Source organism: Neopelma chrysocephalum, unplaced genomic scaffold (assembly GCF_003984885.1).
Source record: "Neopelma chrysocephalum unplaced genomic scaffold, ASM398488v2 Primary Assembly neopelma1_69, whole genome shotgun sequence".
NCBI lineage: Eukaryota > Metazoa > Chordata > Aves > Passeriformes > Pipridae > Neopelma > Neopelma chrysocephalum.
Window position 1 is genome coordinate 11419224 of NW_020897729.1, and position 64494 is coordinate 11483717.

At 47.9% G+C, this 64494-nt stretch overlaps 3 protein-coding genes across 8 annotated transcripts in view; 2 read left to right on the forward strand and 1 right to left on the reverse strand.

The window, feature by feature from the left end:
- The window catches only part of PLCH1 (phospholipase C eta 1), a 63987-nt gene extending 61871 nt beyond the window's left edge, over positions 1-2116 (forward strand). For all 4 annotated transcript variants that reach the window (XM_027685827.1, XM_027685826.1, XM_027685829.1 and 1 more), the window contains one exon: positions 1-2116. This exon is cut by the window's left edge and continues 988 nt beyond it. In XM_027685827.1, the coding sequence (XP_027541628.1) occupies positions 1-1060 (1060 nt within the window). In that variant the 3' untranslated portion in view covers positions 1061-2116.
- Positions 2117-23555: 21439 nt separating this feature from the next.
- LOC113968896 (sarcoplasmic/endoplasmic reticulum calcium ATPase regulator DWORF) lies at positions 23556-27598 on the forward strand. Of its 2 annotated transcripts, XR_003534671.1 has the most exons (4): positions 23556-24536; positions 26240-26339; positions 26427-26499; positions 27385-27598. XR_003534671.1 is itself a non-coding variant. In XM_027685882.1 (3 exons), exons 1-2 carry the CDS (start codon positions 24524-24526, stop codon positions 26332-26334), a joined length of 108 nt encoding a protein of 35 aa, XP_027541683.1. In that variant the 5' UTR covers positions 23556-24523; the 3' UTR covers positions 26335-26339; positions 26427-26527. The 2 variants fall into 2 exon arrangements, 1 of the variants encoding a protein (XP_027541683.1); XM_027685882.1 differs by lacking the exon at positions 27385-27598 and having other exon boundaries at positions 26427-26527.
- Positions 27599-30516: 2918 nt separating this feature from the next.
- On the reverse strand, positions 30517-60100 carry MME (membrane metalloendopeptidase). Of its 2 annotated transcripts, none has more exons than XM_027685818.1 (23): positions 60025-60100; positions 57098-57265; positions 55986-56021; positions 52901-53062; positions 51907-51987; positions 51079-51174; positions 50851-50969; positions 50161-50226; positions 47560-47694; positions 46101-46202; positions 44274-44410; positions 44078-44171; positions 42963-43091; positions 42144-42242; positions 41593-41673; positions 41112-41215; positions 40879-40937; positions 38726-38845; positions 38356-38489; positions 37377-37442; positions 35194-35289; positions 34743-34819; positions 30517-31913 (listed from the first exon to the last, which is right to left on the reverse strand). In XM_027685818.1, the coding sequence occupies exons 2-23, from the start codon at positions 57255-57257 to the stop codon at positions 31814-31816; spliced, it is 2253 nt and encodes a 750-aa protein (XP_027541619.1). In that variant the 5' UTR covers positions 57258-57265; positions 60025-60100; the 3' UTR covers positions 30517-31813. The 2 variants fall into 2 exon arrangements, with proteins under 2 accessions (XP_027541619.1, XP_027541618.1); XM_027685817.1 differs by lacking the exon at positions 60025-60100 and adding an exon at positions 57465-57623.
- Positions 60101-64494: the final 4394 nt, after the last annotated feature.

Below are 64494 nucleotides of genomic sequence, written 5' to 3' on the forward strand. Positions count from 1 at the left end.
CAGTTCTTTTGCTTCCAATAACCTCATCTTCGAGGAGACACTGTTTGACCCTGTCCCTGGTGAGAACTCGAACAGCAGCAGCCTCGTGGAAGTTGATGGGGACTCCCAGGATCTCCTGGTAACTGCCTGCGAGTACAAAAGGGAGGACATGAGCCAGCTGGCTTCTCCTTTGAGACTGAGGCAGAAGCAGGACACCGGGCACGGTGGTGAGAGGACCTCTGGGACCAGCAGGACTGTTGGGCTCTGTGCTGCTGCCCACGCCTGCTCGGACACCTCCAGGACTGCGGGGAGCCAGCTCCCTTTTCCCACGTGTACAAATGCTGGGGGTTTGTGTGCCCATCACTCCCACGAGCAGCCCAATGTAACGTGTGCCCCCGAGGGGTCCCAGCTCAGGGCAGCCCCCGCGCTGCTCCCCAGCGCTCTGCCTTTCCCCCCTCACCCGGCCATCCAGCAGAGCAGCCCCTGCAAGTCCAAGAGTCTGGGAGACCTGACGTCGGAGGACATCTCCTGCAACTTCGAGAGCAAGTACCAGTACATCAGCCGGAGCTTCATCTCCTCGGGCATGCGGGACAAGAAGCTGGCTGCCATGCGGAGCCTGCGCCCGCGCTCGGCCGACGCCCTGACGGAGCAGCTGCGCAAGCTGCTGTGCCCCGAGCAGGAGGAGCCCCGGCACTGCCCCGGGCAGCAGGACCACGACTGCCCCCGGGCCCTGGTCAGGAAACTGTCCTCGCGCAGCCAGAGCCGCGTGCGGAACATCGCCAGCCGTGCCCGGGAGAGGCAGGAGGCCGGCAGGCACAAACCCCCCGTGGCCGGGGTGGTGCTGAGGAACAGGCCCTCGGCGTCCCCACACGCGGCCAACAGGCACTCCACGGGCTCCTACATCGCCAGGTACCTCGGCAGCTTCCCCGGGGAGCCCGTGGAGGGCCGGGGCGTCCCCGAGGGCTCGTGCTCGGCCCTGCACCTCGGCTGCACAGACCGGTTCTACCAGCACGACTCCGTCCTGCAGCTGGAGCCCAGCCCCGAGGACCAGCCCGAGATCTACTTCCTGCTCAGGCTGTAGGTTGGATCTGTGTACATCCCCAGAGTTTACAAACTGCTTCACTGAAATGAAGGATTTGTAGCGAGAAACGCTGTTTGGAGGGTTTAAATTATTTAGAAATGCAATTTCATGCTGGTGATTCGGCCACGGTTTAACGTGCCCGTTCCTGCCGGAGCTGATGTAAATAGAACCACGTTCCATCCTGAGGGATGCGCTGCTTTGATCCCTGAGCGATGAGGTCTGGGGGCTGTGCATGCAGGGAGTGTTTGTAGCATTCTGTGTCTGACATTGCAGCGAGTGCAATGGCCTTGTGTCCCTCCTGTCCTGTCCTCCTGGCTGGAAAACACTTTTGGTGATCCATTTTGGCCTTTTGTGCAGATCCTTTGGAGCACTGTGGTGTCAGGAACGGGGCATGACCTTGGGCTGGGTCCTGGGCTGGGGCTCGGCCCTTCATCAGCATCCCCCGTTCCTCCCTGCTGGTGTTGATTGTCCATGTTTTCATGTATGGACTGTGATTGCACAGCAAATGATTTGTACAACTAGGGTTAGTCCAAATCTGTGAGTCCTGTGGAGATTTGTCTTCTGCCTGCTCTGTGGAGTATGACAACAGTTGTCTTCCTCTTTGCTCACCGTGTTGAATGCTGGTTTTGGGACAGAGTGGAATGTGGGAGTAATTCTCCATTTATGAATGAAAACACTTAATTTCTGCCTATTTTATGTATTTTTGCTGTTGGGTGTGTGTGTAGCTTTGGTGCAGTAGCCGATCCATTTCCTGTATATTTGTAATTTTATTGCTGAATTGTCGATGGTCAGGGGGATGTTTAAAGCTGACGTGGGAGAGGGACTATTTCAACTGTTCACCTTTTCCTGTGAAGGCTGAAAATGAATTAGGTAAAGGAATCTCAGACACCTGAAGCTTCCCTGTAGGGAACAACATAGCTTTATTTTGGTTTTCAGATATTCTTTGCCTTTGCTGTAAGTTTTTCTGATATGTAAAAGATGTACCTTTTACCTCTTTCTTTTGTAATGCAGAGTATTATTATTCTTGAAAACGTCATTAAAATAGATTTTTAAGCACTTGTTTACATGTTTTCTGAAGCTGTAGCAAGGAGATTTATGCTTTAACTAGCAGTAGTTGGTGACTGCAGACATCTGTCTGGGCAGGAACTTGCAGTAGGATTTCAGAAAGGGAAGGATTCAGTTGTTTCACGTGATGGTTCTTAGCTGGAGATTGACAGCTGAGCTCTCACCTCCTTTCTGGATCAGAAGCCACATTTGAGCAGGTCTGACTGTTCCATTCAGGGTCCCACACAGGCTGTTTTATCACCTGGGAGAGAGCAGTGGATCTTCTTAAATAACAAGCATTTTTCCATGGAGGAACAGAACCAGATACTTGATGAAGCCCTTAAGCTTTGACCCTGCATTTCCCCCTCGGTACCTGTGGTGCAGTTTGGAAGGTGTGATTGAAGCCTCGGAGAAGTGCCTTGTAAATAAGCAAAGGATAAAGATTTCCATCAAAGGCGATGAAAAACCTTGAAGGTTGTCACTAGTTTTAATTGGAATTAATTTAGAAACGTTGTATGGTGCTTGCAGGAGGTCAGAATAGATTAGTGTGGTGGTGTTTTATCACTTAAATCCTTAATTCCAGAAGTTACTCCAGATGGGGACAGTTCTTGGTGTGACAGTGGAATCTGGCTGATGAAACAGTGAAGTCTCTTGGTGTAAACCCATTATTTTAAGTGAGATTTACTGCCTTCTTTACCAGGCTATATTCTCAATTCCAGTGGATTTAATTGCTATTAACACTTATATATATCAATAGATATCAATATATCATATTTCCTCAGTTTTTAGTTTAATGAACAAGCTTCATTTTCTTTCCTGGAATGGAAGGGATATAAACAAGTTTGCCTGCTGCCAATCCAGCTGCTCCAGTGGGGATGATCCTGCCATGAAGATGTCCTGAGATACCTGAAGCCCCTGCTGACCATCCTGTGCCCCAGGTGCTGTGCTGTTCTGGTGAGTACTGGTGCCCCCAGCCCAGAGCTGTGGGAGGGGGTTGTGCACTGGTGTGTCACTGCAGTCAGGGGGGTCTGTGTCCCCTGGGTTTGTGCTGCAGGGGTGAGTGTGGGCTCAGATCTCACCCGAGCTGAGATGCTCCATCAGCAGTGCTGGGCAGCAATAGGAATGGGAGAGTTTGGGAAAGCTGGGAATGCCCCCTTCCCCAGCCTGGATCATAACCTGGGGGGACACTGGAGTCAGGAATGAAGCACTTTCTGAACTCAGTCTTTAGCCCCTGTGAACATCTGGGCCACAGATCACCAGGAGCATTGCACAGAGCCAGGAGTTCCAGACATGGGGGTGGAACAGACCAGCACTCTGCACTTCAGACATTTATAGGGCCATTTGTTTCTTAGTCCTTTCCCCAGATTAATTAAATTGTGTATGAACAAGGCTGCAGCTTGTTGAAAATCCATCTAGGATGGGTTTTGGGCTGTTTTGGTGCAGAGTCTGCACCACAGCAGAACAAGCAGGTATTTCTGCCTAGTAAAGGCTGGTGGCTCACAGCCTGGGTTAACAGGTCTGGATTGCTTTGCTAATTTATCAGAGAAGGTATAGATTGAGCTGTTCAAGACTCTGCAGAGAAGAGGTAATAGCAGCAAAACTGAGATTGGAATATTATTTTAAAGAAATTACACATTTTTTAATTCAAGAGCTGTAAGAGTCTCTGATTACCTTTATATGATTGCTTACTGGAATACCTGCTGCCCCTGCTTTTAACAGATACCAACTACTCCTGTGTTGGGGATCCATTCCACATTCCTCACTCCTGGCAGAGGAGCCCAGGTTCTGGTGCTTTGCTCAGAGGGCTTCCTTCGTGAGCTTCCCAGTCTCATCCTAAATGAGATGAGGTTATAAAAGAAAAGAACATTTCATGAAAGAACAGCCCAGAGTTCCCCCCCCAGGCATGTTGGGTTGGTTTTGTTCTTGGACTGATACTCATTTGGACTTGTTTTGATAAGATTTTGATGCTGCTCCTGTTGACAACAGGGAAAACAATGTGCAGGACCCTCAGTCCCACACATGACACAGTGAGACAAAGTATGACACTGGTCACAGCTCTGCTTGGACGTGCAGGGGGGGAAACAGGTTGAATTTCTAGCAGAGATTATCTTTTAAAGTCCTGTGTTGATTGAGACAGAAAGAAATGAAAATGAGCAGAGCCTGGCTGGCCTGGCTGAGGTGGAATTTTGTGTGTGCAGAAAGCCAGGGCAGTGGAAATGTCGTCTTTAATGTGTGAATTTAGTCTCTGGAGGGCTTGCACCTGAGGAGCTCCACGAGCCTCTCTGCAGGTGAGTCCCACAGATCCCCTGCCTGCCCCTGTGCTTTGGTTCCATGTGTGTGTGCAGTGAAGACACAGGGGAAAGGAATGGTGAAAAGGGAGTTTGGAGACTCTGAATGGCCTGAATTTCCTCTGGCTGCATGGCTTAGCACTTGTAAATAAAGAGAAATCCCATTTTTCCTGGTGTGTGCATTTAAAAGCAATGTGAGCTTCCATTTCAGACTCTATGACAATAGTTCCTTCATGTTCAAACCAGGGAGGTCTTTTCCAAACTGAGGGGGATTCCATGATCTAATCCCAACATGCAGAGAACAAGCCATGTACAAAATTACACCACGGGTGGGAACTCTGGTGTCCAACAGCCCAAAACTTTGGGTCTGGCTTGGCACAGGGGTCTGGGGACACCCAGGGGAGAGGGGTGTGACATCCTGGAGGTTGTGCCACCAAGGGCACCTCGCTGGTCCCACTCACAAGGGAGCAGAAGGTGTCAGGAGAACCCCCCCCAAGTTGGATGAAACATTCCTGCAGCGGGGCTGGGATTTGTTGTTTCCCCGTCAGGACCAGTCCTGGTGATCAGAGCCCTGCATTAGATCCGCTCCACAGCCTTTGTGTGACAGAGATTCCCTGGAGCTCTGCTGTTCCCAGTCCATGTGATGTTCTGTAATGGCATTAGATGGGTGGTTAATTAAGGTACATCTGGATACAGACTTGAGTTTGTCAGTGGAGTCAGACAGTATTTGTGTGATCCCATTTTGAGGAGTTATAGTCTTAAGGAAGCACATTTGTAAGGGAGACAGATGTCTGGAAGCAGATGATTAATTCATGCTTAGTTTCCAAGCACTCATTTAACTTACAGGCTTTTTAAAGTGGATTCTTTAATTTAGTGCTTCACATAATAAACATTTATAGTCAAAATCTTATTTCAGTTAAAGATGTATTTGTCTAAAGTGATGCTTGTAAATTCAGTGAAGTTCTGCAAATGAGCACTGCTGAGAGAACAGACTCTAAGAGTTGCAGAGTGCTGCAAGTCATGTTAGTTTGACTTTCTTATTGCCAGCACTACTAGTATTTTTTCAGTAAAATGAAAATTTAGTTTCATCTGAGTGGATCCTCTTGCAGTGCAGAGTTCAGCAGAAGGAGGGAACACAACTGAGTGCCAAATTTGGGTTAAGTTCATGCAGTTTGGGGTGTAACTACTGAAGTCAATGGAGTTTCTTTAGATGTGTGCTGGGGTGGAGTCTGTTTCTTGTCTGCTTGCCCCGAGTTGGTCCATCTAAAGCTGTTCCAAAGGTACCAGAGATGATTTAAAACATGTTTCAGGTTTCATGTACTTTTCCATGTCTGATTTCCAAACAGAGGTGATGCCGAATAAGGAAGGTGGTCATTAATATCTTTGTGTTTATTTTGTCTTCGGAGTAAGATGTTAAATATTTAGAATATGCCTGGCTTTCTTAAGGTGAGGGTGCATGTGCTGCTTGAATTAATTTAAATAAATAGCAGTGGTATTTAACTGCACCCTCACTTTTCTCCTCTAGCCCCTCGTGCATATCGTTTGCATAAAATTAGGCTTTTACATTAATCAGCTGCAGGGCTGAAGCACTTCTGTGAGCAAAGGCTGGGAGAGCTGGGATTGTTCAGCCTGGAGAAGAGAAGTTTTGGGGTGATGGAATTGTGGCCTTGAAATGCCTGAAGGGGCTACAGGAAAGATGGAGTGACAGGACAAGGGGGAATGGCTTCAAACTGCCAGAGGACAGGGTTAGATGGGATATTGGGAAGGAATTCTTCTGTGTGGGAGTGGGGAGGGGCTGGGACAGAATTCCCAGAGAAGCTGTGGCTGCCCCATCCCTGGGAGTGTCCAAGGCCAGGCTGGATGGGGCTTGGAGCAACCTGGGCTGGTGGAAGGTGTCCCTGCCCATGGCAGGGGGTGGCACTGGATGGGCTTTAAGGTCCCTTCCAACCCAGACCATTCTGAGGTTCTGTGATGATTCTGATTCCTAATCCTGGAAGATCATCCTGAGGAGTTTCTGGGTTGGTCTGTGGGTGGGCAGAGGTTGAGCCCCCCTGGCTGTGTGTTGGCTCCTGGCTCTGGCTGCCTGCATGGGGTGTGGAAGGGGACTGTTCTTAACTGGGTGCTCTCTAAAGCTAATTGAGAGCTCAAGCTGCTGCCTGGAGTTGTGGGAACACCAGAGCCACGAGGCTGTTCTTGCAGTGGGAACCTTCCCCATCCAAGCAGTGGGAGACTTCATCTTTCCGTGTTTCCCTGAAGCCAGTGTGTGCTTTCATGAGATAAACCAGGATTTACTAATCAATATAGTTTTTAATTGGAAAGATAAATCCTCAGCAGCCTCCTTTGCCTCTGGTCTCCAGGCTCAGTGTCCATGCCAGGCACTGAGCCAGCCCTGCAGCAGGAATGCTGCTGGATGTGACAGCAGGAGCCCAGGGAAAAGGGCTGATCCACACACGTCCAAAAGTTGGCTCTTTGGTTTCCTTGCTGAAAAGCCCTTTTTTTTTACTCAAAAGACATGTTTCTTTCGCCAGTAATTCGGGTTCATCCGTCCTCAGGCTTGGGGGAAGCAGGCCCTGCTCTGCTGTAGGTCTTTGCTGGGAATGGTGCAGAGGGATTGGGTCCAGAGCCAGAGGAAATGGCTCCTCTCTGCCATGGGTTTGGCAGCACCTTCTGCTGCACGTGACAGAGGTGCCAAAAGCTCAGCAGGAGGAACAGCAACAGCTGAGTGCTGCTCTGAATGGGGGCTTGGAAAGGGGGTGACTGAGCAGTTGGTTTGAGCTATGTAAGAATATAAATTAGGCCAAAATTCTGAGTTGTTGGTCGTACACATCAAATGTATTTTCATTTGTTTTCGAGTGGCAGAGCTGTGGGCAGTGATGGCAGTTCTGGGGAGCTGCTCCAGGGAAGCCTTGCCAGGCTCACTCAGGGCAGAGGCTGCTGTTGCTGAGTGGGTTTATGGTCATTTTGTGTTGAAATGGTTTTAGAATTAGTCAAACCATTACTGATTGATTGATGAGGACCAAAACACGATCTCCAGTTTGGATTTTGCAGAGGCCTCTGCTCTGCAAAAGGAACAGGAACATAACCCCTTTACCAGCTCCCAGTTTTCACCCCCCAGCAGAACAGAATGTAAACCTTCTGCTTTTGTTGAGGAGACCATTCAGTCAACTGTTCTCTTGCCCAGCAACTTTCCTTCAACCTCTTAGATGTAACAGGATAAACAACAATGGAATATTAATAGGGATATATATTTATCCCTTGGAGTTTCTCTAGTTTTTGTTAGTTTTTCCATACCACTCCTTCCAAGGAAGTTATTCCAACTACACCAGCAGTGATTTTTATGGCAAGTGATCAGGTTAATTTTTGATTAAAAAAAATTGATCCCTTCTTACAGGCTTTCCTTCCAGGGCGTTTCCCAGCAGTGCTCTTCTGCCTCCTCCCTGTATCCCTCTGATCATCCCAGCTGGGGAGAACTTTTGATCTGTGCAGTCCACAACAAATCTTGTTTGTGTTGGGCCAGAGAGACAAGATTTTCACCCCCTCCACACCAGAACAAACCCTGGCTGCTCTCAGACAGCCAATTATCTAAATTGAGTTCTCTCTTGTTGTGAACAGATCTTCTATTCATCCTTCACTCTCAGCTTCAGATTTCTCCAAAACCCTTCCCCATGTGTGAGACGAGGTGATTTCTATGCAGGGGCTGTGCATTGAGCAGATGGATCTGACAGCAGTGCCATATTCTCCCACCCAAAATGACAGGATAATAAGTGAAGATCTTGTTAAGCTTGGCCGTGTTACCACAGGCGCGTGTTTACTAATATTTCACAGCGAGGCAGACGGGCTGACAGGGCTGGGCTCGCCAGCACTGAGTGCACTGGCAGCTGCTTCTTCTTAACCTGAAAGAAATAAGGAAGAAAAAAGAAACAGAGATCGTTGGAGGCCTTGCCAACAGCAATCCAGAATGGATGGGGACCCTCAGAAGCTGAGGGAGCCCAGGGCTGCCCGTCTGATGTGAATCTGCCCCCCCGACAAAGGCAGCTCTCCAGCTCCTGATCTGCCCAGAATTACACAGCAAAGAAAAGCTGTAAATCTCTCCATAGGTTGGAAAAGACCTCCAAGATCACCCAGCCCAACCTGTGACCGATCCCCACCTTGTCACCAGCCCAGAGCACTGACTGCCACGTCCAGTTGTTAAAAGGTTTGGGGTTTTTTGGCACATGTCACTCTGCACTGGTGAATTCATTGCACTGTCGAGGTTTTCCTGCCCCGTGATCAGCGGGGGGGTTGCTGGTAGGGACACACAACTGACCTGCCAAGGCATTCAGCACCTTGAGGAGCCAGAGCCTGAGTGAGCTGTGCTGGGTGGCACACGTGGGGCCTGGCAGGAGGTGTCTGTCAGTGCCCTCCACCCTGGGTGACACGTGTTTCTTGCTGTGTTCACACCCCGGGGGGCAGGCAGAAGGAGCCAAAGAGGGGTTGAATATGTGGTGGTAGAGATGAACTCTGTGTCAAACCAGGTGTGCAGGGTCAGTCCATTCCATTCCCCTTCCTGCCCGGGATCCATCCCAGCTCCCGCTGCTCCGGGACAGCTGGGACACTGAGCAGGGTGGGGCAGAGCTGGGGCCTCTGAGATGGTTGGGGATTTGGGGTTGGGTTTTTGGGGTTGGTTATTTGGTTGGGTTTTTTTTTATTTTATTTTGAATCAGAGACTTTGTTCTTTGCCCTTTTAAATGAAAACAAAATGTGCTCTATCCTGGAGCGAGCTGTGGGGTGGCTTCAGCTTTGCAGGCATGTGTTGTACCTTCTGTGTGCTCAGCCTAATGAGCAACTCTCAGCCCCCAGCTCTGGATTTGACACAGGGCTTGACTGGAGCTTTCCAGCCACTCCCTCAGGTGCTTTTTGCCCCTGGGAGAGGTGTGACTTGCCTGGGCTTTTCTCTCCCCCTAGGCAGAGCAGGGGTGAGGCTGGGCCGGGTTTGGGGTGCCTGGGGTGCCCTGGGGGCCGACCCTGCTGCTGGGGGTGTGATCTGCACCCTGGGCTGCCCAGGGCAGGTGGGGAGTGTCCAGCACCAGTGCAGGGAGGGCTGGAGCCCAGGGAGCAGAGCCACGCTCCACTGGGCTGTCAGAGCGGGGCAGCTGAGCAGCTTTGCTTTGAGTTCTCCATGGGAGCATTTAAGGTAACACTCGATGGTTGTTTTTCAACTCTTCTGTAACCATGGAGACCAGGAGCCTCACAAAGCCAGGCAGGAGCTCTCTAGGTGCAGCTGGAACTCGCTCAGACATTTCTGCCTCTTTTGGCCCCTTGTCAAATCTTTTTACTTTTGGGAAACTGGAACAAAGAATCAGAGTGGCATATGCAGAATATTGTACTCAGATTAAAATTCAGTGGGATAAACGTGAATGGGTCTGCATTTGAAAACAAAGGCTAACTCTCAAAAGCCCCTCTCCCACAGCCCCTGCTCTGAACGTGGAGGGGATGTGCCAATAAAATCAGCGGGTCCAGCAACTCTCTTCTCTTCTTTGTAGAACAAAGGCAGGAGGTCCTGTACCTGGAAATATCAGAAACTGAGGAGGTGGAAAAAGATGGTGGAAAATATCATATATATTTGAATCTTTGAACTGCTGGATAGGGATAGAAAAGTCTGTATCCTCTGACTCCCCATGATTAGTTACTCCCCTTGTGACAGGATTGCAGCGTGTTGGGTCCTGTTTGAAGGCAGGAGCTCTGCTGGATCAGTGCAGTGAACCCTGGCTTCCCTAAGGATTCCTTCATCTTGAGCTGAGTATTTTGCTAAGTGTACTTCACACAGTCCTGCTTTAGTTTTGTTGGATGATCAACAACTTTGTTGTCATCCTTGGTTCCCTACATTCACATTCAGAGAGAATTTATTTCCTCAGCTTTTGCTTAGGGGCTTGCAGTGTGTTTAATCCTGGGATATGGCAGCAGGGAAAAATATTTGGGGGTTATTTATTTAATTTTAAGTAAGAGCTCAGTTTCAATCCTGGCTGTGAAGCAGGAAGGCAGTGGTTGAGGATTCCCCTCAAGAGCTGGGATCTGTGCAGTCAGTGATTCCAGTGTCCAGGGTCAGTCCCTGAGGGAGCTGAGCTGCCCTGACCTCTGGCAGTCCTGGGCATCCCTTTGTGGAGGGAAGCAGACTGAAGAGGGAATGTTTCCTGGATGTGGAGCAAATTATTCTGTGAAACAGCAGTAAAATCCTTCCCATAAGGAGAGACCATGGATGATCCCTGCTCCTTATCTTAACTTGTCCTGGCTCACTCCTCAGATCGTGCTTCACTGGGAATGTCCAGCAGCTCTCCCTGTGCCAGCCAGGAAATGAGTGATTCTGCAGCAAAATGTATTTTACTGAATCATGAAACCCTGAGAATGTGCAAGTCTGCCTTGTGTGTACAAAGCTTGTTTACAGCCCCGTGTGTGTGGCAGCAATCCTGGTCCAGCTGGGAGGGAGAAGGGATCAATCCATGTGTGCAAAGAAGTGCTGGGGGAAATGCAGTTCTGGCAGTGCAAATCCATTAATTTGTGATGCAATGAGTTGTCACGTACCAGGAGACACAAATAACAAATATGATGAATATGGATGGGTTTCAGTAGGACTTTTGACGTTATCTGGAAACGATCCTCAGTCCTGCTGCGGTTCTGGAAGATTTCAGCCCACACAACCATGGGCTTGTTCAGAGAATTGTTCCACTTCAAGTCTGAGTAGCTACAGGGGAATTGTTTTATTTGCTCTGTGTTATACAGAAGGCTGAATTTTATGACAGGAGAGGAAATGTCAGGACTAAATAAATGACTGATTCCTTGTAGCAGTAGTGCTGGTGCCATAAAGCAAGTTAATAAATGACATGTGTTTAGGCAGACTTGAGCCACCCTTACTCTTACAAGCACTTTACTGGCAGAGGGGAGGGTTTATGAATGTGTTTCTATAAAGCCAAGGAACCTTGGGCAGTACCTAAAAGTAAGTTGGGCTCCTGGACTGGAGTTGGGCTGGTTGTGCAGTTCCAGGTGGGGTTTGTCACAGACACGTGGCTCTGCTGCCCTGTCTCTTCTCTGTGGGGAGCTCTCTGCCTCACTTCAGTCTGCTCCCAGCTCAGCTCTGCGGCCTGACACGGAGTTACTGAACCTTCCTTTTGCTCCTTTGAGGGATTTCATAGGTTTTCCTGCCTCAGTGTGGGAGTTGGGTGTCCCATCACTGCTGGGAGGACACAGGCTGTGTGAAGGACTGTTCTCTCGCTGTCCCAGGAGTGGCCTGGGCTGGGTTGGTGCTGTCTCACTCCCCCTCGGGCCAGCCCTGGCTCCTTTCCTGCAGGGCAGCTTGCCAAGCCAGGGGCAGTGGGTGGAGCAGGCTGTCCTCCCAAAATACCAGTCAGGGATGGGGTCAGGGGTGTCGATGAGCCTTTGGTGCTGTTTCTGTTCCCCAGAATATGCAAAGTGGCCGCAGTTCCTGCTCACCACCTTCACCCAGCCCTTCTCCTACAGAACCTGTCCCAGGGGCCAAGCACAGCTGCTCCTCAGGCTGCTTTGTGTCCCTCCATCTGTCTCTGTGCCCTGCTCAGCTCTGTCTCCTTTCCTTCCCAAAACCGTCTGTCCCCACCCCATGGGGGACCATGCGGTGCTCCATGACATATTCCACTGCCTGCTGAGCCAGGAGTGACAGGATTCCAGGCTTTATATGCCTACATTAATGTTTAAGATGAGATGATCAGCTTCACAATGCCTGTTTTCCTCCTTCCAAAAGCAGCTGTGGCAGGGGAGCAGTCCTGGGCTCAGGATGCATCGATACCTGAGTGTGCAGAGGGATCAGTCAGCAATGGGCTGTTTAACAAATCCAGAAGACAAGCTGGGAAAGAGATTTACTAAGGAAGGAAATGCTGAGGCTTTGTTTGGTTTTGGTGGAGCAGCTGCTGTTGCTGCACTCAGTGCACACCGGGCTGGGTGAGCACCCAGAGGTGATGGGGTGGAGAGGGGAGTCCAGGGACACTGGGAGCTCATATTCCATGTCTCTCCTCGTGCTGGGACATGCTCTGGTTTGTATTTAAGATACTCTGTGTGTGAGGGAGGATGGATCAGACTCAGAAAAGGCTTTCATTTTGGGAGTGGTCCAGCTGGATTTCCCTTCCCTCTGCAGTGACCTGTGACCTTTGTGGTTCTGTCTGTGCATCAGACACCGGGTCTGTCCCAGAGCTGGCAGGTGGCAGCTGTGCTGTGCCCCTGGCACTGTGCAGGGGGCATCAACCACCCCAGGGGAATGATCCTCTGCCTGTCTGTCAACAGCATTAACAGGGGCTCCTAAAGCACTGAAGCTAATGGGTATGCAAATGAGAACATAAACATCAGCTAGTGTGTGTCATTTTGGGATGCATTGTTTGGTGAAAGGCAGTCCCATAATTTAGGATCTGTAATTAGTTTGAGATCTATGTCATTATGAAGATATTTTTCCCGAAAGAACCAATATGCTGATTGATTTCAATACTAACATGATTTATTAGAGACTCCTTGATATTTGTTCACATTGGCAGTGGAGAGTCAGAGAGTCTCTATGTGTTTCTGGTATCTCCTTCAATGAACTTGGAATCAACTGTAGCAGCAAATCAGTAAACAGCTCTAATTATGCTAAAAAAATGCTGTTGAGAGGATTAAGTCAGGCCAGGATGTAGCTGAGCAGTGCAAGGGCATGAGGCAAACTAAACGTGGCCAGAGCAGCACCACAGACACAGTTCACAGGCAACACTGGCCTCGTGAGTTCAAGGAAGGATGAGGCTGGAAATGAGTGGCTTTGGTGGTTTCCTGAGGGCTGCCCTTGAGCAGCAGGGCAGTGAGCAGTCTGATGTTCAACAGGCTTTGTGGTTCAAAGGAGGTGTTGGTAGAGGTGAAGGGGCAGTGGTGTCCCTCAGGTGGCTGGAAGGGAGCCTGCTCTGCCCCAGAGATTCCTCTGCTGCTTGTTGTGAGCCTGGAGAGCCCCATGTTGGCCTGGGTCACAGCCCAGAGCCCTGCCTGGGGACAGCAAACCTCCCACCATCACCCAGGGCCCTGCTTTTCCCTCCTCCTTCCCCAGGAGCTGCCTTTCCCTGCTGTGGGCTGGGCTGGAGCTCTTCCCCTGGCTGGGCAGAGCAGGAGCAGCTCTGTGGGTGCCCCTCCTCCTGCAGCCCTGCACTCCCCCCCTGTCCCAGGACTTGTCACCACAACCTGCACGTCCACACGTGGAAAAGCAGCAAAGGAACCAAGGAAATGTGCCCCCAATATAAATTCATGAGCGAGGCAATGGAATAGGATCGTTCTGTCACAGGGGTTGTTTTCTATTTGCCTTTTTAATTTGAAATATTCAGAACAGTTTGAGAGTTTTGACGTGTAATGAAATCCTGAGCCGTTTTCTGCCAAATTGCAGTTGCACAGCCTTGGCTTAGCAATATATTGCCAGCTGGAACTGGGGCAGAGTAAATCCACATACATTATATAACTTCAATTGGTTTATACAAGGAGAAGGGGATATAATATCTTAAGCCTTTTAAATAAGGGATAAATGCAATACTGGGAATTTGTTAATATTATCCCATGCTAAGTTTTAAAATGCATTTACAGGTGCAGCATTTAAAGGTGGGGGGATCTCTTGCTTCCCTGTGTCTGGGAGGTGTCACTGGCAGGGGTGCCCACAGATTGTTGTCCTGTGGTTGGATATTGTGGTGAGATGCTCAGTGGATGTACCCAGATGGGTGGGGGGAGCTCCTCCTTCCAGCCAGAAAAGGAAGGAAAGAAATGATTTGCCAGAGTGAATAGAAATGGTTGTGGTTTGAGGCTCAGACTCTCCTGTAAAGTTCATGAAAGTCAGTCAGGAGCCCCAAAACCAGCTCCTGCTGTCAGTGTTGTTGACCAGCCCGGAGACAACCATCCAGACCTTCTGATTTTAATAGGAGAAAATTCATTTATTGACATTTTAAAGCATGTTGACTACCTTGGGGAGACACAGATAGTATTTTTAGGTGTCTCAGTTGTGGTGGTTTTCTTGTGTCATCACTTCAATTTCAGAGTCCAGGGCAGAGCAAAAAAAAAGACCAAGACTGTGACCTTAGAGACTCCTATATACATACATAGAATATACACTTAACTTGGTGCCCTTGGAGTGCTGGGGTGGGAGGTGGCAGCACTGCAATGGCAAACGCAGTCCAGGGATTTTGCAGCAATAAGTGTAATACAGAAGCCAAATTAAAAATAAGTCACCCAAAAATAGACTGTACGTCCCCCAGCCTTGTGTGTGAGCCTGGAACACAACCCAGTGTCAGTCACTAACCCCAAATCAGGGAAGAGGCCTCTGCCACAGGTGACAATGAGGGGCAGGAATCCACTGCTGCCCAAGATCCAGTCCAGCCAGAGGGCTGGGAATTGTTTCCACATGATGTGAGGGGCTGCTTTGGGATGAGCTGGTGTCACAAGGGCCCCCCTCCCTCTCTAGCTGGCAGCTGGGCAGTTGTCAGGCACAGGACAAAGGCCAAAGAACAGGTTTTTAGGGCTATTTGACTCTATTTGAAGGAAGTTTTTCATGCTGTCACTGCCACACGTGTTGGCACGTTTGAGGTCGTGACAGGATTTGGCTGAATCTGAAGGTCAGGGTTTGTGCTGCCCTTGTTCTCCCCCAGGGAGATGTTGCAGCTGCAGCACGTGGGCATTTGGGCCAGAGTTGTCATGGAATCAGTGACTGGCTTGGGTTGGAAGGGCCTTAAAGCCCACCCAGTGCCACCCCCTGCCATGGGCAGGGACACCTTCCACTGGCCCAGGTTGCTCCAAGTGTCCAACCTGGCCTTGGACACTCCCAGGGATCCAGGGGCAGCCACAGCTTCTCTGGGATCCTGTGCCAGGGCCTCCCCACCCTCCCAGGGAAGGGTTTCCCACCCTCCCCATTGCTGTAGGATGGAATGTCACCTTGGGATGTGCCAGGGGCAGCAGGACCTGACACCAGGGGCTTCACAGGCAGCAGCTGAGGGCACAGGAGCTGCAGAAGGAGACTCCAAGGAGACAATCAGAACACTGTAGATCCTTACATTAATAACTTTACACAATTAAGAATTATATGCTAATATATCAATACAGAAAGACACGATACTGCATATTAATTGTCTCCATTTGAATGTCACGTAATACAACCAGAATTTAAAGTCAATGTAATTACCTTTGCTACTAATTTAATTAGCATTCATTTAGAAGAAAACATCCTTTGGCATTTGACAGTGTTTAAACTTCATGTTGCTTTTACAGAAATAACTCCTGGGGGGGGGAATCAGTTAGGGAGTGTCTGAAAAATTCAAAGCTATTTGGAAATTTAACTGTTTTCTCGATTTCCTTCCCATGTGAGTGCTCATACAAAAATAAGCCTCAGGATTTTAGAATTTTCATTTTGCATGAAGGAATGTATCCAATAATAATAATAATAGTAATGTTCACAGAATACACTCCAATCAGTGATCAGCAGCACCAGTTTCTCTGGAGAGGAGAAGGAAGGGATTTTGTTCTTGTTTGGGGTTTTAGTGTGTTCCAAAGTGCTGCTGGTGGTTGCTGATGTTTGTAGCTGTTCCTGTAACATGTGGAATACTTTGATTTTGGTGTTTTTGATAATTGTGTAATCTGGAAGTCTCAGTGGCAGTTCAGAGCACCTGCTGAACTACCAAAGGCTGGTGCTCAGGTGGAAATGAATGAATAATTCTGAGCACCCTCAGAAAAGCTGCAATTCTTGCTGTCAGTGCCATGACCCAGCCCAGAGGGGGGTTTTCCTCCACTCACTCTGTGCAGCCCATGTGCAATCTCTCCATGGACTTTGCTTTAAATTCAAACTTCAAGATAACTTATTAAAAGACTATTTTTGGAGATTATACCCCTATAAAAATCATCAAAGGTATCTTTTTTTCCCCAGCCTTGGGGCTTTGCTGCCTGCCCTGTTACTGCAGCACAATCTTAAAGCACTTAAGCCCTTACAAAAGATAACATGCTCTTTATGGGGTTTAAAGATAGCTTATTTCAGATTAATTTCAATGAACCAAGAATAAACTGAATCTGAGGAAAGCCTTTTACTGATCCAGTAATTTCTGCATTTTGCAGCAATTAAGTTAAAGATGGTGTAATTAAAGTGCTGAGTTTCTGTGTGCAAGGAAGGGTTTACAAAAATGACTGCTGGCCTTTTATATTTTGCATGAGGATTTTATGAACCCATCTGCCTTCAAAAATAACACCAATTTTGGGGAAATTTCACTTGTGAGCTCCTTTGGGGTGTGTTGTAAAACACTTGAGGAAATGCAGGTGAGTTCAGTCATTTATTCCTTGCTCCCTAAAAACCAGGGAGGGGTTAAGAGAAGTGGTGTAACAGAAATGTGGATCATGGAAATGTTTTCCAGGGCAGAGCTGTTGCAGAAAGAGCTCTTTTCCCAGTGTTGATCTTTTCTCACAGTGTGATTATGATGAATTATTTTGTGGTGTCTGTGGCTGTGATACATCCCTGAGGTGGGAGAGAGGAGAAGGGAGAACTGGCTCTTTATTTTCTGTCTGTAGGCTCTGTATCCCAAGGGGAGAGGTTTGCATCCAGAAATCCAGGACAAAATAATTTCTCCTATGGAAACATTATGGAATATAATTAATTGCAGAAATATTTATTTTTTTTAATTATTTTTAATCCTTCAGATGACTTTTTTTCCAAGCACTGAGACAGACTCTGGCCTGGCTGCCCAGGACTGTGGGGAGGGATTGCCATCTGCTGGCAGCCACTCCTGCCAGAGCAGGAGAGATTCCAGGAGAGGTTCCCACTCCTCAGGTCCTGCAGGAGTTGGGTGATTTGCTGAGAGCCCAGAGTTCAGTCCAAGCTGAGCAGTGCCAAACCCCAGAAGTTCTGTGTGCCCTGGGCATGGGGAGGGGGTTGGTGGGTTTGTGGCTCCTGCTGAGGGCACAGCCCTGGTGTAGTGCCCGGGTTTAGGGAGTGTGGACCCGGCTGATCAGACTGTGTTGGCCCCTGGTTTGTGATTCAACACCTGTCTGGGAGCCAGTAACACTCCCTGGGAGTGACCAGGGCCAGGTTGGGCTTGGAGCAACCTGGGATAGTGGAAGGTGTCCCTGGGTGGGTCACCAGGTGGGACTGGATGGGCTTTGAGGTCCCTTCCCACCCAAACCATTCCATGAACCAGCTTCCAAAAGAAAAAAACCAGTCAGTTCTGGGAGCTCAGTTTGTGGCAAAATGCATCCTCAGTGCAGAGCCTACAGAAATGAGAAAGGCAGGGAGAATAAATGTCAAACAAACAGCAAAACCCGTGTTCCTGCCTGTAAATATTGCTCCTTGCGTGGCCTGAACAGCAGCCAAGGTGCCCGGGCTGGGTCATGTGGAGTGTCCCTGGCAGTGCCCAGAGGTTCCCCAGGCTGAGGGCAGGGGGGTTCAGGTGCTTCATTCCCTGTCACTGCTGTGGGGTTCATGTGAACAGGGACAAAGACACCCCGGGGTGAGAAACGAGCCTTTCCAGAGCCCCGGGACACGAAATGTCCCTTTCCCGTGGGATGCTTTAAATACAGCACATTTAGTTTCTTTGAAAAACCAACCCCACCCCTTCTGTGTGCACACAGAGCCCGTGCCCCAGGGCTGGGGCAGCAGAGCATCCCGTGGAGCATCCTGGCTCCCTGGAAACAGGAGTTTGCTCTGGCTGTCACCAGAGGGAACTGCAGCACCAGCGGAGGAGCTGCTCTCCCTCACACACCTTGGCTGAAGGGCTCGCTGCTTGCAGCCATATCTTGCTCCTAAAGCTGCCTCTGTCGTTACAAATTAGATAATTTATTAATCTGTGCGTGAAAATGTCCATTTTTAATGCTTTTGAGAACTTTATTTCTGGTCAGATAAAACTCGGTAATATCTTAATGACTTTTCAGGGCTTGCAAAGCTTTTTTTGAATTAAGTGATTTGTCATTTGAAAAATGCATTTTTTCCCCCAGCTCAGAGGGTTCATTTTAACAAGGAATACATAAGCTCTAGAAAAGTAAAGTTGTTTTCTTCTGTGCTTGAAGTTTGTCCCAGCTTTACTTCTCCTGGTTTTTAAGAGCAGGGAGTGCTGACAGGGGCAGGTCAGAGCAGGGTGTCTGGGGGTGTTTCTGGGGGGAAGGTGCAGTTTGCAGTGGAGATTTTGGGGCACAGATTCCAGGGCTGGCTTACACCCAGCTGAGCTGGAGCTTTCTCATACATGGTGGTGCTGGGCTGATGGTTGGACTTGGTGATTTTAAAGGTCTTTTCCAACCTTAACCATTCCATGAATTTATGAAAATGTAGACTAAAAGATTTTTGAGAAATGCTTCCTCTTGTTCATAAGAGGACATTGAAATCATCTTGCTCCATTTTATCCAGTGTTTGTGGTCAACTGGAACGGGCAGATCAAGAAATAAATGAGTTCAATCTTAGATAAACATGGTATTTTAGAAAGTCTTTCACAACTTATGGTAATGAACATCTTTTTTCCTCAGCCAGTTTGTGTTTTGCCATTGTGTTCCTTGCTGGCACGAGCTGATGTTCTTTCAGAGGACACAGGAAGATCAAATAAAGATGTTTTCTGCCCATGACTGGCTTTGTCCAGCACATGAGCTGAAATCACACAGGCCAGGGGTTGTTTGGGAATGCAGCATCTTCACTCTGAGTTGTTTTCAACGAGGAAATTTAGGGCTGGACCAAGAACCAGGACACACATCCCAGCTGAGCAGTTCAGTCCTTGTTTTTCAGGAACTAGAACAAAGGAACAACTAAAATTGCGATCCAATATCCAGCTGTTCCCATCTCTGTGCCCAGGTCCATCCTGGTGAAATCCTTGTTGGAGTGTCCCATGTTGCTCCTGCCTCCTGCTCTGCTGCCTCCCCCCTCAGCCACCCTCTGAAGGAAGCTTTTCCTTTCACAGCAGAAGTGCAGCAGGGTAAGACTTGAATTTTAACTTGGTCCAGAAGTTGGGATCCAAGTGACATGCTAAATGCCTTTAAATTCTGAAGAAGATGCCAATTTTCTTTCAGCTGTGACAGTAAAGGCCACACCAACTGGTTGCAGTGATGTATAAATCATAACACATATCCTCCAGAAAGCTGCCAGTTCTCAAATCAGAAATGCCTGGGGATTTGTGGGGTGTGGTGGGCTGGGTGTCCTTCCAGAATAATAATCACTGGAGAGGAAGAAAGGGGTGAAGTTTTTATTTGAAATATCTGACCCCTGTCCCGTGGCTGACCCTGGGCCTGGCAGCTCTGGGGGTTCAGTGTCAGTCCAGCCCAGGGGAGGGTGAGCGGTGCTGGGTCACACGTGGCTCCAAAAACGGGCAGTTCCCAGTGCCTGGCTCCCCGTGCTGCCAGGGCTGGGCTGTGCCAGGGGCTGCTCCTGCTGCAGTCACCTTGCAGTCACCTCCAGCTCCTGCTGGAGATCCCCCTGGGTGCTGCTCATCAGTTCTGGGGCAGGCAGGTGCCTCCCCACAGTCATCCCTGTGCCAGCCAGGGTGGATTTGCCATCGCTCAGCTGCCCTGCAATGGAGCTGTACAAGGGCAGACCCCATGTTGTCATCGTTATTTTTAGACAGCAGTGGGGACTAGTCCAGCAATCCTGTGGCACATGTCGATGGGACACGATGGAGCAGTTCCTCCATCATATTTGCAGCTGGTTTTTAGGAGGTATCTCAGCAGTCAGTCAGTGACACTTCTCTCTGCCAAGAGAAATGATGTGCAGACCCCAAGCCCTGGGAAACAGTCTGTGGAATTAAATATTTAGTAGCTTAATACATGGATTTTTTCAGGTCTTCAGTTGCATAGTTATCAAATAAATCAGCCTTTATTTTCATGATGTAAATGTGAGTAGAAGAAATGCCTGGCAATTTCTAAGGGAGCTTTCAAATGCTAAGACTGGTGTGAGTAATAAAATGCATTTCATTAGACAAGTTTTCCACACATAAACCTATTTCTTGAAAGCAAATGTCTGATATTCTCCCATGTTAGTCTGCGTGTCACAGGAGTGTATGGCAGTCATAAAACAATTCAAGGCATATAAATGTGGCTTTTGATTTGCTAGTAAATCAGGAGTAGGGAAAAAGCTCAACTGAAAGAAAGAAATGTGATTTAAAAATTAATACCAATATTCCAAAGCTGTAAAGATTTTATTACTTGGAGCATTCCCTCTGTGAAGATGGGTTGGTCTGTCCCCCTCCTGTCCTCTACAGCAGTTCAGCCTGCAGCTATTTATATGGCTCACGTAGAACTCATAAAACAAAGCCTTGCTTTGCCAGCCTGCTGCATTGTGTGCAGATTTCCAGGGATTACAAGCACAGTAACAAAGACAGAAATTCAACTTTCTAGTATTTAATGTCTGGGTACGGGTGAAATTAAGAAAATTGGGATGTGCTCTCAACACACTGGCTATTTGAACACTAAAAATGGCCAACTGGCTTTGCAAAGTGGGTGGTGTGTCAGGGAGGTTCTGACAGTTCCCTCCCAAACATCAGGCACTAAATCTCTGGGATCCAGCAGAAAGAGCCCAGGAAATGCATCCAGGGGGTTGTTTCCACGCAGTTGATATTTGCTCTCTGGGCTGTGCTCCCAGCATTCCGAGTGCAAACCTGTCTGTGGTGCAGAAGGGGAAGTTTTGCCTCTCAGTGAGGTGCTGGGATGTTACAGAAAAACCCATTCCCAACAACGTGGTTCAATGGCCCTGTCGGCTGCGTGGCCCAGGGTTGGATTATCCCACAGGGAAGCTCCTACACAACCATCCTGCCTGTTCAAGGGCTCTGGGTCACATTTCTGCCACTGTGGGCTGGATTGTTCTCATTTTCTTTAGGATTGGACTCTGCCTTTAATCACCTCATTGCACGTTAACTTCCCGTGACAGCTGGACTTGATCCTAGAGGTCTTTTCCAGCCTTAACAGTTCCATTAGCACTCAGCTGTTGGTCCCCTCCGTGCTCCAGGGCAGATGCTGAGGGTCCCTGGCTGGTGGAGGAGCACTGACAACTCCTCAGGTCCTCCCTCCCTGGCAGTTTTGGGGCAGGAGCAGTTGAAGGGCTGGGACAGGATGGCTCAGTCTCCCGAGGTTAAACAGCTCAGACAGGATGGCTCAGTCTCCCAAAGGAAGGCTCCAGCCTCCCACAGCTCCTCTGTGGGCTGAGGGAACAGCCAAAGATAGCCATCAGTGCAGTGAAGCACTTTGGCTTCTGAGGTGGGATGCTTGGAAGGCAGCAAGGATGTTGTTCCCTCCAGCCCTTCCCCAGAGCTTTGGCACAGCTCAGACACCTGCAGAGGGTTTTTTTGCTCCCCAGGGCCGTGGCTCCACCGGGCAGAGCAGGACTTTGAACCTGCCAGCCAAGGAATGCAGCTGGGCTGTTTGTCTGTCCTTCTGGCAGAGCCCACGTGGTTCCGAAGAAGAGAATGGAATATTTTCTAAAACATCAGCACTGGGTTTTCCTCCTAAAGTTGCTTCTCTCCCGGGAAGCCTCGAAGCCCTGCTGCCTCAGTTCCTCCTCCTGACTTTGGCCCTCCCTCACTTAAAGCACTGAAGACATTTAAAGCATTTGAAGTGATTCCCAGCCTCGAGCAGTTCATGGAAATGAAGTCAAGGAGGCTGCTCCAAAGGTTCCTGAAGTGAGACCAGTCTGAGCACCTCAGTGAGCTGGAGGCTAAAAAAGAGATCTAATTCCTAAACCCAACTCCCCATCTAACTCTGGACATGGAGTGTCTCAGTGTCCCAGCTCAGAGGGAAGAACATACAGAAATTATCACGTAATTTGAAACACAAATAGAAATGAGGGAATTGTTTTGCTTGTGTATTGTTGTTCAGCAGCAAAGCAGTAGATGTGTTTTGCCACAGATCATTCTGAGTTTTTTCTTAAGCCTTGTGTCCTCTCCTTGGTTTTTTTTTATATTTTGAAACTGTCCCCCTGCTTTTTTTTTTGGCTGTTGGACTGAGCTCTATTGTAGGGTTGATGTCTGCAGTTCATTCCTCAGTTCCAATCAGAAGATGTGTTGTTTAAAATAATGTCTATATTGTTACTCTGCTCTTTGCAGTTACAACTTTGATGTCCTTGCTGCCCTGCTCAGGACGTGCAGGACAGCACTGGCTGTGGGTGCAGCTGAGCTGGGGCAGCAGTGCCCAGAGCTGGGCAGAGCAGCAATGACTCCCTGTCCCTGCTTGTGGCAACTGGGCCTGGAAAGATCCCAATCCCTGAAGATCAGATGGTCTGGTCAGGAATACATGGTTCCTGGTGGCAATTATTTCCATGAGATCAGATGGATATATATATATAATTAGCAGAACCAAACCAGATAGGATTCTTATGGGAACAACTGTGCAGCCAAGGAAGTCATTGTATCAGAGATGGCTTTCTCAATAAATATATTGCACAGAGTCATATTTCTTTTTGCAACAAATTGGATCTTATCCAAAAAGATTTGCTCTATAGCAAAGCCAGACCAAGACAGCAAAGCTCACAGTTTGTTCTTGTGTCTCAGACTGTTGTGATAGGCTGGATTGTGCACGGCATAATAAAGTGCTTTATAGCCCTGAGTTTTATTTTGGGTAAGCAGTAATGAAATCACCTTCCCTACGTGGTGTTTGGGGAAAGACAAGCAGTTTTTAAAGAGAACTGTCTTGCTCAAAGATGCAGATAAGTGGCAGAGAACAGCTGTAGAGACATCAAGGTATATCAAGGGCAGGTTGGATGGGGTCTGGAGAAACCTGGGCTAGTGGAAGGTGTTTGGGGTGGGACTGGATGGGCTTTAAGGTCCTTCCAACCCAAACCAGTCTGTGATTGTGTGCCATTGATGAAAACTTCCTTAGGTGACATGACTTGGCTTCAGTTCTTGTTCTGGAATCATCATCTTAGAATTCCCTCCAGGCTCCAAAGCCCAGGGAGTGTTTATAGTGTGCAATAAACCATCTCTGCAGGGCTGAATTTGTCTCTGATGTGAAACAACTGCTCAGCACAGTGTGGCCAGAGCTCAGTGCTGCTCTCCCCCCTGTGAGTGTCAGAGTGTTCCTGAGACACTCATCACACCAATGCACATGATTGTACTTCAAACATTCCACTGCCAGATAGATCTCCTGAAATCATCCTTGCACCTGTCACCTGGAATGGTTTGGAGCAGCCATTTCTGTCCTTTTCCAGTTCAGAAACGCAGGAAGAATCCCTGATTCATTCAATCTCCGGGCACAGGTCTGAGATGGGATTGTGTATAAACTTGGTGAGTGTTAGAGAAAGTCTCCTCCCATTCCTGAAGGAAAGCCTTTGGGTCAGGGCATGTGTGCTGTTCCTCTGGGTGTTCTGCACACTGGGTTCATTTCCCCTGAACACTTTTTCCTGCTTATTGGTCAAACCCAGGATCACTCTGAGGGATCTTCACACGCAGCTCCCCTTTGCTGTGGCATGACCTGCTGTGCAGTTTGTGCTTTTGGCTCAGATCTGGCACTTGTCTCCGTGTTTTTTCCCATTTGAATTAGAGACAGTTTGCAATAATTTATCCTGTTTAGGACAAAATAATTCTCAGATTGTTTTAGGAATATTCCTTCCTGGAATTTTGTTGCCCACTTCCCCCAGGAGTGCTGAAAACCTGTGGTTGCCCCCTGTACCCGTTCAGGGGGAGGGAGCTGAATGTGCCTCTGTGCTTTGTGCAGAATGAGATTCCTGGTGGTGCTTAGGAAAGAACTAAGAACTGCAGAAGTATCCTGAGTAGGGCTTGGCTTGGGTTTTGATAGGAGAGGGATGAGAGGAGATGTGGGGGATTAAGAACTGGGTCCCTGTCACGCTCTAAATACGTGGATGGTCATAAATATTATCTGAACTTACCATGTGGTGTTTCATGGCTATAAAGGGACCACAAAGCACTTTTCACCCTTGTTTCTCTCCCCCTTCAAAAACTGAGCCTCTTTTATTCACTTTGCTCGGAGACAGATGTGCAGCTGGAGGGCCAGGCAGAGGTAACCCTGAATCCCCTGAATTTCTGCCTTTTTAGACAATTGAATGCATAGAGCCCAACCCTGGCACGAGTGAGCCAGGCAGCTGCAGCACATTCCAAATCTCGCTCTATTTAAAGCATCCCAGGGCTCCCAGAACAACTGCAGAGACAAACCTTAAACCTGCCATTAAACCAGCAGAGGGGGAATGGCAGAACCAGGTAAGGTGCACCGTGAAATGTGAATGTAACAATATATTAAAATGAATAAATCTGAGCAATGTAGTGTGAAAATACTCAGCTACTTGTATTCTTGTTGAAACACTAGGTATTTTATGTTAAGTTACCAGTTTAAAAGCTAATTCTATTAACAGCAGTGAGTTAAAAGTAGCTTGTCTTCCTCCTGTATTTCTAAATCCCACCAGATTTTTTCTTTAGTGTTTTGTAGCTGTAATTTCAGATTAGTGAACACAATAGAACAGAACTGTGTAAAATGAGATCTGTTTGACAGCATTTTTGATGTCTGTGTGTAGCTGAGCTCTGAGTGCAGTTCTGGGTGAACGTAGAATAATTTAGATTTTAACCCCACAAAGCTTGAGTGACAGAGCAAAATGAAATTTTAATAATGAGCTTTCCATTGTAAGCACACCTGACTGTCTCCAAGGAGAAAAGGCAGCTTATAAAAATGCATTTTGTATCCATTGTCATTTTTTATTTACTTCACTTAAACTCCCAGCTGTAAGTGTATCTGTGGTGTTTGCTGTGCACAGGTCCTCAGGTAACACTTGTCCTTGTAAAAGGAACTTTTTAATCCATCTTCATAGCTATGTTAAAAGTTTCTAAAGACTTATCTCCTGGGTTCTGCACCATTTACTCTGGTATCTGAGGAGGAGAGTGAATTTCTGCTGAAGTACAACAGGGTGTGAACGCTGTGTCTTTATTTCAGTTTTCATTGGTACCCACAGAAATTACACTGACACTGGTTTAAGCTGGGTCTCACATGACAGACTCCCCCAGTCAGCATGAGCAGAGCTCTGACAGAACTGCCCTGTGCACCCAGCAGGATCCAGCCCTGGGTCTGTAATTAGACCTATAAAAATGGCAAGTAAAGAGAAATGATTCCCAGAGAAGCAGCTTTACCTTGCACAGTGTCAAAGCAATAACAGCCTTTAAATTAAACAGGTAAGGGACTCCCCTGTGGCAAAAGGACTCCCAGTTTCAAAGCAGGATTTTATCTTTGCTATTTATCTATTTAATATTTTCATGGCAGCACGTGCAGATTTCCCCTCTGTGCTCTGTCCCTCTGGCAGACACACCGTGCAGTGTCGTGGAGAGAGGTTTGTTGTGCACAGCTTTAAAAGAGCAATGTGGCAATCCTTAAATTATTAAGCATCCCTCTAAGTCTGCCTGCTTGATCTAAACTGTGCAAGGTGTTGTGAATAGTTTTACATAATTTATTAATCCCTTCAAAAACCTGGAAATCTATTAACTGCAGAGAGATCTGCTCTAAGAGGTTGTAATATGTTGGTAAGTAATAGGATTCTGCTTTCTGGCAAGAGACTGCTATTTGCAGGAAACTGATAGAAGGGTCTTTAAAATTCTGATGTTGTACAGAAATATATTTATATAAAGCCAGTCCTGCTTTCCATGTGCTCCATGGAGAACCATCACCTGCACTGGGCTCCTTGTTCTAGGACTAGTGGGCAACTCAGCCCATGTTTGTGGCTGGCCCAGCTGGAAGAGCTTCCACACTGGACACTCCTGTGGCATTTTCCTGCCACTGCCACCATCCTTTGGGGTGTGGGAATTCCGTGTCCCCTTCCTGCAGGTGCAGGCACAGTGGGATCCTCCTGGTTTGCTGTGTTGGGATCATTCCCTGCCTGTGGAACGTGGCCCTTCAGTCACAGCCCATCTCTCCCCTGCAGCCCCAGCCCCGCTGTCCCGCCTGGTTGTCCCTGTGCTCCTGGCACTTGGCTGGATCCTGGGATGTGCCCTCATGGTTTACATTGTCTTCTCCTGATGGCAGTAAGTGACTGGCACGTGCCACACACCACCTCTGCTTCCCTTGCTTGGCTCTGCCACCTTTCAAATGGAATTTGCTTTGTCTTACAGGGCAGAAGAATTCACAGGGATGTTGATTAGAAGAACCTGGAAGTTCAATTGAGATTTCTGATGGCTAAAATAAGTATAAAATGAGTTATTTTTAATATCAACGCTGTAAACGTGGTGTACGCTTTTTATCCACAGTGTTTCACGTGCTAATTAGAGCTTTAGGAAGAGTCACCAAACCAATTTCCCAGTTTCCAAATGGTTTGTAATGGGGTGAGTGGTTTTGGAGTCCTGTATAGGTGGACACCTGCCTGCAAACTTTTAAAATAGCTAAGGAGCTTCAAACTTGTTAGAAACAGGCAAGGGTTAATTTCTCATGGGGCCTGGGGAAGTATTTTTAGCCTTATTATGGGGAAGATCTATTGGAATCTATTGTTATGAAACAGAAATATGAACATCCTTCGAACAGAAAACCTCAGGCTTTTTTAGGGCTGGGAGGGCTGCTGTACAGCTGAGTGTGCCTGGAATCATGGCTCAGGCTCACTCTGGCCCCCTGACTGTCTTGTACTTGGGGGGTTTGTCTTTTTTAATTATAATTGGTGATAATTATATTCCCCTGATGGATAATGTGCCTTGAGAACTTGCAGCGACTTTGCCATTTAAATCAGAAATAATCGTCGGATGATCTGAGCTGCTGCATTTTCACAGACAGCCTTGAGCTTTTGAGCATGAAGGGTTTTATACTGAAGAGCAGCAGTTCTCAGAAGACAAAATCATTAATAATTCAATCCCCAGTTAAAGCAGAGAACTGACTGTGGGAGGCACGTCTGGGAGATCCCAGCAAGATGTATGTTTAAGGGAATGTGAAAAAAACCTTAATGACCCCTGGTGGGGTTAAACAGAGAGAGAAACTATTTTTTTGGCTCCTGCTTACACAATTTGTGTAAGTTGGAGAATGTGAGGAAGGCACATCAGTCAGACATCCTGTCTCCATCTGTGGGCACTGTCTGTTGTCCTTTAGGAGTGGAAACACAAACATATTTGTCTGTAGCGCAGCCATGAACATTCCTTGGCCACTCCAGCAGCCTCAGCAGCAGCACTCGAGTGTGACATTCCCTTTGGAATTGTCTCAACACCAAGTTGCTTCACCTGCAAATGACCCGAGGGCACAGGGGGGCTGTTTCATCAGGTGTCCGGAAAGAGAGGGGACAAACCCTGCAGTCTCTTGGAGAGCTGGAGATTCCCAATCCCTGCCGCAGGTGAGGACCTCCAGCATCACTGTCAGCCACTGCCAGGTGAGAACATCCCCTCCAGCTCACCTGTCCAGGTGGGCTGTGAGAGCAGACACCTCATTATCTCCTTTTCAGGACCAATTGCTGGGTTTCCAAGACTGAGCCCACCCCGACTGATCCCAGCTCTGACTGACACAGGGCCAGCAGAGACTCCATAGAAACCGTGTCCGTGTTTTCACATCTCAGCTCATTTACCAGGCCTGGAGGAAACGTTCTGAAAGATCCCATTGGCCCAAGTGGCTCTTTGGGTGTCTCACAACACTGGAAATCGAATGTTTCCAATTAAAATGTTACAGAGCTAAAATATAAACACCACAATCTGGTTTAGCTTTACCTGATTTTTGAGAGCAGAAAGATCTGATTTGGCAGAGCAAAACAAAATAACTTTCTAGGCTGGCTTCAGTATTGTCGGACTGACTCGCTGCGTACAAAGGGAAAGTTCCTGCCAGTTTTGTAGAGTAATAAAAAGAGGATTATTCCAAGAAATTATGCATCCCCCACACTGCTGGAAGCCCACGGAGTGCTCTGCAAAGTGACCTTTTGTAACCACCCTGGGACAGCCCACTGGGGTGGCTGGGCAGTGGGGCTGGACGATGTGAAGCTCCCCACACGTGCAGGGCCGTCAGAGCTGCAACAGAAGGTTTGGGGTCTTTAATTCTTGAAAAACAAAACGAGTGTTTGGGTGCTGGGTTTTTTCTTTCAGATGCTGGTGAGTGATGAGAAGAAAACCACATGTATTCAGATTTCTTGCAGAGCTCAGGTGCTACTCTACTGAAGAGAGGCCGTAGCTTTGGTTCTGTCACCGTGTCAGGCTGTAGGACATCCCAATATTGTTACAGTGTGATGGCTTTGGGGAATAACAACTGTCCCTAAAGAGCTCTATCCCATCCCTGAGATCCAGTTCTCCAAGATCAAAGGGCCCTGCTCACCTTTAGGGTGGGCACCTTTTCCAAGCCTATTTCTACTTTTTCCTGCTGGTGGGATGATGTTTTCTGTGATCTAAGATGATCTGTACAGTTTAATTTATTATTCCTTGTTTTGTCCACAAAAGCCAAGTGGGAATGTTGGGGTTGCTGTTGCTGCAGAGCTGGGTGCCAGGTTTGCCCCACAGCCTCTGTGGCTTTCCCTGTTCCCCCTGACAGCTCTTTGAGTAAATCAATTAGGGACGAGTCTCTGTCCATCTGTCCCGGGATCTGCGTGTGGCATCCTGGAAACTGCTCTGGGCTCGTGTTTATATTCCTTTAATGCCTGTGATCCAGTTTAGGGGTGTTTACACAGGGCACAAGCGTGTGCACAGAGCGGAGTGTTGGGGTGACACCTGCCTAAACCAGAGTTTCTCTTGGACATTCCCAGTCCACACTGCTCCAAGGACAGTGGCTCCAGCTTGGCAGAGCCTCCCACACCTGGGCTTACCTGTACCAGTAACCCCATGTCTGAGCACACACCCTCCGGGGGGGCTAATGGAGGGTCCTTCCCTCTCCTCCTCTCCGGGGTGGGAGTGGAAAGTGATGAGCAGAGTCCCGTCCCCTCCCCTCTCCCCGGGCAGTCACGGTCAGGATCTCCCTTTGGGGTCCCCAGCCCAGGCAGGTGTTACCCCTGAGCAGGGTCCCTCAGTGCTGGGGCACAGCCACTCACTCACCAGGGCACGGGGGACCCACAGAATGTTCTGGGGGCAGGGCCAGGGGAATGTTCTGGAAGGGGCGGGGCCACAGAATGTTCTGGAAGGGGCGGGGCACTGAGGGGCGGGCAGGGAATGATCTGGAAGGGGCAGGGCCACAGAATGTTCTGGAAGGGGCGGGGTCACAGAATGTTCTGGAAGGGGCAGGGCACTGAGGGGCGGGTAGGGAATGTTCTGGAGGGGTGGGTAGGGAATGTTCTGGAAGGGTGGTCCCGCAGTGCGGTGCCCATGCCCTGCCCCGAGGCCCCGCAGCCCCTGCCCGCGGCCGGAGCCCTCAGGGTGCCCCAGAGCCCTCAGGGTGCCCCAGAGCCCCCCCGGGCCGTGTCCCAGCTCGGGCTGCCCGGGGTGAGCCCGGCAGGGCTTGGCCGCCTGGACTCGGTTCCCCCGGAGCCCCCGCTCGCCCGGACCTGCCGCGGAGCCGCCTCAGGTAGGAGCCCTCCGTGTTTGTTACTGGCGGGTGTGTCTGGAATTCTTTAATCCTGCCCTGTAATGGGACATCAGCCCTCAGGGCAGGGAACTGAACCCTCCCGGGTCCCACAGTAAAGTGAGGGCATTCCTTCGGGTGTGCAGGGACCAGCCTGGCTCTGCCATCCCTGCCCTGATCCCAGCCTGGCTCTGCCATCCCTGCCCGGATCCCTTGGGATGATCCCAGCCTGGCTCGGGCACTCCGTGTGTCTCCAGCCCCATTCCTGGCTCCCCCAGAGCAGCTCCGTGGCTCTGTTCCCTCACCAGGGCCAGTGGCACAGGATTCGCTGCGTTTGCCTTTTACAATACCCGCGTTGTACAAAGCTGTGGGGAATGTTGGTTCTGGGTGAGAGCAGAGGAGCTTCTCCCTTTCCCTGAGAGGTTCGTTCCCGTGCAGAGCCAGCCCGGGGAGCTGTGTGGAGAGCTCGGGATGTGTTTGTTGTGGGTTTTGTTTACTAACAGAACACGTAACGAACGAGCCCTGGGGGGGTCAGAGGATCCCGAGCTGGGAGGGACCCACAGGGACACCCCGACAGCCCCAGAACTGATGGCAGGATGGATGGATGGCCTTGAGCTGCAGCAGGGCAGGGTTACACTGGACACTGGGATTGAATCTCCCTCTGCCTGTTGGGCTGTGGGGCTCAGGGGCGAGTGTAGACACTTATTTGCAGAGAATTTTATTTTATTGCTGTTTCCTGTAAAGAACACACACACTGCATTTGGCTCATAATTTCAGTTTATTATCAAAATGTTTTGATCAGATGACGAACTCAGAAAGCTAAAAGGACATAGGTTTTTAAATAGACCTATTGTAGCAGTCATCTGAGGTATCTGGTACTTGGTTTGGTAATGTCTTTGCTTTGATACACAAAGCAGTAAGTTCCTTTGCAATCTGCATGAGGATGTTTAATACATATCATTGCAGATTTAAAGCCTTTTACCCTCTTACTTAAAGCTCCTCCTGACTCTTGCGATCAGCTGTGCAGATTTCCTGCTGTGAGGACTGACATCGACCAGAACACGTACAAGTTATGTGCAGGATCAGACCCTAAGCACTGGGAAATCAGCCTGAAAACTCCAATATCAGTGCACTCCACTGGAGAACTCAGTTCTGGAGGCTTTATCTTATTGCCCAATACCATGCTTTACTCAAATTTCCCAGTTCTATGCAGCCACTGATAAAATATATTACATTACTTCAAGTCAAAAGTGTAGCTCAGATTTAAATATAAAAACTATGATTTATACATTACTAGAAACTTTTAAAAAGAGCAACTTTAGAGAAAGCAAGAAAAAGCTTAGAAAACTGTGAAAGGGTCTTTGATCACAATCTTACAGATTATAGGTTCAAAAATTAAATTACCTACAATTTCAGTTGGGCTGGAAAGCAGTAAATAAACTGTTGTAAATAGTGACATCAGATAATACACGCTGGAGTAATTAGTGAGAAGTTATCTAAGTACAGCAGGTCTTTGGACTCCTCTTGTATAAATGGTTTCAAGTAAAGATGAAACATTTGGTAGAGCAGATTTCCCGTAACAGCAGAGGGTACAAAGTCTGACACTGGGCTGTGAGCTGTCGTTTCTCTGTCGTGTTGTGATGGCCAAAGCCGGGTGTTACTGAGCATTTCCTTCCTCCCCTGGCCACAGCTGGGCACTCACTGACCGCTGGGAGACCACGGGTTAGACTTTGACATCTCAGAATGAATCCAGAGAGCCACTGGCTGTGGGGAACAGGGTTAAACTACAGTGCATGTTGCTGTACATGGTCAGTGAGCTGGATCCTACAGGGTTCCGTGGGGGAGAGGCAGCCAGTCAGCTCCAGCAGCTCAGGGCTGCCTGAGTCCTCCTGGGATGCTTTGGTGGGTGATGATTTGGGGTTTGCATGTTTACCAACAATTACAGTGACTACTCTAGCATATTCCCCTCAGTTTTCTTCCCTCCTCCCCTTCTCAAAATTGGCTGGAAGTGTCTCTTTTCCTGGGAAGCTCCTCGGGATGGGAGGTTTGCAGTCTGTCACCAAACGCGGCACTTCTTAGCGGGATCCATGTTGTCTTTTGTGGTGCAGGAAAAGGCTTCAGAAAACTCTGGAGAGTTCTGCAGTGATCCGAGGACCCTTTGAAACAAAACAACAGCTTGTCATTGCTCCTTGCCTTTGTTTGAAACAAAACAACACGACCCATATTTTGTAATTTGGTTTGTTTGCATCAGTTTGCGTCAACTCACACCAGTGGGAACGCCCTTATTGCTGAGCTCTGACGCTTCATTTCCCCTCAAGCAGTGGCTGCGTTTGCTCTTGCCAGTTTGTATGGCCCTCATTGCAACCCCCAAAATACAGGCCCTGTCCCTTCCTCATTACTGGCCCTCACAGCCCATTTATTTCACCTGGAAGGGGTTTCTTGCTTGTCTGTAATTTTCACTGAAGGTTTTTTCAGCTACATTTTGCTGACAAGTTCCTTGGTGAAGGGAAAACAAGACCCTGGGGTCGAGGACTGTGGTGTAACTTGTCAGTGAATGTTCATTTACATTTTGACACCAGGCAGGTTTTAGCTGAGATCCTACTGCTTCTCTGGGCATTGTCCACAGATGTTCCAGTGAATGAGTTTCCTGGCAAAAAGACTCGTACAAACAACAGCCTTCAAGTGAATATGAGGCCATTCCAGCTAAGGCTGATTTGATATGTGTAATTGTGAACATGTGTGAATAGATCTGCTAAGAGCTGCTCAGTCCTTCAGGAATGGGAATATGGCAGCACACACCTATGGAGCACAACAATTTCAGCTTCAGTGTCGTATATGGATACTGGTGGACAATGGCTGTGGAAAAACAGTTCTTTAAAGAACTGTTTGTTTGAGTAATTTGTGGTTGTTCTGTGGATAATCTCAACCATCAGACTGGACAGGAGCAGGACATGCCCACAGAAGCTGAGGTGAAGTTCAGCAGTTGACACTTGCATCAGTTTGTCTCTACAGGGCCAAAAGTGACTCTTGCCCACTGGTCCTGGGAGCCAGCAGTGAACAGGGGGTGGCACAGAAACAGGATTATTGAACAAGTCCTGCATTTTGGTGAAGCTGTGCTTCACTGCCTGGAAGGACTGCAACTGCTAAAACGGGATTGTGCCAAAACAGAGCAAAAAGTATTTGGGGCGTACTAAAATTCTACTTACACAAAACAGCAGTGGGATAAGAATCCTGCTTCATTTACTGATATCCCCAGAACTACAGGGATTTGGTACCTGAGCAGATACAGGTCAAGGGCTCTTATTGTACTTGCTGTGTTTTAATTTTGCATATTAACACTCAGGTACATTGTCCTTCTCCTGCTTTTGGTGATTACCTGATCAAAGGCATCTTTCTGTTAACTCCTGATTTTCCTACTGGAACAAACATTCTCCCTGTCCAGTTGTGAACCCATTAACTAAAATTGTACTGTGCAATTAGCAAGTTTTATGAGGAGCAGCCTGTCCTGCATGGAAGGAGAAACAGCCTGCAGTCAGTGTAGCCCGTGTTACATGGCCCATCCCACCCCCAAATAATAATTAAAATTGGGAGCCTTGGTGACACTTCAGTAGTATGTCATTAGGCATCAATTTTGTGGGTAGGTCTCGTGTACTGAAACACTTTTGTTTTAGAGCTCTTGTGAGGCCCCATCCTGAAAATGCCTTCACATTCTAAAAGTGTTTATGGTTTCTCATTAACACTTGTGTCATTCCAAATAGAGTTTATAGCCTTCCCTACCAAGGTACAGACAGCACAACACAGTGTAATGTGTCCAAGGTACACCCAAATACAGAGATGCTGAACTGGTGAACTCCAAAGGCCTTGTGCCTCTTCCAATTTAGATCTGCAGGGAGGCTCTGAGAGCCCCTGGAGCCTCCATAGCACAGGGACCAGACAGGAAGGACTGTAGGGCACAAACTGCCTCCCAGAGAGATTCTAGGGAGCACAAACCACCCACACTGAGAGCCAGGCAAGGAGCACTGAGGGAACAGTCGCTGCTTTCACTGAGTGTTTGAGTATGTGGGATAAACAAGATAATTCTTTGGTGAAAAGCCGTTGAAAGAAAGATACTGGAATTAATGTAGTGGATTGTATTGGGAGAGAACTCGGCCATTGTGGCCATGAAGTCTGGAGATGACTCAGCCTTCCAGAGCCAGCAGATGCTGTGCTGGCTGCACTGTTCCTGGGCCCATGGCACTTGACCAAACAGGTTTGTCAGAGCACAAACCCTGTTACTCTGCTGATGAATAGGCTGCTCTGACTTCAGAGAAAAGAAAAGATGCTAGTCTGGCCCAAAGGCTTCCACCCTGAGCAGCCACATTTCCTGCATGGCTCACCTGGCCCTGAGGAGGCTGGCAGAGCACAGCAGGCACAAAGTACCTGTTTGCTCTTGCATCACAGCACACGGGCTTGTCACCGAGCAAGGGCCATGATCTGCCACTGATTGTACTGGGACTTCAGTGCAAGACAAAGGTCCATCCACAGCCTTTGGTCTATGAGAACCCTCCCAGGAGCTATGGAGGGAGCCAGGGGACTTCTGGAAGAGCCCTGGATTCCAGACACAGTCACTGAGACTCTGCTATAACAATCATGCTTGTCTGGTGACAGCCAGGAGATGTGTTTGTGTCTGTGGTGGTGCCTGTTCAAAGCTGCTCCACAGTGTGGGCAGAATTAACCTGTATCATTTCAAAATGAGGACAATTCTCCCTCATCCTTTCTCTGCCTGTGGAGCTCCCTGGGAAGGGCTGTGCCTGTTTGTGCAGCACAGGGCTGGGAGAGGGGCAGTCTGTCTGTCTCCTCCTAACCACCTGCAGTGTGCTCTGCCTGTAGCTGGGGGTGTGTTAAACCTGCCCTGGGAGGTGCAGCCCAGCCCTGGGCAGGTCCTTGCAGCCCACAGCAGAGCTGGGGTGCCCTGGGAGCTGCACTCAGGACAGGGATGTGCTCACCTGAATTTGCCTGGGCTGTGCACGTCCGTCTTGATGGAGTTCACGGCATATTCTGGTCTGTACGTTCCACACCACACCTGCACAGATAACAGGGAAAAGCACTGTCAGCCCTAAGACTGCACAGCAAGAGACTTGCTGTCATTTAACTGTGAAGCAATTCATGGCATGAGAATAAATGTCACATGAGAATATAGAGGAGAAAAAGGTGTATTTTGTTAAAAAAAGTGTATTGTTGTCCTCAGACAAAGGCACTGGGCACAAGAAACTCTCTACCAGACTTAGGAGGGAAGATAAAAATCACCTAATGAGACTTTTTCCCTGCTCTGCAGTGAACACTGCTCAGCTCTGCCAGCTCTCAGTAAAGCCATGGGAGTCAGCCTGCCCTTTCTGACTTACTGATAGGTGTAGCTTAGGTGATTTTTCAAAGCCTCAGCCAAGAAGGAAGGGATACCTGTGCGAAATTCAGGAAAAACAGCTGCTTGTGGTTCATGTCGAGACCAGGAAGAAGTTTTTCTTCTCCATGCTTTCTCACATAGTTTTCATAGGCCTGTAGAATGAAGTGAATAGAAATGTTAAAATTTCCAGCCCAGACAATCAGAATGAAATGATGACAAGGAGGAACATGGGTTCTCTGACATAATTAATCATGGACTCCTTGGCCATCCATCCCACCTTTAAGCACATGATGACAGGGCCATTTCTCAGGACTGTGGTATCAATTATCTAATGCTGCATTTTGAAAAGGAGATTTTTTCCACTGTGGTTTTGTTGGGTTGGGTTTTTTTAAGTGAGTTGCAGGAGACTTTAAAACCTTTCCCCGGTAGGAACAGCTGCTTTCACGTTCCCTGCGGGGCCGCGTGGCAGCGACGTGCTGTTCGTGTGCCACTGCTGATGGAAGGGGCTGCAGAAATGTTCTGCCTGAAGTCAGGGCCAAGGTACCGCCCGAGCAAAGCCCATAACTGCCCAAGTGCAGCTGAGGAGTGAGCAGAGAGCAGGTCCATGGAAAAGGCTCTGGAAGTTTGAGCGGATAACAGCTGAGCGAGAGCCAACAGCGCCAGAGCTCTGCAAAAAAGGCAAGTGTCCTACAGGGATGTATAAACAGGAGGGGCTTATATGAGATCCATGAAGTAATCCTTCTACTCCACTTGGCACTGGGTAGGGCTCAGCTGGAGCGCTCTGTCCACTTTTGGGCACTGCCCTTCAAGAAAGATGTGGACCAACTGGACACGGTCCAGAAGAAAGCAGCAAGAACGAGCAGAGGTCTAGCAAACATGACCTATGAGGAAAGATTGAAAGAATTGGGTTTGTTTAGTCTAAAGAAGAGAAGTCTGGGCCTTGAAGCATGTAAGTCTTCAAATATGTAAAAGGTCACAGGAAAGAAAGGAGCGGATTGCTCTGTCTGCACTGTGGGAGCAAAGCCGCGATGGCACCGGGAGGGCGCGAGGAGGGAGCGGGACGGCTCCTGTGGGGTGTCTGCAGGACACAGAAATGGTTCATTCTACCTGCTGGAGAGGGGGTGGACTAGAGACCTCTCCAGATTCCTTCTGGACCTTTTTTACTATTTATATGAGGTCGTAATAATTTTTAATACTTCCAACCTGATTTTACTCTGGCTACTCCCGTTCCTTTCAGAAGGAGTTTCCCCTTTCATGGCTTTGCATTTTGCACAAATGTTCCAGTAACTGAAGATCAGACTAATAAGTCTGATGCCTCTTTTGAGCTTCCAAGTCATTCTTAAAACTCTCATTAATAATTGTCTTTGTCCTCAAACATGTTCATTTCCAGTGAGGAAGTTGCTGAGGGCTTTCCTTCTGGAGAAGTTGTGCTGGTAACTTGGACAAGTGTGAGCTGGGCCGTGCGTCCAGCAGGCTCTTTGTTGAGCAGTGACAGCATTCAGTTGTCAAGGTGTTCAGGGAAGGAGAGGGAGGATCATGTTGTCAGGTTTGCAGCCATCACATTTGTGAATAACAAGCTGATAGAGAAGCTACTCTCTTCCAAACCACGCTCACAAACAGAACCTCTGTCTCTCTGGCTGTCAGTCTCAAAGCTGGCCAGACTGGAAAGCCCAGCATCTGCTTCAGGAAGAGAATGAAAGGAAGGCCAAAAAGCATCCAAGCTCCCGTGGAAGGCTCAGCACAAGGAGTCCCAGATGTCACTGATCTTTGGGTACCTGTACAGGGGGCCCAAGTCACCTGTACAAGATGAACAGTGAAGTGTTTCATGTTTATGGGGCAGAAGAAGGTCATTCTGTCCCTCCTTCCTGGCATGAAAAAGCTGGTGAAAAAGGCAGCCAGAGGCAGACAGTTGCTGGGTATCAGCATTTCAGTCAGGTGATGGTCCAAGTGGGATTCAGGGAATGTTTTCATTCTGCATATTGTTTATTCACAAAGGAAAAAGTGCAAAATGGAAGTCGGGTGAAAAAGAGTGCACTAGGAACAGGTAACATGTAGCCTGACAGGATTGACAGGATGAAAGAAATACCAGAACTAGCCAGTAGTTTCAATCCCTGCCTCATGGCTCAGTACCTCTGGTCCTGTCCCTCACACAGAAATTGTGGTTCTTCTTCAAAGGCTCTGCAGCCAATTTTCTTAATCTCTGACAGTTTCAGCTGAAACAGAAAACTGGACTTCTTACCTTGTATGCTTGTCTCACACCTCCATTATCAGCAATGTTTTCTCCCAGTGTGTTGATTCCACTGAGCTGTAAAATAGAAAGGAAAAGTACAGTTTTCTGAAAAAAAGAGCTCATTTGGGACCTTTTAGCACCAAACTGTGCATTCTTCACCTTCTAAAGGCAAGAATTCCTTTAAAATCTGAAGGTTTAGCAGATTAAGTTAACATCTCTGAAAAGTCTTTGTCTCCCTTGTCTCAAATCCATGTGGATACTGTTTTCCCTAATCCTCTCTCTTCCCCTGCAGGCTTTGTAGGCTCTGTATCTGTCACCCAGATTCTCTGCTGCTTAGGCACTGGTCACTCATTCTTCCTCTTGTCTCCCTGTCTTTCATCTTCAGTTCCTAGTACAGTTCCAGTTAGAGGAAGGAGACAGAGCCCATACAGTCTGGAGAAGTTAAAATCAAAACTCCAAAGAGCTGAAATTATCTGTTAACAGACATCAGCAAAGCTGCTAGAAGGTATTTTCCTGGGTATTAGGCAAGTTAGGTAGCTTTTTGGTAGCCAGATACATAGGAGATCTCTATTTAGCTGGTATTCCTAAGTCAATCAAGTATCACTAAAGATGATGAAGCTTTGGTAATGGGGAATCTCTGATTTTGTTTTTAAAAAATCATATTTTCAACCTTTGGCCCACCATATTGGGTTTTGATAGTCAAAGCTGCAAAATCTAGAATCATACTTAGGTTGAACTTAATGTGGGAAAAAATGTCAGAAAAATGTGTTGAAATTTTGTGCTCTGTTTTTACTGGGCTCTCTCCGAGTGTCAACACTTCAACATATGGGTTAGGGAAACCTCAGGGCGGGGAGTTTGGTCTGTTCCCTGTTCTGTGTGATGGAATACAGGCTCTGAAAAAATAGGCAGTAGAATGGAGAGAATTGCTTCTTGTGGCTTGCATTTGCCCCTTAAAGCAGAGTGGGGGTGTCCCATAAACGCGCCGTACGTTCTGTCCCCCGGCCAGGTCCCAGGAGAAGTTCCCATACTGGTACACCATGCACTGGGACAGCTCCTTGAAGTTGGTTGCTGACTCCTCCGTCCACCAGTCCACCAGGTCTCCGTTCTCATTGAAATTCCTGCCTGCAATAAGACATTAAACAATTATGGACATGGGAAAAGAGGGTTTGGTGCAATAAGGAGGGGAGTGAGTCAGTCAGACCCTTTGGACTGTGGGTTTGGGAGAACAGTACTGTCATGCCTCAAAAGTCTAGATTTGCTGTTACATGTGGACATTGATCTCTGTGCTCTCTGGAAGGGTCCAGCCCTGGCAGATGTGCCCCCCATGCCCTGGGTGTGTGTAGCAGCTCAGCCCTTACCGTTGTCGTCGAAGCCGTGGGTGATCTCGTGCCCGATGACCATCCCTATCCCACCGTAGTTCAGGGACTTGGGCTGGGAGGCACTGAAGAAAGGGGGCTGCAGAATGCCTGCAGGGAAGACTGCAAAAAACCCACAACATGTCAGGGCCCTGCCTGTCACCCTGTCCCTGGGGACACACCATTGCTGGCTTCAGCCTACACTGTTCCTGCAGATCCAACAGCAGCCGTGAGCTGGCACCTGGGAGTGGCTGTGGGACTGCAGGAACAGAGCAGCAGGACTGTTCCCCCCTTCACACACTTCAAAAGCACGATCAGCTTTTGCTCTGTTACTGTTTTACTTTGCAAAAAGAGCAGTTTGTTCCAATTCCCATCACTTGGCATTCTCAGACTCCCGTCTCATCATTAAATAAACCTCACATCACAATGAGAAATGGGAAGGTGTTCCCCTGGAAGAATAAGTTATTTGATCATTGCTTCTATCACAAATCAGTCTCAGAGACAGGAATTTATTCTTCCACTGAAAATGCCAGTAACTCCCACTAGAATCAATAAAAATAGGCCAAGCTGGCAATGAGAGAACTGGAACAAAGCAGTTCTTCTCACCCATTTCTGTGCTCATTTTTCTAGGCTTGTAAGAAGCAATTCAGTAAAAAAGAAATCACGTTGCAATTCTGATCTTTTTATAAATGAAGAATAGTAAAATACTATAAAATATTCTGTTCTGTATCTCGTGCCTTTTCCCTGCACCTCTGCCCACTGCAGCAATACAAAGTGTTAACTCTCACTGGGAAGGAGATGGATGTAACTCTACAGAACTTGAACAGAAAAGAAGAATTAGGTGACAGTTCTCAGACAGCAAGAGAAAGAAATCTTCTTGCCTTTCAGCATAAACCCAGTTCAGTTCTAGGGGTTTCTTTCAAGAGGAGAAAGAACCATGAGAAAATTTGTAAATAATAAACAGGTTAGAAAAAACCCAGTTGTGCTGTGCCCTGCAAATTGCTGCCACAGCAGTTGTGTTCCATTGCTGGTTTGACTGGAACTAAATGTGCAAATATTCTGATGTTGTTGTCAGAAAGCACTGACAGTGACAGGAGTGTGAGTGCCACGGTGTGTGCTGGGAAAGGAGGGATCTCTGGAGCACAGGAGCAGGGAGCTGTTGGCCTTGGAAGCGCTGCCAGGGGATGGGCACTGGGAAGGCTGTGCAGGCTCAGAGCCAGGGGGTGCCTGAGGAACACTCCTGGGTGCCTGAGCAGCAGCCCCTCAGCTGGGCTTTGGAACCCGAGTGGCTTCCTCATGGTCCGAGTGCTGCTGGAACAGTGCAGGTCAGACCATGTTCAAATGTCACAACAGGGCTCTAAGTTTCCTACACATCATGCACAGAACTGCTCTTCAGAGGTTTTCCTTGAGCCTACTGCTAACTAATTCAGACATCACTCTAAAGATCAGACTGCTTTAATTATCCTGTGCATGCCATAGCTGAAGGATGAGGTAAGGATTTATGGCTCACATTAACTGCCAGTCACCAGCTTAAGTCTTCCTGATTCCTGGGAATTACTGAACAAACCTCTTTGAAACAAAGCCTTCTGAGCGGGTTTTTGTGCTAAATGCTCACATCAAGAAATAATATTGTTTCCTTTCTGCACAGGGCCCTGCAGGCCAGAGGTTTTCCACCTATGTAGCCTTGTTTTCAGGAGCTACACGTGGCTCCTGGTACCTCACTGATGGCTCAGAAAGGAGCCTGCAGGCTGGGATGTGAATGGCAACACTTTGCAGATGGAGATGACAGAAGTATTGAGAGGCATAATTAATGTTGTGAAATGTTTTGTGACTCTTGCAAGACTTGCAGCACTGTGAAGGGAGCCGGGAGGGTTCACGAGAGGAGAAACCCCAGGACCTCCACGTGGTTCTAATCTGTAGCTAGAGTGGACTTTTTTTGTTTCTTTAAAGGCAGTTTAATGCTCTCCCTTCTATGTTGAGTTATTTTTAACCATGGATGGTTTTGGACAGGCTGACATTAGAAATCTTTATACTCAGATTTGTAGTATCAAGATCACTTCACTTCTTAATTTTAAAGACACACACATACATACATACATATAAAAATAATTTGGCCATTTAAATCTGTATCCCACTAGTAAGTTGGTAAACCTTACCTATCTGATTTCTACTTGCTGAGTAAAAAGCATTGACAACAGCAGCTCCGCTTATCCACCTGGTAACACCAGAAGAACAAATGTTAGAATTTCAGCTCTTAATGGCAGAGTTAATGATTACGAGAATAAACCCAGAAACCATGTAACAGAATTGCAGAATGACTGAGGTTGGAAGGTACCTTCTCCCAGGCAAACTGGATAAAAAACTAGACACAGTGTTATTAAATACTCACTCCTCTTTGTCCACCTTTTCTCTGAGCTTTTTCAACCTTTTCTTCTGGGTAAATACTAAATTTTGAATAATGTTTTCAAAGTATTCTTCTTCTTTGTAGTTCAACTGAAAAGAAAGGGGGAGGAGTTAGTGGTGGTGTTACTATTTGAAATAAAAGCTACATGGATGAGGGAAATGTAGCCCTAAGCATGATGAGCAAAGGAACACATTCCTAAGAGTGTTTTTTGCTCTGCAGTTAGCCCTGGGTTTGCAGTGCCCTGCTATGCCACAGAGTTGATACTGTAGCTGGAGATGTGGTAGCAGCTTTTTTCCCAGAGCTCTTTATTCCCTCTTTATATACGTATTTTGAGCGGAGTTCAGCAGCTGTTGGTGTTGACCTTAACCAGTTTGGTGGTGAGCTGGAGTGGGAAGGACCCCCCGGGTGAGTTGTGGTTGGTGCAGCCAGTGCAGGGCTCTGCAGAGCTGGGCAGGTTCTCACTCACCTCCTGGTACTCACTGTTGAGCTTGTTGTCGTCTGTCACGATCTCGTCAGGGTAACCAATCCTCTCTCTGATTGCTCTTGCCTGGGGACAGAAGAGTTTGATACTCAGAGCAAATCCAGCCATGATTTGAATCAGGCATAAATTATATAATCAAGGCAATATGGAAGCTGCTGCAGAAACCACGGCATTTTAATTATATATAGGTTTGGTTTACGTTTTTTATTCATTGAAAGCACTGGTTTGTGGCTGCTCCTGGTAGCTGGTCAAATCACCACAAATCATTCCTTGCCATTTTCAGTATTGCTTTCCTGTAGATATTTATCATCTCCCCCTTTAATTACTGATTTGCCTGAAAGGTCTTAATCTTGTCTACAGATTCCTCCTATTTTTGTGCCTCTCTCCATGGAATCTGTAAGCTGCTGTGCCTATATAAACACAGATGTGTGTGCCTTTGAATGGGATAGAGTTACTGCTTATGTTTGTCAGGACAAACAACTGGCACACTGATTTTTATAGAAGTACACATTACCAATATTTAAGACAGAGCTTACTTTTTGTTCTGCTCTCTTTTTGGTCTCTGCATCCATCCAGGAAAGTTCATCCAAGGTTTTTATAAAAACATCACGTATATCTGCAATCATTTCCTCAACCTGGGAAAAACCACCAGAGTGTTACAAATGCACAGAAAATGATGTTAGTTTTGCCCAGCCATAGTTTGATTATTGCAGCCCCTCTGTGTGGGCTCACAGTAAAACCTGCAGCTCCAGGCACGGAGCATGTTCAGCCTGTCCTGGAAGGGCAGGAGCTCCCCAGGCAATGCAGCTGAGTCCTGCAGGTCACCAAAAACTGACAGACACCCCACTGGACACTGTGCACCTGAGGGCACTGTGGGGTATGTGAGAACACCGGGATTCCAGGGGGGATCAGAGTCACCTCAGGCTTCACTTCAGGGTCATTCTCAGCACTTTTCTGTGGGACTGAAGGCAGCCAGAAATAGGCAGTTGTCCCTGTGGCCCAGGATGGCAGGATGTGAATGGTGTCAGTCTCCAAGAGCAGCAGTGACTGCTGCAGTCAGTGAGTGCTGCTCCTGGGACAGGCACTGGTGTGCTACTGAGGGACCTGCAGGCAGCTGCCTCTTTCCCTCCAGGGGATGTGCAATCCTCACATCTCACACATTACTTTAACGGAAACTTCAATTTTTAAAACTTTGTACTAACTGTTATTCACACTTTATAAAAACTGAGAGATCAAACCCGCTTTGATTACACGCTAATAGAAAGTGCAATCAAAGCAGTGTCAAGAAGTGCAGGGCGGGTGAGGATGAGGTGACACTTTGATGGCGCTTGGGCCGGGTTTGCTCAGAGCTTTACCACGTGTTTGCTGTCCCCAGCAAAGGCCTCCTCCACGTAGAGCCGTCCCACGGCGTTCTCCATGTTCCCGTTGACATAATTGGCACAGCGACGCCAAACTGCTGTCTCGGAGGTTGTGCCATAGAGTGCCTGGGAAACACAACCAGCAGGTCAGACAGGGGTTCCAGGGGAGCAGAGCAGGGACTGACGGGCAGGGCTGTGAGGCAGAGGAGCCTCTTTGGCCTCAAATACACACATTGAACTCATCCTTGTGTTTGGGGCACTGAGGTGGGCTCACTCTGGGATGGGAACAGCAGTCACAGGGTGGGGGAAGAGGTGGATCAGCAGCAAAAATTCTTCATCCTTTTGGAACAGGAAAGGAAGAAGAAAACTACTCTACAAGCTAAAATGGGAGAGGTTGAAGGGGAGTGCCCTGACACTTTCACTGGTACAGGGATCAGTGTTGCAGTTCCAGCTCTGACGGGGCCATTGTGATTAAGCAGCAGATTAATTTCTGCAGTGCTAAGATTGTGTTTTCCACTCAAGCAGCAACTTCTGTTGGAGCCTGCCACCCCTCAGGAGCTTGGGAAGTAGAATCTCCTTTACTCTGTGTGATGTTGTCATAAAGTGTGCAAGGGCTTTGTCATGATAATGTAAATATGTGATAACACATTATCAAGGTACGTGATAGAGCTGAGTGGATGATACAAAGAACTTCTGTGTCCAATCTGTGAAGTTGCTCAGCATCTCTGTAAAAGCACTAATTATCTGTGGGATCTAATGACTGAAAAACAAGATTGGACCCATAATGTTTGCTGAAGAGTTTGTAACAAGTCAGTGAGAACTGTAATGCCCTGCAAATAAATGGGACTGTTCTGGTATCAAAATGGGGATTCATTTAGATTCAGAAAAACAAGAGCCCAAGTACCAGAGCAGTGCTTTCAGATCCACTCAGCTATCAGGCATAAATCACATAAATTATGGATACTCGCCAGCAGAGGCTCAGCAAACACATCTGGCTTTTGTGTGCAAAATCCAAAATACATTAAATATTTATATACTACACCTACAGAAAAAAAAATATCTTTTGTGGTTCACAAAAGTCATCTTTACAACTTAGAGATGAATTTATGCACCTTGCGGAAAGCATTCCTGGTGTCCTTGTAGTCCCGGCTGAGGCTGTTGACAAGGTCCATCACAAACCGCCAGGTCATGTAATTCTGGAGGTCTCTGTTTAACAAAAGGACACCAGTAATAAGCTGGGAATGTTTTGAGGCTTTTTGAGTTGACTGGAAGGAAACCACAGGTGCCAGGAATCCCTCAGACACCTACCTGGGGGTGTATTTGCTGAGGATGGACCTGAGCTTGAGCAGGTAGTCGGGGTCATAAACAATGACGTGCTCGGTGCTGGCCACGCTGATCTGCACAGTTGACATGATGGCATTGATGAATTCTGACCAGTTGAATGCCTGGAAAATTAATATGCATTATTACATGGTTCAGTCATAAACAAGCAGCGTTTGGCTGTCTTTTCCAGTTTAAATATGTTTGCATGACACAAATGCTCTGCCTTTAGTTTCCCTAATAGCTGCACTGCTTGTAAATGGGGTCATCATCCCAATAATGGCCTGAGATCATTTATCGCTCTAAAGTCCTGTTAAAATAGGGTGGAATTCAGCAGAAAGAGTCAAGACATTGCTTTGATTTCAAACTAACAAAATTTTTTGTTATTTTTTAAAGCTTTTGTTCTTCCTATTGCTTTGAAAAGTGTTGGTGATTTTTCCCAGTCTGTGTCTTTGGAAAGTTTTACTGGAGGAGGTAACATCTTCCATCAGGCAAACAAATGTAGCTGAGGAGAGCAAAAAAGCTTTCAGAACAGTCACTGCAGGTCTGGAAAGGGAGCAGCAAACTTGAAGCTAATCTTGGGAATTATTGCTGTTCTATCCTTAGACCATTACAACCACGCTACCAACTCCCATCATGTGTCTTTTGAGCATTTTGGAATAAATTTAAATTACTGCTGATCTGCAGCACCCCCCAGGAACTAATAATAACCAGGGCAGTGCCATTCTGTGACAGAAGTTGGTTTCTGACAAGGTGACTGTAATGGTAACCAACTGCACCTGTGGGAGAAGGTGAATTATGGAACCAATTAAGCCAGGCAGGAGGGAACCGTCGCAGAACTAAAGGTGAAGAATTTAAAGTCAATAAAATCACAACGATTATGAAAGTGTAGCAGGAATAATGGTGTTCCATAGCACCTTACTGGCCTCAGAAGCCTCCATAAAAGTCATTTAGGATCAAATACACCCACGTCTAGTAGGACAGGATGCTCCTGAGGAGACACAGCTGTGCTAGCAGACCTTGAGCTGGTTTTTAGGCAGACTCTGGTGCCATGAGCTGAAGGCTGCACTGCACAAACAGCAGTGGCTGGGGCTGAGAGCAGAGGCAGGGCTGGCACGTGCAGGAGGGTTGTCCTGGTTCGTGCTCCTGACTTCTGGGCTCATTGTGCTTGCTTTGGGAATTACAGAGGGAATGTTGGAAAATCAGGATATCCTGTTCTGCCTCTGCAGCTCTGGATGAACAGAGGGGCTGGGATTCCACTGCTGCATCCTTGAGCCAGCTGCTGGCTGCAGGCTGGCCTTTGGTCCTGGCCCTCGGGAGCTGCCCTGGCAATTATGGGAAGGGGATTTACTGGTCCTGTGCAAAGGGTGCAAGAGCATCCTGATGGCCAGCAAGGGTTATGTGCATGTCAGCTTGGCAAGAGGGACCCATGAGGATAACTCACAGAACCACAGAATCCCAGGCTGCTGTGGGTTGGCAGGGACCTTAAAGATCATCTAGTTCCAACCCCCTGCCATGGGCAGGGACACCTTCCACTGGATATTTTTTTCCTTTGTCCCTTTCCACTACTTTATGTTGAGGCAGAGGGCAAGATCTGTCAGGAGAGACAGCGAGTACAGAGGCACAGCCTTGTACATCCAGTTCAGGGACATCAGGAGTGGAGGTACAACTGTGCACATCAGGGATCCTGTTCAACTGCAAACATAGCTCAGCTTAGGAAAGAAATGTCTCTAACAGAAAAAAAATTCAGGCTTTCCTGTTTAATCTTATCAGTGATAAATTAGGGGTTAAAATATCAGATTAATGATCACTCACCTTGTTATTGATTTCCAATGAGAAGTTGCTTTGGAGTTGTGCCAGTGTCATTTTATTGTACAGCAAAAGTGGATCATTTCTGTCTTCAGATTTTGTTGTTGCCTATCAGAGTTAATGATGAGACAATTACTGAGTGCACCGAGTCAGCTCCCAGGATTTTTGGTTCTGACCAGGATGCACGTGCTGCCCTGTATGTTCTTTCTGGATGCCCTGCCCAGCCAGGGAGCCACAGCCCACCACTGCCACAGGCTCAGGGTTACTCTGGGCAATGTGCCTTTGCACCAGGGAGTTCAATGTGTGCCTCCAGAACTGCAGATTTTACCAACTGAAGTGTTTTGAAAAATCAGTCATGCCAAGTCTCATTTTATCCCCATCCTCCTCTTCTGCTTCCCCTTTCCTATTGTGCATTCAGTGGGGTTTTTCTGTGTTTTAACAGATTCCCAAGAGCACAATGCCAGCTCTCTTCAGTCACTCTCAGGCTGATGCTGAGTTTTGGATGGAAGGTTAAAACCCAGCAGAGGCAGCTTCCCCAGCACCAGCTGGACTCTCTGTCAGCAGCAACTGCTGCAGAGACATTGCAGGTGTGGGTTCCTTTCATACTCCTCTGTAAAATCTTTCTCCAGTGAATTCATTATTCGGTAATAGTTTCCCATCTCTGATTGAGATCAGGGCTGTGATTCTCAGGAAAATGTGAAGAAAGTCAAAATCAGATGGTTTTAGTTTACACAGATGGTTTTCCCAACATGTGCCCTTACTATCAGTGTAACTTGAAAAATAGCTGAAGGTAGAAAATATGTCTTTAACTTGTTCCACAGTCATCCTCAGCTTCAGGTCCTGCTGCAATAGTTAATAACCACAAGCCATGGTTTGCTCCTGAATGCCTGAGTTTCCATTTGGTTTTCTCCGGGCAAGTTCACATTCTCACGATTTCTCCAAAGTCAAACTCATGATATTATTTTTCCTTTGTCCTTTCCTTTTAATGGAGAACAGTGTTTGATTAAAAATGCTCTTGGAACAATCAGCATTGTGGAGCAGCTTGTGCAGCACAAACATGACTTTGTGTTCAGGGCAGGCCAAGGGCTGGGAATCTGCTGCTCTGGGATCCAAACAGCCCACGGGGAAACAGGACAAAGGGAGGAGAGGCCCCAAAGCATCTCCCAAAACTCACACTCCAAACCACATTAAACAGAGCCCAAGTCTGTCTGTCTCCTCTTGCAGGGCTTCTGTGAACAGCTCAGGGTAAAACATTTCCTTGGCAAACAGCTGACTGGGATCCTTTCCCTGGCTCCTCCCAGGACATGTCTGCATCAGGACATGCTCCTCTCAGGTGTAACATTCATTTTTGGTCCCACAAAATACCACCAGCGGGTCACTTAACAACTCAGTTTACAGTTCACTTTCTTAGGTATCAGGGAAAAAGTCAGTTATGTAAAGAACACATTAAAAATGCTTTTCTTACATTGGCAATCTCTTTCTCCAGGTCCATAACTGTATTCATTTCCCGAGAAATCTCATCCTCATTGACAGAAATGTTTCTTTCTCTTAGGATTAGTTTGGCTACAGAAATCATGAAATCAACATAGGCAGAACATGCCTGCAGGGAAAAATAGGAACATTTTAAAGACAAAACTCTTCAGAGTAAAGCATGCCTTGATCATAGCTAAGATTTTGTCTTTATTTTTATGAACTACAGATCTTCATCCCTTGCTTAAGCAGTTTAATTTTATTCTGAAATACTGCTAGGTCACAGCTAGAAATTAACTTTGAAAATTCCCTCGTGGAAAACTGTTGTGTAATTGGAGCACTGTTCAAAGCTAAACATGCTCAATGACTGCACTGTGTTTTCATTATTGCAGTTGAGACGTCTGTACGTCCATATTTAAACCATCATCCCTGTTTTTGTAGCTCACTTTAATTACAACTTCCAAAAATACCGCTTCCAAAGAGCAGTGTTCCCAGGAACAGAAAACCAGGGAATTAGCATTGTGGGAAAAGCACTCCCAGAGCAGTGAGCCTCCTCCAGTGCTTCTGGGAACAGTTGGAAATTGTGGCACTGTATCCAAAGTTAGGTATACTACAGACAGGACAGTATATATTAAATTAAACAGGAAGGAATTCACCAAGGATAAGAATGTAAATAGGGCAGTAAATTGTCTGAAATGTCCCACTGTCAAATCACTACAGGTGTCATTATATTTTATGGAACTCAGTATTATTCTAATTCCTCTTTGATAAGCCACATTCACTTTTCTATCAACAGAAATGCTGTTTTCAATATTCTTTTTAAATGTAAATTTAAAAAAAAATACATAATACTAGATTAGCTATGAAATAATCTATGTTTTATGCAATATACTGTGATCTCCCAAAGCAGTGATTAAAGGTAGGATTAATAAGGTGTGCACATCATCAGCTTTATTAATAGCAGTATTTTGGTACGTTGTGCTCCTCGGGAGCAGGACACACCCCTGGAATGAATGTCCCACGTGCAGCCACTCCAGAACTCCCCTCCTGGGCATCCCTCCCTCCCTGCAGCAGTGCCAGGCTGTACCTGGCTGGGGTGTGGGCACTGAGCAGCTCAGAAGGTGCTGCCAGCACAGTGCCCAGAGGCAGGACTGAGCTCTCAGTGCCACTGGTGATGAAAGAGGAGAGCCCATGAGACCACAGAGCTACAACGAGTCACGACAGACAGTGCACAGCAAGCCTGGAAAAACCACCTGAAAATTCAGTACAGATATTACCCCACACCAGGAAGTCAACAGAGCCTTTCAGGCACCAGTCCCTGGACTTTGTTTTTGTCCTAAAGTGCAGCTCTTAGGTCAGGTGGCAAAGAACTCAGTCAGCTGATTTCAGATGGCCTGAATAAAGGCTGTCAGATGTTTCAGAGGGAATGGCAGAGTGGCTCCTGTGTGAGCTGAGCTGGCCTGATGTCACAGCAGAAGATGGTTTTTATTGCCAGGTTCCACCCGTGTGTCTGGGTGGGGAGCCCTGAGGGAGGCAGAGGTCAGAGAGCAGGAGGCAGAGCTGGTGTTTGCTGTGGACAGTCCCAGAGTGCAGTGACACAGCAGGAACCAGAGCCAGGAACAGGCTCTGTCAGACCATGGGCACGGCAGGGAACTGCTCCCCTTGGAGCAGTCATGGGATGGGGAGGGGATGGGAACCTGCCTGGCAGTCACACAGCTGGGCTTTCAGAGTCCTTCCTCCTCTGCTGTGCAAAGCTGATACTCAGATAGGTCAGAGATTAGGATGGGAATTGTGGAATTGTCTCCCAGTGCTGCAGCTGACACAGCCCAAGGAAGGAGCAGGTGGTGCTCCCTGAGCCAGCTCCCAAAGGCCATCCCATCCACATGGGTGACAATCATGGAGCTGGAAGGTTCAGGTGGCAATGACTGGCTTTTATGACCATGTGACCTGTAATTAAATGTAATCACCATTAACTGGTGGCAGGTCAGCAAAACACAAACAAACCCAAAATGGTCTGTACACTTTCTCATTGCTTCTGCATTTAATTACACAGAAGAAAAGTGGGTAATTAAAGGTCACTGTGGTAGCAGTTTCAGCTCCATGACTTCAGCAAACACAGACACTGCAGCTCCCAAGGACTTAAAGCACATCCAAGATTAGCAACAGAGATACAGTGTCAGTGCTAACAGGTTAATGAGAGCATGTACCAGTAATGAGTAAAGAGGAATTAAAGGAGACCATGTGAGGTTTCAAGTATCTGAGCAATTCCAGTGGTATCACATACTTTAGCTACAGTTGATGTAGAGGACTGTGATCTTTTCAGATCTTTCCTGCAGAAAAGTGTGTCTTTGGCTCTGAATGGTTCTGTTTCTCTCCCCAAGCCTGTTACTGTAGCCTTGGTTAAATGCTCATTATCATCACCTTTCCCTTCCAGTTTCCCTCATTCTCCCAGGGATGTTTTCCAGGGGCAGCACTGGAATCTCTTTGAGGAAAGAGTGTTCTGTCCTTCACTCGTGCCCACTCCTGAGGATGTGTCTGCCCTGAAAATACAGCCTAAAACCTGTGAAATGTCCTCAGTGATGCAGCCCCCCCTTACCTCTTTGTATGCCCCAGTGCACTCGTAGTAGTCCCGGGAAGGCAGGCCCAGGCCAGGCTGGTCAATCTGAAAATGCAAACAAAAATGGAAAAGTACTTCAGGCTGAAATGGCAGAGCATTGTACTCTCTCTTGGGAATTACAGGTGCTGGGGCTTCACTCTGGCCATAGGGAAGTTTCTCTCTCCTCCTCACCTTTAATTCTTTTCACTCTCCCTATACTTTTTGCCTTTCTTTTCAGTCTTTTTTTCTGTTACATTGCAAGCTGCTGGTAACCAGTGTGAAAACAGGTGAAGTCCAGGTGATAAAACAGCCCCCAGAGAAGCCAGGCAGTTCCTGCATCTCTGGAATTCATACATGATCCATGTGCAGTGCTCATGGATCCATCTACCACTGACAGGAGAGACTGGCCCTTTGCTCCTGTAACTCCTGTGTGTATTACACACATCTGTTATTCCCCATCTCACTGAAGATAACAGGGTATGAGTGCACAGAACAGGGATGTCAGCCTGGAGAACAGACAGGGCACTGGGACACAGAGAACTGAAGCTGAAACTACATTGATTCACCAGTTCCCCTCCAACATACTCTGGTAAATTCAGATCACTGGTGTTGCTGGTGTTTCTGTCTGTGCTTCTGGTTATTTGCTGCACTTTTGTGATCAGCCAGGCCCTGGCCCCCAGGGGGACTTACATGGATGATGTGTGCTGTGGAATTCTTATCGTCTGTGCCCACAAAAAAATTAATAAGGACCTTTTTGCCATATCTGGAGTTGAGCTGTGCAATAGCTGCCTCAGCTGTCCAGGCAGTACCTGAGGAAAGGAAAGGAAAGGTGTGTTCAGTCGTGATTTCTGGTAAGCAATAAAACCCACAGTAATTTAGATATTTTAACTGAACAGAAATAAGCACAGGTTGTCTCACCATAGGAAGCCTCCCAGTCACTTGATGCTACAGGCCAGTCAGACACATTTGGCAATAAACTGATTAAAGGCCTTCCACCTCTGCTATCAATGGCAGCTTTTGGAAAAAACAAAATGTGTTACCATGACATCTTAAACCCCACAAATGTTATATATTGTAATGAGTTTGGAACAGTGAAGCTGGGAACTCTGTTTCCCCCATCACCACAGCAGCAGTTTGCTCTGATGGATGACTCTGCTTTAACATTTAATGTGAAAACATTCCAGTCATGATGCAAACAGCATGTGCACATCCTTGCAACCCTGACATTGAAGAACTATTGTCTTTTCTCTCTGCAGAGAGCTTGAAATAATAGTTTTGAGAAGTATTAATAACACTATAAAAACTATAAATATGTGATTTAGGAAGCCCTGCAAACTGTTTTACTGCTCTTTGTTCCAGTGGCAGAGCCCAGCTCAGACTCTTGAATTAAATGGTCTCCCTGTCTTCCCACAGCCTGGTAATGCCAGGGAGCTTTCACCTCATCCCTGCTAATTTCTACAAAAGAATTAACTCATATTTAACTGAAAGGATTTGAGTTTAAATATCTGCAGCAAACTAGTAACTGAAGAGTAATGTAATCTCAGCTAAGATACCATAGGTAGTAAAGCAGGAGATACAGTGCTAACTTTACCATTAACGTTCCTCTTTGACTCTCTAGGATGGATGCATTGTAGTTTTCACATAGAATTTCTGACAGATTCTGCCCAGGCTGGGTACAGGCAGAGCTGTGTGATGAGGTGGGGTTCTGTGGCTGATGTCAATGCAGTAAACTCAGGAGACACTTACTTTCATTAATGCAGGACCTGTACAGAGTTTTTGCCTTCTGCACTGCAGGGATGTCCTTGGTGCTGGGGGTGTCGAGGACATCTGAAACACAGACAGCAGATGCTGATGGCTGAGCTGGGCTGGGAGTGCTGAGGGAACGAGGGCACACAGCCCTGAGGGGGATGGGAAATACTCTGTGTCCCTCCCTAATGCCGGGGGGGCTTTGCCTTTCAAAAGCTGGGGGGGAAAAGCTCTGGAGGTTCAATGCCTTGCAATTACATCAGTCTGTGTTAATGAGCTGAGCACAGAGGAGTCAGGAGATACTCTGTGGGCCACCCTTGGTGAAACACAAATGCTCTGACCTCCCAGGGGCAGTTTTTAGGTGGCCAGGTTATCATGTGGAGGCACAGCTGGCAAAACCAGGAGATAGGTGAAGTAAAAAAAGGGTATTCAGTGTGGAGAGAGAGGTTTGGGGAGGGTTTCCTGAGTATAAACTGACTTCTTTGACTCTGTTATTCTTGTCTGAAAAAGGGAATTGTGCACGATTTGACACTGTTGCATTTTGTGGAAAAAGGAATGTTTGCAAGTTTATGGTGTGACTGGTTGGGAAATGGCTTGCCTGTTCTTTGGGATTTCTGATGGAATACAGCTATGCAGGGCATAGGGCTGCTGGGGAGCAGCTTCCAGCATTCCAGCTGGCTTGGGCACGGGCAGACCTCCTCCTCCTCCTTCACCTGCCTGGCTGCTGTGTCAGTGCATGAGGGTCAGGGTAGGCATTTCAGTGGTTATAATAAGCAGATACCAGAAAGGGCAGGTCTGGTCAGCTCTGCCCCAGTGCCAGACACAGCAGCAGAACTCCCACAGCCTTCTCCAAGCAAACAGTTTGGGGCACTGAACACAAACCCTCGAAATATCTGGTGGTATTTTCAGCTTTGCTAGAAAACCACAACTCCTTAGGATAACACGTAAAGGCAAAGAAGAAACTTTACATGGTCCACAAACAAACCCCACTGACCTTTCAGAACGACCTCTAGTTCGTCTCTCAAAATGTCAAAGTTGCTATAACGGGAGCTGGTCTCGGGGATGACGTTCCTGCGCAGCCACCCCCCGCAGGCAAACTGGTAGAAGTCCCCGCAGGGCTGGGCACTGCTGTCCATGTTCTCCAGGATCCGGGCAGCTGTGGGACACACGGACAGGGGACGGTCACACGGACAGGGAACGGTCACACACAGACAGGGGATGGTCACACACGGACAGGGAACAGTCACACACGGACAGGGAATGGTCACACACAGACAGGGAACGGTCACACACGGACAGGGGACGGTCACCGGGGACACAGGGACAGGGAACGGTCACACACGGACAGGGGACGGTCACCAGGGACAGGGAATGGTCACACATGGACAGGGAATGGTCATTGGGGACACACGGACAGGGAATGGTCACACATGGACAGGGAATGGTCACACACAGACAGGGAATGGTCACACATGGACAGGGAATGGTCACTGGGGACACGCTCATGTGCTCGGAATGGGGAGCTCACAGATACATTCAGTTCAGAACAGGGGCGAGCCCACTTGACTGTTGCAGAGCACAGCCCAAGGACTGGCTGTTCCTGGCTGACACAGCCCCCACAGTCTCCATTGCCCGTGTTTGCTGACGGGTGAATGAGTCCAGGGTGCTGCTCCCCTGCTCAGTTCTAAATGAACTGTAAATGTTTCATTGTCTGACTTACCCTTCTTTGTATTGAAGTGGGGTGAAAAGGGGCATTAAAGGCACAAGACATGGCAGAGGTGAAGCTTTCACTGGAATTGTTTAAGTAGGATGTAGGCTCAAGTGAATCCAGGCTATTTCAGTAAAATATTGACTTTGTTGGACCTTTTAAGTTCTTGTCAGGAAGGTTTTTCTATTGATACTTTCCTGAAGCTACACTCACTTTTGTTACTCCACATCTTATTCTAGAATTGATAGTGCCTCTTGCTGTCCCTGTTGACCCTCTTGAAGTGCCTTGTCCAAGACAACTGGTCACTGACCGATGGTGACACCGGATTCTCCAGTGAAACCCAGCTCCTTGATGGGAGTTTCCCATCAGCTGCCCATAAACCTTCTGGGCTTTTTCTCTTTCCTATTCCTCTCCCACCCAGACAGTGATCACTGGTTTACTCAGTTGCCTACCTGTACTGAAAACGTAAAGCCTTATCTCAATTACTTTTAATGATTAATTTTACTGTAGTACTCTGGTTGCTATTAAAGCAACAGTGCCAGTTGTTGCTCTAATAGCTTACAAATAAAGTAATATAAGCTGCCATAACAACTGGTGACCTGGGGAGGATACAGGAGCAACACAGTGTGCTTACCTAGGTGAAACAGGGGAGAGATCAAAATCCCCTCTGCTCACCGGGCACTTCTGATGTCTGAGCTCAGGGAAATGAGCAGAGTGTCAGCTCAGCCAAAAAGTGCTCCAGTGTCCCATTCCATGGTGTCTGCTGTGGATCTCCCCCACCATGGGTGACACCACCCTGCTCTTACTGACATTTTACCCTGCCTATGACCAACTGACTTCTCATTACATTTTTATTGCTGGTCATTTATTGGAAGCTCTTCTCTCAAATGCTCTATCAATATCTTCAATATTTTCCAGTGGTTAAATGCTGTTTTTAAAGCTTTTCACAGAAGCAGAAAAGAGTGAAACTATTCTGCTCAATTTGTTTAGGCACTTCTTGCTAGCTCTTCATTTTACATTGTGCCTCATTTCTCCAAACCTTTCCTGCTTATCCTTTGGAGTTGGTTCATCATCACATAGTCTATCTGAACTCCTTTCTAGCAGACGTATATTTAGCTGAAAATGAAAACAATCCAGCAGATAACTAAATTGATCATATTCCAAACCACAGCACGAGCTTCCATGGTGGGAGGAAAACACCTTGGAAGTGTCATGAAAAGACAGGGATGACCACCTGAAATAAATCCTGCATTTAGAGCGTGCTGGTGACAATATGCAGTTCCTGAGCTTGGGACTGCCTGGCAACCTCTGTGACGGGACCACAGCCTTTGTGAGCTTGGTAGCCAAGTTATTCCACAGGGGTGGAGGAAGAAAAAGGAATGAACGACTGCCCCAAAGACACACCCAGAGAGGGATTTCAGAAGCTTCCCAGAAAAACACACCATGAAAAAAGAGCCCTGTTACAGATAGAGCAGGTGACTCCACCTTGGCAGAGCAGGGCTCTCCTGCCGTGGAGAAACTCTGCAAGGGCATGATGGAAAATGGCTGGAAAGGAGAAGGCAGAGCTGGCACAGAGCCCCTGTGAAATACATGCTGGCACAGCCAGATAAATGCTCCCTTCTCTTGAGAAATGAGAGAGAGGGGCTCCTCCTGAGCCTGGGAATGAGGTGGAGGGAGTGTTATAAAGAGAGTGGGGACATTTCATGGCTTTAGGCTGAAAGAGGGTTTCAGCTTAAGAGCTGAAAGATTGTCCAGAGAAGCTGTGGCTGCCCCAGCCCTGGAAGTGTCCCAGGCCAGGTTGGACAGGGCTTGGAGCAGCCTGGGCTGGTGGAAGGTGCCCCTGCCAACCTAAACCATTCTGTGATCCTGTCATTCTGTGATCTAGAAGTAAATTAGGCAAAAAAAAACCCCAAAACAGTGTGAATTGATGTGGAGAAGAAAACAGGCCAAGAGAACTAGAGGTGTGAGGGGAAAGGGAGGGCCCAGCTAACACCCCCTTCCCCTCCTCCAAGAGGATACAGAGCATGGAACTCTGCATTTCCCTGGGGCACTGTGGTAGTTCTCTAGCAGAGTTCAGATCAGCAGGTAAATGAAGAATTTTTATGCAGTTGTTACTGAAGGATGAAGTCAGCTTGTCAGACTATAAAATTTGTAATTTTTTGGACATGAAGGATGATTTTGTAAGATCTGACAGTTCCACAGCACAAGATTTTACTTCTGTAGAAGAACTGTGCTAAGAAAATCCTGTGGGGTAGCAGATGCCATGCCTGCATGTGCCATACTTGTCTGCAGAGAAGTGGAACATTCCACAGTAGCAATTTTGCTTAAAAAGACATAAATTAATTTAAAAGGTATGTATTTTCATTCTTACCTGATTTTATGCAGTCTGCTGTCTTGCAAACCCCATCTAAAAGAGAATACAATCATATTCTTAATTCTTTACTGAATGTCAATATAATAAAACCTACTGTAAATATTTTCATTGACAGTCAATTTAACTGCAGTGTACAGTAAGATAAATATGAATGGACACTTTACACTCAGTAAGGGAATATTTATAGGATCAGGCTCTAAAAATACCATCATCTTCACCCCTTTAGGGTCATTCAGTGCTAGTCAGTCATCATGTGGAATTTTTGTGGTCATCAGAGGAAAATGTCCTATCAATCAATTGGAGGTGGGCAAAATGCTATTTTTATAACAGAAATTCAGAGAAAAATAGCACATGGACTGGAGGCAGTTGCAAAGTCAGTTTGAATGTAGCAATACCTTACAGTGACAAAAGGATCTGGGGGGAATTCTACGAAAATTCTGAGACATTCACTCTGAAGTCCTCTAAACAAAAAACAAGGTTCAGGAACATGAAAATGTTTCCTTTTGAGTCTTTAGAAATAAAACTTTTTTTATTTTTCATTTCAGAATGACATTTTTCCATTCCATAATTGAACTAGACTTCAATAAAAAGTTTAAACAAAATTATTAAGTTATTTAAAATGAAACAAAACACTTAATTCCCTGTATAAGGAAACATTCTAGTTTGACCCCAAGTGGAAATTTTAGCTTCTCTGTATTGTCTTTTCCAAAGCTTGTCAGGGTATTTGCCCCTGAATGGAAGTACTTTCCAGTGTTTTGCTCTGGCTGCTGAAGCACAAAACCTCTCAGGATCACTACCCTCACTGAGAGTCCCTGCTGCAACAGCCTGCAAAAGGAAAAATAGGATTTTCATACATCTCCAGGCACATAAAGGGAGCCCTGGAGTTTGTTTTCTTCAGCAGTGTTGTAACTGGGGGGGTTTTGCTTACTGAGGCATTAATTACAAACAGAAGTATTCCCTAGAACAAGCAGCTGGTTTGTGTTTACCACAACTTTGCACGAACAAATGAACTTACCGAGAGTCCTGGTTGGAAAGAAGCAGTTTCAAGCTTTACATTTCAGATAACATCTCAAAACCCTTTCCTGCCCCTCTGTTTGCCCTGCACTCACCGTCGTAGGTGGCGTAGAGGACGATCATGGTGACGGCCACGATGGCCAAGAGCGCTGCCACCACGGCCAGCCCGACCTCCAGGCCACTCCATCGGCCCTTCTTCTTCGGCTTGGGAGCGCTCACCTCAGTTATATCCATCTGGCTTTCGGACTTGCCCATAACCCGCTCTGCAGAGGAGAAGGGAATGTTCCCTGAGCACCTATGCTGAGCCACGGGTTTGGAAGCGGCTCCTCAGCCACACAGCACCACAGATGCTTCCTAGGTGAGTTTTCAGAGTCTTTGTAGCGCTGCTGGAGTGTCAGTCATGAACTGTGGAATCCTGCCCTCCTGTCAGGCCCGTGCACACCCCCACCCCCACCAACATACCACGCACTCCCTGTCATTGATGGGGAGCAGCACGGGGATCTTCCTTCCCGTGGAGGAGCTTCCTTCACACCAGAGAGAAAAGGAAGGCCAACACACCAAAATCTGTTTTGAAAACTTACCCGTGAGGTTTAATCTGGTGTGAAGGTACAGGAGTTCACAAGCAAGCAAAAAGCAAGTCTCTCTGCTTGAATAAAAATTAACTTAATCTGCCAATTACTTATCTAATGCCAAAGGTCAAAATATGCCATTGTGCTTGGCTGTCATTTCTTAAAATATTATGTAAGCAGTTCTTGACTACAGCTTTACAGCTGGCTCTAAAAATAGAAAAAAACACTCAGGCTCTGCTGGGAGCCTGTCAAATTCACACTGAAGATAGTGAGTCTTCACAGCAATTTTTAAAGAACTGCAACCAGGCCTGTCTTTTGAGGTTAGAGCTGTGTGAAACAGGAGTCACGCAACGCTGGTGACAGTGGGAGCAGGCTCAGGCTCACGGGGGGAGTACAATTTAAGGTTGTATTTCTGTTGCTCCTTAGAGGTAACTGGGCCACCTTTGCAGTGCTGCTGGTGGCAGGTCTGTGCTCTCCCTTGATCTGCTCCCACCTATCCAGGGCCAGAGTTCCCTCCACCGACAGAGATTCCAATTCCTACACGTACAGCAATGTGTTTCTCAGTATTTCACAATGGAAACTTGCAGTTTCTACCCACAGCATTTCCTGGGGCTCTTTACATCCAAAACAGAGCACACACCCTTCCCATTTGCTGGGGCAGATAATGGGAACACCCACATTCACCAGACCCCTCACACAAAGGTCACCATTCGTTACAGCATTTCCCTTCTCTCAGTCAACGAGGGACCCTCCTCAGTCTCACATCCCTTCCAGTCCAAGAACTGAACTTCATTATTTTAAACTAGTTTGCTGTATTGCTGACTCCTGTTCATCTTAGTCTCCTCAAACTGCAGCAGTCTGTCACATAACCCAGTCTGTGCTTTTCATCTGGACCCCCTGTTTCCCTGACACTGTTCCTCTAAATGAAAAAAGAGACCATTTTACTTCCCTGTAAAGTGTCTCGTCTCCCCTTCTGTCCCTGCTCCTGGGACATCAGGATGCAGGAGGTGACTGGCAGTGCCAGAATCGCAGCTCTTCCATGGCTCAGGAGGCTGGAATCCTGCAAGGTCTGCCCAGCCTGTGTCTTTCAACACCTACAGGCACCATTACAACTGCTTTCACGTGCCTCATGAGTTGCTGTTTTTCTCTGATGAGTAGGTTTTTTGGTCAAATGAGACAGTGGTTTGTGAGGCACAGGACTGAAATCCCACAGAACCAGGTAAAGGAGTGAGAAATCTGCCCTGCATTAACTGCAAGAAAAAAGTTCATAGATAATAAAAAAGCAAATTAACCATTATCCCCTTCTCACTTTCAGTCATATTAAGCAGCAAAAAAAGCTTTTTACGTGGTCTAAAAACTGACCAGTCACCAGAATCCTCTGAATACTTGGAGCCTCATTTAAGCAGTGATGCTTATCTCCTGACTCTGGGGGTGACTTTGAGCACCGAGAACACAGTTCAGTAGAGCAGCAGGAAACACTGCACCTTTCATGTGCCAATATGTCCCTTACAGTCAGCTAAGTTCTTCCAAGTGAGCTAATCTTTCTGTCCCCGCAGGACTCTTCCTTGCATCTAAAGGCATCTGACTAATTTTTACTTGTAGTTATTTAAGGAGTTGATCCCATCTGCATTAACGAACACCAGGTAAAAGCTTCTTTATGTGCTAACTGCAAGCACAGCAAAAGTGTAGGAGTAATTTAAGCAGATACAAGCCTTGGTATTGTGTTTTTCTTACACTTCTCTTAGTGCTTCTGTGATTCCCCTTTGCTCTGCCTACTAGAGCTTAGACACCGCAGAGAGCTGACGATATTTTGATCGATCCTGATCTAGGAGGTACGGGGAGTTAATTAATGCGTTATCTTTTGGTTTTGCGATGGGCACGTTGAAAATCGGCTCGTGGCTTACTTGGTTCCCAGCGTTCGCTTCTACAGAAAATGCAGCGCGTCACGAGAATACTTTTTTTTCCTCGCTAAGTTGTGCCGCCTGTCCCGTGCGGATGGATGGGCTACAGCGGGCACGGCGGGGCAGTGCCGGGGGCAGCCCCTCGGGGGGATGCGCCTCTCCCGGCACAGCCCCGGCACAGCCCCGGCACAGCCCCGGCACAGCCCCGGCACAGCCCGGCACAGCCCCGGCACAGCCCCGGCACAGCCCCGGAGCCCGGGACAGCCCCGCAGCCCGCAAAGCCCCGGAGCCCGCAGAGCCCCGGCCCCGCGGGGAGGTGCGTGGGGCCGGGCCGGGCCGCCCAGGGCGGGGAGGGCTCTCGGCGGCCGCCGCAGCCGCTGCCCGGAGCGGCCCCGCCGGGGCATCCCGCGGGCTCGGGGCGCTGCTGCAGACCCCGCGTCCGGCTCAGGGAGCACCGCGCCGGGGCTGCCGGCTCGGGGAGCCGCGCGGGGACTCGTCCGTCCGTCCGCCCGCCCGCCCGCCCCGCTCCCGCAGCCCCGTCCCCGCACTCACCCGCTGCGCTCGCAGGGCTCCGGCCGCGGGGCCGCCACGCACATCCCCGGGCGGCGCCGGGCGGAGGCGGCGGGTCTGCGCCCGCGGGTCCCGGGGGAAGGCGGCGCGGGGTTAGGTTTAGGCTCGGGTTTAGGCTCAGGCTTAGGCTAGCGGGGCTGTGCCGGGCGGCCCCCGGCCGCGGGGCGCCCGCATGGCCGGGACATCCGCGCCCGGGGCGCTCCCGCTGCCCGCCGAGCAGAGCCGATCAAAGGAGCCCTTGTCCGCCGGCCCAGCAGTTCTCTGGGTGACCTGAAGGCTTCTTCCTCTTCGCGATCATAAAAACGGGATGGGGCAGGAAACAAACAAACAGCCCCCCCGCCCCGCCGAGCCGCGCTCAGCACCTCGCCGAGCCGCCCCCGGGGCAGCGGCCGGGGCAGGGCGGGGGAGCGCGGGGTCCGAGCCCCCGCAGCGGCGGTACCTGCGCGCCCGCCCCGCCCGCTCATCGCTCATCGCGCATCGCTCCCCGCGCCGGGACGCGCACGGAGGGGCAGCGGCTGCGGGTCTGCACGGCTCCCTGCCCGCTCCCATGCGCACCCATCGCCTTTGTCAAATTAACGCAGTCACGTACTGCTCTGCAGGATCTCATGTCCTCGTTCACCGACTGATTTCTCCTCGGGAGGGAGACAGCTGGGACTTCTTGCACGGAGAAGCGGCTCTCAGCTCTCTCGTAAGATTTCTTAACCAACCGAGTACCGAAAGATACTTGTTTCGTTCTTACAAAGTTTCATTGTAATCAATTTTCGTTTTTACTGATAGACTGGCAAACGTCAGAAGCAGCAATGTGAGTTGCCATCCTTCCTCTCGCTCACACCAGGCACCACGCTCACTCCTGCTGCCTTCCTAAAGGCACCTTTATTACCTCTGAGACAGACATGGCAGCTGGAATTTCTAAAAGCTTTTGTTCCCAGGTACACACACTAAAATGCCTGTGGCTTGAGAGGGGCGATTTCCTCTCCAAGAAAAGTGGAAACTGAATCCCAACTTCTTTATGGAACTGCCGTGTGAGTGATCCATCCACAGGGCAGATGGAATGGAGAGGGGAGGCTGATAACTGAGCATTGGCTGTAAAAATGAAGCACTTTTGCAAAATGAACCTCTGAAGAAGGAGGTTTTACTCACCAAAATGACAACAGAAGTATAAAAAATGGGCAAGAATAACATTTCAAAAAGTCTAGAGAACAAAAATACTGTATTTTCTTACAGAGGAGAGTGGGGGAAATGCTGATTATATCTTTTCCAGGATCAGTGTTCTAATTAATATAAATATCTCACTTTCAACCTTCCCGGCATTAATTCTTGCAGAGTTCCAGTCCGGTTCCTGGAACAAGCCATGGGCTCCTGCAGGTCACTCCTGAAATTACCTGGTGCCTTAAACAATAGCAAATCTCACCAGGCAATGTAAGAATAGAGGAGTCATTAAAAATACATGTGATTTTGTAACCAGCTGCCTATAGCACAGCCTTAACTGCAACCACGCTCGGGAAGCAGAGGGTGATGTGTGAACAGACTGAACTGAAATGGCAGAAAAGGATTTGTTTTAAAAATTTTACGTGAACCAAAAAAGCAGAACTGCCTAATTCACCACAAAGAGAGAGAAAAGGAACAAACTCGTCTGGAAATCTGTAAATAGCCTGAAGAGAACTGACGTACCTGTGAGAGACTTTCCACTCTTGTAGAACCTCGTGCTTGGAAAGAGGGAGCAGACCTTGGTGTGTGCCCAGGCCACGAGAGGTGTGATCTGTGAGTCAAGTGCTGGCATTCCTGTTTGGGCCTTTGTAGGGAGAACTCCCACCAAGTCAACAGTGTGATATCCTTCTTAAGAAAAATGTTATCACTGCTCTCGTGGACAAGCAGAGGCAAGGATTGTAGTGGGAGACAATAGTGAAGTGGGGTCGGTCTCTTCTCCCAGATAACAAGTGATAGGACAAGAGGAAATGGCTCAGATTCTTCCAGAGGAGCTTTAAGTTGGATATTAGGGAACATTTCTTCAAGGACATGGTTGTCCAGCCCTGGCACAGCTGCCCAGGGCAGTGGTGGAGTCCCCATCCCTGGAGGGATTTAAAAGTGGATGTGGCACTTGGGGACATGAGTCAGAGGTGGCCTTGGCAGTGCTGGGGAACGGCTGGACTTGGTGCCCTTAGAGGGCTTTTCCAACCCTACAATTTTAGGGATGAGAGACCTGGGGCTTCATTCTCTTGCTGGAGGTGCCCTGCAGGTTCCTTAGGGGCACACACCTCCGGTGCCACGATGAGCCAAGGAGCACGTTGGGCTGGTGTTGATTCCGGTTAAACACCCACTGTTTGCTTCTCTCTTACTCACCTTCCCCTGACTCTGATTTCACCAAGATAAGAAACACAAAACCAAACCAGCAGCAGAAAGTTCACCCCAGGATTGAAAGAAACAATGAAAACTCTCACATTTAGAGATAAGAATAAATAGTTTGTCCTTGTAACCTTCCTTTGGTGTTCTACACTCAAGTGATCCTACTGCTTGCAGTGAGAAGGAGCAGGATAAGTGTCTCCAGGCTCATCCTTTAGGGACAAGCTTGGTGGGATCTGGCACTGCTGCTGATGAGGGACTTCCCTGGACTCCTGATGGACAACCACCAGGTTGAAACAAATACATGGTAAATTTATAGAACCAAATAACACTCAGCATACAATTTAGAGAATCAGATAATGGGCAAAAAGAGTTAATGAAAGAGCATAAGGTCATTAAATTGGTGTCCTTGAAAAAGAAAGGTGTCCACTCAATGCTAATTAATCTGAGGGGAGATAGCAGCACTATCCCTTAGCAGTACTGTCCCTTAAAAATCTGGCTAGGGAAGAAAGCTTCTCCAAAAACTGCACCCACGGGTAGTTAGAACAACATAAAAAAATGGGTGCACTGATCAACCATCAGAAAAACAAACAATGTCATAGCAGCTCAGCTGGAATTCTTCATGGAGTGAAGAAAAGACCCATTCAATACTGTCTTCTCCAGTTGGTCCAAACTGACCACAGCAAAATGTTAATCCTAGAATGACTTTGGGATGGCATTTGGGACATCAGGACTCATTTACACTCCTGTGAAACCACCTTGGTGATACTTGTATTTCCTTTCAGAAAAGCTCCCTTTCCAAAGCAGCAAAGCCAAGGTGCAAGGAACCAACACCAGCCAAGGGGATGCTGCCTGTGTGTGACTGTTCAGCCCAGTGCTGCTCATCTCCTGCCCATCACACCCTGTGGCACAGGGAGAGAAACGGGGAACCTGCTGCCTTCCCTCCCTGGCCCTGGGTGTGTTCAGTGCAGCTGGACTGGGAGAGAGAGCTCAGGTGTTCAAGTCTGAGTAGCCTGAGTGTTTCCTCACTGGGTTGTGGGTTTGTTCCTCAGTAAGTTTGTACTGAATCCAGGCGTGGGTAAGTCCTCGTTCAGGAAAGTAAACAGCCTGGCTCTCAGAACCCTTGTTTCAGTGCCTAAATTATTCAGGTCTAATTGTATTGTGTTACAAGGCTTTGTCTTTGGTAGGTGAGGGCCTCGCAGTGCAGCTGATTTGCAGGTGTTTGCAAGCCTGATAAAACCCTGGGCTGAAAAGCTGCTTTTTATTTTTCCTTTGGCTGTTTCTGAGCTTGCCTGAGAGCCACACACGAGGCTGCAGTTAACAGTGGCCCCTTGGGGCCCTGAACTTCTGTGCACCCGTGCAGGGAGTCATTGTTGTGAGTGCTACTGGGAAGGCAGTGGGTGTGTTTTGTGGAAGAAACGGGTGAAAACAGAGGTGATGTGAAACTGCCTGTGCCACATGCAGATGGCAGGAGAGCTGGTAATGGTGTGAACACGGAGAGCAGAGATAGGAGAGAGTTCAGAAGCATTAACCACAGGGCTTCCTGCACAGTGCAAACACCAGTATGAAAGCTTAGTCACACTCCTCTGGTTAACTGAAAACCACAGTGAGCAGAAACACAGAGAGGCCTTTACTCCAGCAACAACTGGAGCAGAAACTACCAGGGACATGCAAAATCCGAGGAGTCAACACCCTGCTGTGTTTCCAAGCAGCTGTCTGCACTGGGGCCCTGCAGCTCCAGGGATCCACAGCTCCAGGGAGCCACAGCTCCAGGAATCCACAGCTCCAGGAATCCACAGCTCCAGGAATCCACAGCTCCAGGGAGCCACAGCTCTGGGGATCCACAGCTCCAGGGAGCTACAGCTCCAGAGATCCACAGCTCTGGGGATCCACAGCTCCAGGGATCCACAGCTCCAGGGAACCACAGCTCTGGGGAGCCACAGCTCTGGGGATCCACAGCTCCAGGGAGCTACAGCTCTAGGGATCCACAGCTCTGGGGATCCACAGCTCCAGGGATCCACAGCTCCAGGGAGCCACAGCTCCAGGGAGCCACAGCTCTGGGGAGCCACAGCTCCAGGGAGCTACAGCTCTAGGGATCCACAGCTCCAGGGA

Excerpts from the sequence above, each read along its gene's own strand:
- MME (XM_027685818.1), bottom strand. The coding sequence starts at position 57,257 with ATGGGCAAGTCCGAAAGCCAGATGGATATAACTGAGGTGAGCGCTCCC. Across the intron at positions 51,988-52,900 it reads ACTAGAGGTCGTTCTGAAAG|ATGTCCTCGACACCCCCAGC; the intron begins GTCAGTGGGGTT and ends TCTGTGTTTCAG. Across the intron at positions 44,172-44,273 it reads CTCAGCAAATACACCCCCAG|AGACCTCCAGAATTACATGA; the intron begins GTAGGTGTCTGA and ends TTTGTTAAACAG.